The following is a 72,089-nucleotide window of genomic DNA, read 5'->3' on the forward strand; positions in this document are numbered from 1 at the left end:
TAGACACAAATTAAATCAAAGAATTCTAAAATTAATGGGCCAGAGGTAATTACCGAGACGCTCGGTCGACTCGCCTCCAGCCGAAGGAATTCGATCTACGATCCGAACACATCATCAGACTCACAACGACGCGCTGATGACGATCTCTTCTTTCGATTTTTCGATCCGACACCCGATCATCAAGAGAGATTTTCGGACGATCACGGCAGTCGATTCGCAAATGAAGCCCGATCGCCACGAAACTTGTGCCATTTCGAAGCTTGAGCTGAGGACAGTCGGGATACGTCCTCCGATCGTCCATCCTCCGCCAGAGCTCGCCGGAAATGCCGAAAAATGTGGCTGCCTCCACTTCGCCGGAACTCTCTCCTCTGGCCATCAAAACCGACGCCGCCACCCCCAAAATGAAGCTCTCTTCGAGGGGATCCGATTGCCACCGAGATCGGCCGAACCCGCCACACTGCACGATTCCGCCGCCGCTGACATCGGCTGGTGCTGCCGCTGCCGCTGCCAACCATTCAAAGACCTCGTCCAAGGCCACCCAAAGACTCTCTCTCTCTCTCTTCCTCTCTTCTTCCCCGATTTTCTTTCCTTTCAATATCGACACTAAGCCCCCAAACGTTTCCTTATTACAATTTAGTCCCTCCACTTTCTTAATTACTTATAATCTCATCCTGCAGAATTTCAATGTAACCCCTAAACTTTCCTTTATCCTTTCGATTTAGCCCCTAACTATTCAATTTGGGCCAAATTAAAATTATTGAAAATACACAATTACATAAATACCCCTGACTGATATATTTATTTACAATAATACCAAACTCACAAATTTCCATTAGAACCCCCATAAAAATAAAATTATATTTTCAATCCTTATTCCATAATAAATTTCCAATTTAGTCCTAACACAAAAATTAATTTAAATAATAAATTTCTAACTTAAAATTTAATACCACTAATCAATTAAAATATCAATTTTTCCAAAGTTCTTTTATAAAAACATCTCTTACAATTTCTACCATAATTTTTCCAATATTCAATTTTATTTATACATATACATATACATTGGGAAAAAATTAGAATAACCAAAAATATATTCTACCCTTCAAATAATTTACTTAATTAATATCTTAAAATTTTAAACTAATTGAGTATAGAAAAATAACTCGTTCAGCTGACTAATATTAAAATTTTCATTAAATCATTTCAAATTAAACCAAATAAAAATGAAGCTAAAATTAACTTAAATAAAAACTCATTATTAAATATATAAAAATTTCGGGTATTATATAAATAATTTTTAAGGTCTAAGTAAAATTATACTGAGTAGAAATCTGAAATTCTATGCGTTTAGAAAATATTGGGATTCGAAAGCCGGTACTGCCAACAGTGTCGGATTTCGAATCCGGAAATGCCTACGGAAAGCTTGAGCTGCGGGGAGTTCAAAAATATAGATATGTTCACCTGAAACTCATCGGAAGCCACCAGATCGAGGCTGGAAAGTTTCGACTTCGGCGAGGTTTCGAGGAGTCAGAAAACAGCTGGTCAACGGCGAAGAGGGACTGACCTTGGGTTATCTATGATGGGGAGCACGATTCTGCTACCGGATTAGTGAGGAGAGGGTGGCAGGTGGCTAATTCGGTATCTATAGCAAGGGAGGAAGCTTTCTCCTTGCAAATAGCTCTTCCTTGACAACTAGAGGCAGCATGGACGGTGGCGACAGACTGGTGACATAGAGGAAAGCTCATGGCAGGCGAGGAACAGAACGGCTACAAAAGGAGCAACCAGAAATGGAAGTTATAGGGGCAGAGAGAGGTGGCATCGAGGAGAGAGAAAGGAGAAGAGGGATAGGGGGTTTTTGTAAATTCTTTTTGTGAAAAGATGAAAGAAATGCACATAAGTCATACTAAATTAGCTACAGTAACACCCCTACTAAAGAAATTAAACACATATCTATATATATTTATACACATAAGGTTATATTAATAATTCAACCTTAGCTAAAGCCTAATAAAATTATAAATGCCATTAGTAACAAGGTTTATGTCACGACCCCACCCGTGGGCCCGTGACCGGCACTAGGGAATGGGTAGGCTTAAGGCCACCGAAACCCGTAGTAAGCCTGACACTCACTGATTTAAACAAATCTCAACTCAAATTTATATTATTAAAACCATAAATTATCTTAATAGTTACACTTTACAAAATTACTTCACCGGAAAATACTAGGCGAGACCAAGCTCGGAAAATTTACAACCGATACATATACTAATTACTACTCATGGAGAATCTAAGATTTACCATTTTACATACCAAATCAAATACTTCACCCGATGATGAAGGAGTTTAAGTTATCTTGAATAAGAGTCGCGAGAGAACTAACAATACGAATCAAAATAATAAATGGAGACCGGTCTAGAGTGAGTTAAAATCATATATCTAAAACAGTTTCAAATATCTCAATGTCACATTCATTTAATTTTAAAATAATTAATAAATCACGCGAACCATACGTGTCATGTTAAAACATATGTGTCATGCCATGCTTAAACAAAATTTATTCCACATACAACGGGATGTGAGTACTTCAGAGAACTCTAATCCCAACTCTAAAATCTCGATTATTTCAACACTTATGTCTCAACTAACCTCAACTCTATCATCTCAAACCTCTCATTCCAACAGGACTGGCGCCTAGAGAGCAAAGCTCGACTAGGGACCTTACCTCCAGTCCGGTCACTTAACTCTCAGCCTTAGCCTTTTGGCTCTCTTATCCAATAAGACTGGCGCCCCGAGAGCAAAGCTCGACTAGGGACCTTACCTCCAGTCTGGTCACTTAAATATCCAAATAAGAAATCTAGTAGCCATTCGGCTCTCTTAATCCAATAAGACTGGCGCCCCGAGAGCAATGCTCGACCAGGGACCTTACCTCTAGTCTGGTCACTTAAATTTCCAAATAAGCCGGCGCCCCGAGAGCAATGCTCGACCAGGGACCTTTACTCCGGCAACCACACTCTACTAAGCCCAGAGAGCGATGCTCACCGTATGCAGTCCTAATCTTTCTTTCTTAAAATTTTTACCTCTTTACCCTTTTCCTATCTCTCTCATATTATATTGGACACTCATCCAACTCCTATGTTCTACTGCCGTCCCATCCTGAGTCATCATGCAATATTAAAATTGGTAATAAAGGAAAAACATATTTAAATAGTAATTAAAAGCATCATGCAAATGATAATAATAATAATTGAATGAAAAATTGAAATTGCAAATAAATATTCACACTAGCAAATCAAATTTTATGCATGACACGTGCGTAAACGATATATGACTTTAACTCACAGGTTTGGCGACCTCCTAGCTCAGCTTAGGTGCCTCGGTAGGAGCGAGCCGAACAGACAGATCATCTAATCACGGAAAACAATTTATCAAAACGATGAAACAATTACAATAGACCCTAGGTCTAGACTCCTAGAACTGACTGTCTAAGAATCTCGACTCGGGAGAATTCTACCGAAAATCTAGCAGAACCTCCCCTACAACACGAACATTACCCCCCGTAAAAACGGGTCCAGGACCTGCCAGAAAAACACTCCAAATACTTACAATTAAAACAACGGGAGTCGGGTCCCCAAACTTCACTATTTCCCGACTCCGCCACACAGCACAAAACACAAGGCAGGCAACTGACAGACAATTATTTATGACTCACAAAATCATCAAATACTCAATATAACCCAATAGACACAATTAAACCAAGAATTTCTAAAATAACGGGCCAAAGAAAATTACCAAGACGCTCGGTCGCTCGGTCGACTCGCCTCCAGCCGCCGGAGTCCGATCGACGATCCGAACACACCATCGCACTCACAACGACGCGCTGATGACGATCCCCGCTTCCGATTTTCCGATCTGACACCCGATCATCCGGAGAGATTTACGGACGATCTCGACCGTCGATTCACAAACGAAGCCCGATCGCCACGAAATCAGTGCCATCGCGAAGCTTGAGCTGAGGAGAGTCGGGATATGTCCTCCAATCATCCCTCCTCCGCCGGATCTCACCGGAAAAGCCAAAAATGCCGACTGCCACCATTTTCTCTCTCCACCGTGAATCTCGATTCCGGCCACCATCACGACACTGGCCGCCGCCAAAACAAAGCCGAGGGCCGAGAGGAGTCGATCGGCACCAAAATCAGCCGACCACCGACGCCGGAACGCCGACGGCCAAGAAAGAAGCTTCAGCCATCTTCCTCCTCATGCGAGAGCCGCCGCTTCACTGGTGCTGGCCGACGCCTGCAGCCACGGCCAAATTTCGGACAGACGGCAGCCTCCTCCTTCTTCTTCGGCTCTCTCTCCCCCGACATCTCTCTTCCTCTTCCCCGACTTCTTTCCTTTCAATATCGACATTAGGCCCCCGAACTTTTCCTTATTACAATTTGGTCCCTCAACTTTCTTAATTACTTACAATTCCATCCTGCAGAATTCCAATTTAACCCCCAAACTTCTTTTTAGCCTTTCAATTAAGCCCTTAACTATTTAATTTGGGCCAAAACTGAATTATTGAAAATACACAATTACAAAAATACCCCTGACCGACATATTTATTTACGAAAATACCAAACTCACAAATTTCCATTATAACCCCATAAAAATAAAATTATACTTTCAATCCTTATTCCAAAATAAATTTCCAATTAAATCCTATACACAATTAAATTAAATAATCAATTTTTCCAAAATTCTTTTATAAACACATCCTTTACAATTCTACCATAATTTTCCAATATATAATTTTACTTATATAAATATGGAAAAATTTGAATAACCAAAATATAATCATTTTAAATTAAACCCAATAATAATGAGGCTAAAATTAACTTAAATAAAAACTCATTATTAAATATATAAAAATTCCGGGTGTTACAGTTTAAGTCAACTTAAAATAAAATAAAATTAAAATAATAAAAGTAAAAATATAATAAATAAATAAAATAAATATTTGTATTAAAGCCGAATAAAATAAAATAAAATTTGTCTTGCTAAATATTACAAAATAATATTCAAATTCACAAAAATTTCAATATACTATAATATTGAATAATATAATGAAATGATACTCAATTCACCTCAAGATTTTAATTTACTAAAATGCCCCCAAAAATAACGAAATTATAATTTTGAAATTCTTGGGTATTACAAAAGGATTCTGGATTTCGAGAGAGTCTTTGTTTTTTATTTTATTTTTATATCTTTCTATTTAATTACAATAATCTTTGAATTAAATATGTCATGCTAGTTCTCTTAAGTATTTAGTTTAGCCTCTTTGTTTATGTATGACTTGTTATCTTTTTATTTAATCAGTGATTTCTTTACCTTCCTGTCTTTATTAATTTCAGGTACTATATTGGTTGACCATCATTTCATTTTAATAATAGTAGTTGTTATGAAAATCTTTAGATTGAATGTATTAAAAACATCACATTTACTTTAATATATGTTGGTAAAAGAAACTTTAGTTGCATTATTAGCTAGTAATTAAAGGAAAAAGAATATCACCATCTCATTCATTAGATCTAGGTTTTAAGCTAAAACAAGAGGATTACTAAGTAATTGGCTAAACTAAATACTATTTTTTATCATATAGTTTTCATAAACTATATCATTGCATTACTTTATAGTTTATTTTATTTCTTTGATAAATATCATACTTTTTCAAATTATTGATTTAGAGTGTGTATATTTATTTTTACTATTTTTTATATAATTATTAATCTATATAATTATAGTTATACAATTCCTTAAGAGATCGACATTGAGATAAATTTATCCTTATTATAAGAAGGGTTTATGCAACATCATCTTTAAGTATAAAGACGACTCCACCTCAGGATTGGGGACTATCAATAGTTCTTGCTTTGGACAAATAAAAATTATAACCAACTTTTGTATTTTACAATTTTTTAAATATGACTTTAATATCAAAAAAGTTTCACCATACAATTTTCATATTAAAAATTAGTAAATCAATTTATTATGTATTTGTTATTAACTAATTATAAATTTAAGTAATATAAATTTATTAAACATAAAAAATATTAATTATATTATTACTTTTCATGCAAAGTGCGGGCATTAAAAATAGTTTCATACTAAACTTAGATATTTAGCCTAATTATTGATCATGTGAGCCTAACTCTCCATTTCGCTCTTTACAAGTTTGACAAAGATTTCATAAATATAATACCTTATAAAAACTCTTTTTTTTTATTGGGAATGTGCGACAATTATTTTTTGAAATACTTAAATTCTATATTGATAGGTTTATATTATGTATATATTTTTATAGTATTTTAGTGATTTATTATATACATAATATGTGAAAATGTATGTTTATTATCTCACTTTAACTTTATTATCTAATTTTAGGTGTTAATAGCAAAAAAATAGAGAATATGAGCAAATATTCATAATTGGGCTTAAATAGAATTGTTGCTACTAAGATCCAGAATTAAAGATGCATGACTATTAATCTCACAAGCATTACCAAATATATCAAAGCCCAAGGAGGAATTAATTAATTTTTTTTATGTAATTATGGATAATTATTAGTTAATTATTTTAGTTAGAATAGTTAATAGTTGTAAGAGATAACTCTTAGGAAGACTCCGCGAAAGGAAATTCTACAAGTAGTGGAGATTCCTTGTACAATAAGGGAGATACAATTCAATCTGCATCTGTCCATTATTTCTCTTTCTCCAACTCTCTACAGTTTATCTTCCACAAACACCTTTACTTTACTATTTCATTATTCTTTTAAGATCTAAGGAGCTTTTCAAGAAATGTAGAGTGAGGATCAATCATCTTCCTATGAAGGATTCTTGATTTTAAGGGAGCTTTCACTTTTTGTTTAGTTTTTAATGTCTTTCTATTTAATTACAATGACTATTGGATTAAATATATTAAGCTAGTTTCACAAGTTATTAGTTTAGTCTTTTTACTAGGTCTGAACCTTCTTATTAATTTATTTAATAAATTATTTCCTTACCTTCATATCTTTATTAATTTCATTTATTATTATGGTTGACCATCATATCAAATTAATAATAATATTTGTTATAAAAAATTTTAGGTTGAATGTGTTAGAGATACTATTTTTACTGCAATCTATGTAGGTATAATAGCTTTTTATTGCGTCATTAGTTTGAGTGGCTAAAAAGAAAATGCACATCACTATCTTATTCATTAAATCTAGACTTAAAGTAAATAAGGGAATTACTAATTAAATGGTTAAGCTAAATAATAGTTTCATTATATAGTTTTTATACATCATAATCATTGCATATTTATTTAATAGTTTATTATATTTTTTTTATATTTTATTTTTCTAAAAATTAAATTTGAGTGTTTAGATTTATTTTCAGTATTTTTTATGTAATAATTAGTCTTTATAATACTTGCTCTACAATTCCTTGTCAGATTGACCTCATAGTGAACTTATCTTACTATAATTCGGTTCATATACTTGCGAATATTAAGTTTAAGATATTATATATATATATAAATACAACAATATTACTCAATAGATATCGGTTACAGTCGAAATTATTCTTCCTCTGCTGCTGTAAAATTGAAGATTTTTTTAATAAATATTATCACAAATTATTATTAATCAAAAGATTAAAAGCAAATGATATAGAGATAGGAAATGTCACGACCCCATCTGTGGGCCCGTGACCTGTACTAGGGAATGGGTAGGCGTAAGACCACCGAATCCTGTAGTAAGCCTGATACTCACTGACTTAAACAAATCTCATCTCAATTAATACTATTGATTCCACAATTTCGTAACCATTAAATTTACAATTAATTCTGTCTGCTAGAAAAATTAGGCGAGACCCGAAACTCATAAAATTTACAACTGATACATCTACTATTACTACTGCGGAGAATCTAAGATTTTACATATTAACGTACCGAATCAAATACACCACCCGATGATGAAGGAGTCGGGTTACTAGATAAGAGTCGCGGGAAGATTAACAGTCATGAATCTGAAAAACAGTAAATGGAGATTGTCAGTCTCGATAGTGAGTTAAAATCAAATAATCTAGAGACTATTGCAGTCTTCACATAAAATATTAGTTATTCGAATCAATATATCAAACCCTGAACATAAACACAAATCAAAATATCAACATACCATAATAGAAAAATAAATAAATAAATAAATAAAATATATTTTTACTTTTACGGGATGAGTGGCTCAGCAGAACCCTAACCCCAAATTCTAGTAGCCTTTCAGCTCTCTTAATCCAACAGGTCTGGCGCTCAGAGAGCAAGCTCGATCAAGGTCCTTACCTCCAGCCTGAACACTTGAATTCCAAATAAGCCGGCGCCCAGAGAGCGTTGCTCGATCAGGGACCTTAACTCCGGTAATCAACTGAACTCAGCCCAGAGAGCAATGCTCAATGAGGGCAAACAAATCCATAATAATCTTATGTCCATGATCATTACCGGCATGTTCTATGAAAGCCACATTTCCCAAAACGCAATCATCACATTTAATAAATATCATTGTCTAATGAAAGCATTCAACACATATCGAAATAAAGATTAAAAATTTAGGGTAAGGCAATGTGCAATTCGTGTTGAAAAATAATAATATATGTATTATTATAACGTTACTAATAATAATATTTATATTATTTTCAATAATTAATAATTAAGTAAAATTATTTATATTGTGATACTAATAATCATATTAAGCATAAATTTCTAAAATAGCATATTAAATTCAGACTTAGCAATAGTGCAACGATTAAGTGACTTTAACTCACAAATTTGGCGACCTCCTAGCTCTGCTCCGGTTATCCAGATTTGGAGCTGTTCATCCAATTCGAGAGAAAAGGGTGTACATGTTTTATTTTCATTATTCTTTCATTGTAATTGATTTCCTAGATTGTTTTAAACATGAACATGTTTAGCTAGACTGATTTAATCCATTGAGATTTCTTTACTATGTTGGCTTGATATTATATTGTTGGATTGTTTGAGTTGGTTTTGTATTCTTCTTATTTTCAGTATTAATAAGATTATGTATTATTCATGAGACGTTGTGAATTGTGATGTTTAGATTGCTTTATGAGATTGAGAAATCCGTTTGGCAATTGGAATTTTGAATAACGAGAACTGGTTAATAATCGCTTAGAGATAAGGATAATTAACTAGCCGGATTAAGAATTAACAAAGCTTAATAGAGGCGGATTAAAGCTTAATGCTAATTTAAGAATCAATCGTTAGGAAGAGATTCCAACTTTAGGTTATTAGGTTTAGGAATTCGGTTATCTCGAGAGAGAAACCGAATTCGGTTAAAAATTCGTCCACGGGTAGCATAATTAGACTCACCGATCCTTTATCTTTTGTTCGGTTGCCAACTAGTTTAGATTCCCTTTGGGTTTGTCTTCTTGTCTTGATTATTTCATTTATCAATTACTCCTGCATCTCCCTTGGAACTTAGCTTGTAGTTAGTTTAGAAATTATTCATTATCCATTTTAGGTTAATATAACAAAGAACAAAGGAGTAACTCTGGGCTTTCACTTTCCCGAGGAATACGACCTTGATACTCGCCATTAGTGCTAGACTGTATCGATAGGTACACTACCTTAGATTGTAGCTAACACAATTAGCAGCCATCAAGTTTTTGGCGCCGTTGCCGAGGAATGTTTGAAAACTAGAGTGAAATTTGCTATTTGTTAATTTAGCCTTTTTTTTTTCTTTCTTATTATTTTATGATTTTTATTTTTATTTATTTAAATTATTTTATTTTATTTGTACATATTTATTTAGTTTAAGTTTATGATTCAGATAGTGAATGATAAGGAGGTTCAATGCTAAATTCAAACTCTTTGTATGACACATTGGAAAACAGGATCAGGAACCAAGAGAGTGTTAAAAATTGGGATGCCCGAGCATCTTTAGATGCTCGAGTGGAATTGTTTTGCAGGGCTACCGATCAACTCTCTTCTCCTATCCTTTCATCTCAAGTCTTTTGTGAATTTTGTTGTGGTTTACATGTGTGTAATGATTGTCCATTGTATAGTGATGTTGCTCATTGTTCTTATAACTGTGAACAGGTGAATTATACGGGAAGTTGGCCAAATGACTCGTATGGAAGCACCTACAATCAAGAGCGGAGCACTCATTCACCCTTTGGATGGAGCTTAGATGGCCAAGAACCACTAGGAATTCAGCAACTACAACAGCAGCCTAATCTTGCACCTTCAACTCAAGATGAAGAGTTAGTGTCAGAGGAGCTGATGATGAGGTTCATAACAAGTATTGAGGAAAGATTACAACAAACATAGAGGGTACTTAAAGGTCAACAAGCCTCAATTAAGAACATAGAGCATCAAGTAGGCTTGATCTTTCAGTTACTAGCGGCAGAACAATGGGGAACTCCATCAAACGCTACTGAATCCGAGGAGCATTTGAGTGCCATCACTTTGCGTTCAGGTGAGAATTTTTCTGGTTTATCTACTATGTTTGACTATAATGCTTCTGTGCAGGACGATTTCTTGAACATGGAGATGGAACCAGAAAAGGAAGAGGCAAACATAATCCCTCTGAAAGACTACCAACTGGAATGTACAGTTGATGATGCTGAGTTGCAGTTAGAGGAATTGTTGGTAGATTTTCCATAAGTCCCTTCGATGATGGAAGATGAGCACGAGTTATCCAATGAAGAAGTCTTGGAGGAGCTCGAGTTTCTTCTAGCAAGTGAACCAAGCTAGGGACTGAAGAAAACCATCGACACTCCTGAAAAGATTGCCCAACCATCGATCCTTCCAATTGTTGAAACTCCAGCTTTCAAATTGGAAGAGCCCCTAGAGCATCATAACTACGTTCAATTATACGAGGAGCGAGTCTTGCCCATCATATTGGCAGCTTGCTTGATAGTCGGGAAGAGGAAATTGACGATTATCCCTCTAAGCGGATACTTTAAGACATTTGCTTGGAAGAAGGATGGATGGTCTTCGATCACGCCCATTTGCCTTTCACCATGAGTCCAGCTAAGAAGACTCATCACATAAAAAAGAAGCGCTTTTGGGAGGCACCCCAAACTTTATCTTTAATCTTTAATATTTTAACCTTTTGTTTTGAAACATTTATTAGTTTTAGTTTTCATATTTTCAGTTTTGATTTTATTTCTTTATTTTATTATTTTCAGATTCTACCGAGGAGGCACTGAATTTCCACAACATCAGCCTCGATGGATGATCAGGGCAGTCCCCTAGATCTTTTTATTTTTCTGTATTTATTTACTTTATTTTTCATACATGTCATGCACTTGGATTGTATTGCCTTTGTTCTCTTAGTTGAGCATTCCATTCGGGGTATCCATAACATTTTACACTGAGGACTGTGTGTTCTTCAAGTGTGGGGTGCTTATGAGTAAACCTTAATCTCTCATATGGATTTTTAATATATCTAAAATTGCTATGGCTAGGTGTTGTGTATTTTTAGGGGATGTTAGGACACTATGTTTTTATGCACTTGAGTATGCTATTTTTGAGCTGATTGATGACTTGATTTTTAGAATTGTAGTTACTTTTCTTTGCTGTTCATTGTCCTTAAAAAACAATTTATGGTGTTTTACACATCAACCCTACCGGGTTAAACCGGTGTTATTTAATTATTTTTTTGAATTGTCGAATTTTAACTTAGAACGTTGATAATATCATATGCATGTGTTTCTTAAGTAATGATTCAATTAATGATGTTGCGAACCAACTGCACCTAATACCACACCTGAAAGTGAGATTTTGAGCCAGTTGAGCATTCATTATACTTATGCTCTTTATATTTCTTGTTTGAGTGTGCATTGTACTTAACTTTGCTTTTAGAACTTGCTTTGTAATGCATGTTGAAGTTACATGAATATTGTGAATACCATGAGATGATTTGGGCGATTTAGGATTCACCACATTTGACCAAAAGCCTATCACCTTATGTTTCCATTAGTTAGCCAGTTTTTGAGCCTTAACCTTTTCTTCATAATCTACACCTATACACTTCAATAATACCATTCTTTACATTTATCTTTCCTTTACCCTTATGCTGGAATTTCTTTCTGTGATTTATTCAACTTTATGTGGGATTAAAATACTAGTTGCTATGTTGGTAAATTCACTAAATCTTTTTGATATTTTAGATGCTCCCTTTGATCCAATTTGTATTTGTTATTCTTTATGTTTATTCGAGTTGTATGCAGCGGTCGCTAATAAGCTGCTAGTTCATTATTATAAACAAAAAAAACAAAAACAAACAAAAAAACAAAAAAAAAAGAGAAAAAAAAAAGAAGAAGAAGAAAAAAAAAGAATATATAATAAACAAATCTCTTTAATTATTTATCTTTTTATTGGATTTAGAGCATTTGCGAGCGTTATTCTATGAAGTAGGGATTTTAGTGAATGATTCTTTTTGTGATCTTAGGCATTTAATCCTTTGAGCATATACTATTGTTTATCGCACGAATTCCAGCACTTTCACACTTCTATCCAAATCTTCGTACCTTTACCTTAGCCCCATTTCAACCTTGGTAAAGAACCTTTGATTTTGGTATTTACTTATTCACAGTAGCGAAGATATGATTTATGAGCAAGCTTATGGTGAGCGGGTCTTGTGCATTTGCTTTGAGGGATTTGTTATTCACCTAATATACACTTTGAGCGACTTGAGTGATCCCTGTGAGGCATTGGTTCATGATGTTTGTGTTGAGTTGTCATTTAAGTTACTCATGCATTAATATTATTTCCATTCTTTGTTAATGATTTGTAATTTGATTTATGATTGAGTATCCTTTGAGATGTGTTGAATACTCTCTGTTGTGGACTAGGGGCATAAACTGAAAGGAATTGCTAACTGTAGTTTTATAGGGTGAGTTGTTAATTGCTTGAGGACAAGCAATAGCTTAAGTGTGGGGTAATTTGATAAGCATCATAATACAAATGTTTTCATGCCCGATTGTTTACATTTTTTATGCATGATTATCCCATTTTATGCTAGAATCACCTGTCTTTTGTTTCCTTTCTCATTTCAGGTCAATTTCGAAGGACATCATCAGTAATCGAGGGACATACGTGTGATTACGGACCAAAATCCATCAGATTGGGCGAGGAGTAGCACCTAGAGGGTTGAGCACGGCCTGGACTCCAGCCGTGCTGAATTACCAAGAGGCTATCCCTAATTGTGCCATTTCAAGACGGTTTAGAGCCACCAGCCTTCAAGACGCCTGGTGGCCAACACGGGGAGAAACACGGCCGTGGTGAAACCCTACTTGGTGAGATCCACAGTTTCAGCACGGCCTAGACTTCGGCCGTGCTGAGTTAAATATAGAAGAAAAATGAATTTTTCTTAGAGAAAAAAAAGAGAAGGGGGAAGAAGTGACATAGAGCCCTGGCGGCTGGTTCGGTTTCTGCACAGTATTGAGTGCGAGATAGAGTTGCGGGGAGTAAGAATCCTGGAATCACAAGGTTCCGAGTGCAAAACCATAGTGGAAGCAATTCAAGAGGCAGTTTGGGAGATTAATCAAAGTGTAGATCCAGATTTGGAGCTGTTCATCCAATTCGAGAGAAAAGGGTGTACATGTTTTATTTTCATTATTCTTTCATTGTAATTGATTTCCTAGATTGTTTTAAACATGAACATGTTTAGCTAGACTGATTTAATCCATTGAGATTTCTTTACTATGTTGGCTTGATATTATATTGTTGGATTGTTTGAGTTGGTTTTGTATTCTTCTTGTTTTCAGTATTAATAAGATTATGTATTATTCATGAGACGTTGTGAATTGTGATGTTTAGATTGCTTTATGAGATTGAGAAATCCGTTTGGCAATTGGAATTTTGAATAACGAGAACTGGTTAATAATCGCTTAGAGATAAGGATAATTAACTAGCCGGATTAAGAATTAACAAAGCTTAATAGAGGCGGATTAAAGCTTAATGCTAATTTAAGAATCAATCGTTAGGAAGAGATTCCAACTTTAGGTTATTAGGTTTAGGAATTCGGTTATCTCGAGAGAGAAACCGAATTCGGTTAAAAATTCGTCCACGGGTAGCATAATTAGACTCACCGATCCTTTATCTTTTGTTCGGTTGCTAACTAGTTTAGATTCCCTTTGGGTTTGTCTTCTTGTCTTGATTATTTCATTTATCAATTACTCATGCATCTCCCTTGGAACTTAGCTTGTAGTTAGTTTAGAAATTATTCATTATCCATTTTAGGTTAATAAAACAAAGAACAAAGGAGTAACTCTAGGCTTTCACTTTCCCGAGGAATACGACCTTGATACTCGCCATTAGTGCTAGACTGCATCGATAGGTACACTACCTTAGATTGTAGCTAACACGATTAGCAGCCACCACTAAACAATTGACAATTAACCCTAGGTCTAGATTCCTAGGACTGACTGTCTAATAATCTCGACTCGGGAGAATTCTACCGAAAATTCGACAACAGAGGATGTTTACCCCTCGTAAAACGGGTCCAGGACCTGCCAGAAAAACACTTCAAATATCCAACGATTCAAACAACGGGAGTCGGGTCCCCAGACTTCACTATTTTCCTGACTCCGCCACACAGCATAAAACACGAAGTAGACAAACCGATAGATAATTATTTTTTATTCACAAATATCAAATACTCAACACAAAATAATAAGCACGAATTAAATCAATGAATTTCCAAAAATTAACGGGCCAGAGAAAATTACCGAAACGCTTGATCACTTGGTCGACTCGCCTCCAGCCGTCGGAGTCCGATCAACGATTCGAACATATCATCGGACTCGAAACGACGCGCTGATGATGATACCTGCTTCCGATTTCCCGATCTAACCCCCGATCATCCCGAGAGAATTGCAGACAATCTCGGCCGTCGATTTGCAAACAGAGTCTGATCGCCACGAAACCAATGCCATTGCGAAGCTTGAGCTGAGGAGAGTCGGGATACGTCCTTCGATCGTCCATCCTCCGCCAGAGCTCGCCAGAAAAAGTCAGAAAATGCGGCTGCCACCACTTCGCCGGAACTCTCTCCTCCGGCCACCAAAACCAACGCCGCTGCTGCCAAAAGGAAGCTCTCTTTGAGGGGAGCCGATCGCCACCGAGATCGGCGGAAAGGCCTCGAAGCGGCCAGCGGCCTCCGGCCCTTGCGCGCTTCCGCCTTGCTTCGCCTCTGTCGCGCCTCCGCCATCGCCATCGGCCGCCCGCCTCCTTCTTCTTCTTCACGCGTTCTCTCTCCCCAATCTCCTTTCTTTTCTTTCTTCTCCATATCAACAATAGGCCCCTAAACTTTTCCTTATTACAATTTGGTTCCTGAACTTTCTTAATTACTTACAATTTCATCCTGCAGAATTTTCAAATAACCCCTAAACTTCTTTTTAGCCTTTCAATTAAGCCCTTAACTAATTAATTTGGGCCAAATTAGAATTATTAAAAATATATAATTACATCTATACCCCTGACCGACATATTTATTTACAAAAATACCAAACTTACAAATTTCTATTAAGACCCCATAATAATAAAATTATACTTTTAATCCTTATTTCAAAATAAATTTCCAATTTATTCCTAACACACAATTAAATTAAATAGCCAATTTGCTAAATATTTTCCAACTTAAAATTAAATACCACTAGCTAATTAAAATACCAATTTTCCTAAATTTTTTTTATAAAAACACCCTTTACAAATTCTTTCATATATCCAATATATATATATATATACATTTGGAAAAAATTTGAATAACTAAAAATATAATTTATTCCTCAAATAATTTACTTAGTTAATTTCTTAAATATCCAACTAATTGGGTATAGAAAAATAACTCATTTAATAGTCTAATATTAAAATTTTCATTAAATCATTTCAAATTAAACCAAATAAAAATAAAATAAAACTAATTTAAATAAAAACTTATTTATTAATTATTATTAATATAATTATTATTAAGGGAAAAATTCCGGGTATTACAGGAAACAACTTGTTTAATAATAGCACTCATGAGATCTTCTTTGATTCTTTGGTTGAACTGATGAGAAATGAGATTTACTTAACCGTTTGCATCAATTATAAGGGTTGAGATGCTGTTACTTTGTGCATTCACATAATCAGTTGCATCCCAAAGGAAAATATGTGTTTCCCAAATGTTCTTGTTAGATCCAGTCTCTTGATTAGAAGAATAGTTATGATATGTTAATTTAGTGATGCTTGATATCGAGGAACTGTGCTAATTTTGGAGAGAATTGTTTTGCTAAGAGGCATAGAAGCTCATGTCTATATTTTTTAATTCCCAATCATAGGAATTTTGCTAATTTAACCAACTAAAAATATCATAACTTGCTAAGACTTTACGCATTTTTATATTAATAAATTTATATTTTCTTGAAATGCGTCTTAGTTGCAAATTGACATTCCAAAATACTTTCAACTACCTAATAATTTTGTTTCAACTACCTAATAATTTTGTTTTGCTATTGTTATTGTTTTTGAAGTACAGAAAAAAAAAAGAAAAAGGCAAGAGAAAGAAAACATCCCTCAATTGTTATACTAAGCCATGCGTAATGCATTATGTATTTAAACCGAAAATTAAATTAATTAAATCTAATTATATTTTAAAAAAAATCAAAATTGAAATAAATGAACTAAAAACTAAAAATTCATTTATTAAATAAACTTTTTTTTTTCTTTTTTTGTTTCATAATTGAATCCCCAGTACACCACCAATACATTTCTGCCAATTTAGGGATCTCCAAATCAGTTTAAGTAAACAACTCTTCATTAGTAGCAAATAGGTAATTATTACATGCAAAGAAACATAATGTAAAAAGATCGATATATTCTAAAAATGGCTAAGAGATCGCCATAATCAAGTAAAGACATGGTCCAACCCACGACTTCCGAAAAGAATTGGAGAATATACTCTACACCGCTTTGATAGGAGGCCACTCTCCATAATTGGCTTTCCCCTCAAGTTAATGCTTATAAATACTTAAACAAGTCTCATTAGTCAGGTAATGTGATTTTAACCCTTTATACACTTTATTCAATATTTACTCAAAATACTAATTTAAACATCAGAGTGATTTTTCAGGTACCACACCTGGGTATACTTATTTTTTTGCAAATATTTAGAAAATCTCCAAATCAGTTCTACAGTTGTCGATCTATTTATGACTGTATCAATAACCATTTATCATATCAATTTATAATCTTTAATTAAGTTTTTGATTAAATTAAAAGGAAATTATATGAATTACCATTTTTGTATTCCTTTTTTCTATTATACGGAAAACTTTTTAGCTGTTAGTTTTTTACCCTTTTATCTTCTTTCTCCTTTATTCTTTACTGTTTATTTTTTTCACTCTCTTTGTTTTCTTTTTCTTAAGTTTTTCAAAATTTAAATCTATTTCAATTGGTGACCACCTTATCAATTAGTTGCTCGATGATTTCAAACCAAATTGAGTTCTATAACAAAGGAAGATCCAGACACGTCCAAATCCAAAGCAGTAATAAGATCTACAAAAAGTAGATCTCTAGTTCTTTTGTTGCCTGAGGCTGCTAGAGATTCATTTTTTTGTTAGTTTGGTAATTGCGTTTTTTGGGATTTGAGATGTAGGAATTAGAGTGAGAACAAAAGTGAAGGAATAATTGATTGATGAGAATAAATAATAAAAATTATTATTTGAGAATTTGCAGTTGTCATCTGCATATAAATTTGGTGAGTCCTTCTATGCAAATAATTTCATTTGTTTATTTTAACTTTAAGCCATTTGTTCCTATTTTTGAATATTTCCTATTCAGTTTTCTCTACAAAATATTGTGACTAACACCATCAATATAGTTTAAAATTGTGATGTCTTGGGTCGGAAAGGATTTGATTTGAAGCTTATGAATTTAGATTATTGATGAATGTAATTCAATGTTTGATGAAATGTAAGCAATTGTGATCGAGAAGATAATTGACTGATACTTTGATGCATTTTGGTGAGTTAGCCACTGCTAGTACCCAAAGAAGCCATAGGCCGATTATTATCTATCAGCACCCATTTTTCAGATCTAGATATCGAGAAAAATGGAAAACCCTATAATAAAAGTACCTTCTCGAGTCTCGGGAGATGAGGGACAAGCGAATCTAAAGCCAAGGTTAAGGATAATCTAGCTGAAATTACCTTTTTAAAATCAATTTGGACTCAATTGTCAAGAAAAATAAAGTTTGAGAGTCAAATTGCAAAGTTTTAAACTTCCTCCACATAGAGCCAATCCGTTCTACATAGAGCCAATTGGATATTTGCAGTCCAACGTCGTTTTTCTCGATGATTTTACGTCTAGATAAAGATTCTAGAAGGTTTTCTTGATGATAATCATGATTTTTATTGATAATTATTTAAATTTTAAAAATAAAATTAGATATTTTTCAGACTATTTTTAAAATCTATCGTCTCCATTAGAGTTTCTCTTAAAACTCTACCTTTATAAATAGAAAGAAGTGATTAGGGTTAAAGGAGAATAATTAAGAACTAAGATTTGGCAACAAGTAATATCGATACTTGAAAAATACTGAGAGAGAAAATACAAAGAGAAAATTCAAAAAGAAAAAAAAAGATTGTCGTTCTTATTTGACAACAAAAGACTAAGTCACTAAATAAGAACGGTTTTTGGAAACAAATCATTGAAGAAAGAATCATTTTTTCCTATTTCTAGATTGATAGAAGATTTCTCTATACCAGATCCAGCACTGGATTCCTATCCGGCCTTTGACTCAACTGCATTCTCGTCATCTGAGACTTACAGATCTATCAACTATGATGACAACTCGAGGATTCCTTCAATCATACATCCATCATCATCCTATAAATTGGTTCTCTTATTTCTTTTTATTTTCCTTTTGTTATCTGTTTTTAGAAACATGATTAGGATTATGATTTGTGATCAGTATGATTAGATTAGGATTTTTGTGAATCTGCATGTTAATTGGATTTTGAATTTGACAGTAAGGATTATAAAGTTTTAAATCTAATATTTTTGCCAATTAGGATTTTGGATTTGATTAGAAACATAACATAAGATTAATGTTTAGATCTATGTTTCATTAAGATTAGGTAATTAGACATGTTTAATATGATTTCATGAATGGTTTGCCATCAGTTAGTTTACTATACTTAGGGCTTTATCAGTTTAGAATTTTAATCGTTCAATTAACCTCTAGTTGTTTTTATTTAATTTATTCATTCTATTTTATTTTACTCGAATTAATTTCTCTATCTGTGCATGTGAAATTCGGCTCTAGGGATGCAAAATACACTGAAGAATCGATGAAAGAGCAGCCTAGAACCTTAGAGCCAATTAGCTCAGTGCAGAGCCAATTGGCTCTACGTTGAGCATATCAGCTATGTGCCTAGAGCTGATCAGTTGTTAAAGACCAGCCTCCATTTTTTTGTTTTTTAGATGATTTTTAATGTATTTCGGCATTCTATATAGTTTTTAGGTTTTCTTTGCAATCGTAGTTGTAGGCGAGGTTATAATAATTAGGTTTACTTTCCGCTTTTATTTTATTTATTCTTGCTTATTGTATAGTTAATTAAATATGTATTATATGATTGATTAAATAAAATAGCCACATATATTTAAAGTTAAAATCGGATCCAACTTGAATATTGTAGTCCAATAGGTTAATCAGCATTAACTGGGCCTAAAACCCTAAAATCTAAATAGACTTGGCGGGTCTTGGCACGTTTTAGTTAAGACTTAGGCTTCATTAGAATAAGGATCACAATTAATGGACTTTCCCATAATAAGTGTCCATTAGGTCTAAAGGATAGAAATCAAAAGCATAATATGTAATTGGGCTAGACTAGGTGGGCTACATACATAATTAACTAATAAATTAGGCTAACAACTCTAACATGAGCAAGGCTTGAATAGAATAGGCTAGACTTAGGTGAATTCTGTGTGATATTTGGTATGCATGTGTATAAATTGCTTGTATTTATAGGGAATAATTTGTTAAACAATAAAATTAAATAATAATATACACAAATAGGGAAGTTGGCTTCCAAATCCATCTCTAAATTTTATGGCATACGCTTTCTTATGGAATCTGAGAAACGCCATTTATTAGTAAAAGTGTCTTAGTGATTACTCAGGTGGCGACTCCCATTTCTGCGCTAGTCTTAGTGACTAGTTAGTGTGTTCCCGATTAGGTTAAAAAGTCTTCCAGTGCCGTACTCGCTAAAGACACTTGAGCGCGCTGTCACAGCCCACCTCACATTGGGCAAGGCAAGGCTGTCCATGGGCAGAAATCTGCCCAACATATGCCCAGCCCAAAAACTGCAGCCTAGTCCAAGTTGGCTGCCAAGGAAACCAAGGGAAGGATCTAGAGATTGCTGGAAGATGCAAGGCTTTGTGCAGGCTAAGGAGCTGCCTAGAAGCTTCCCTTGTTTGTACATAGAGTAGCTTCCAAAGGAAGCCTTGTATATATGTAACTTGTAGAGAATTATAGAATGATGAATTCTAGCCACAAGTTGAGGAGGTGGGAAGCCTATAAATACCCCCTCCATCCATCCTTTGTAACACACAAAAGGAAGGTTGGAAACTTAATAAAGCTCTCCATATTTTCAAAGCTCAAATGCTCTCAACTCTCTACCCTACCCAAGTCCGAAACCCTGCTGCCTACTTTGCTCATCTACAATCTCTCCCAATTCTCATCTAGGCTTGCTTAGTTCGACTTCGTCAAGTAAGTTAACTAAGTGTCGCGCGACTTGGCTAACCTCTAAGCCCAAGTTTCGTGACAGGTGGTATCAGAGCAATGGTTTGAATCCTAGGTACCGCTGGTGGAAGTGATTCGAGCGATGGCAAGCGAGGAAGGAATTGTGGCTGCTGCGATGGAAGAGCAACACACTGAGCAGACCCGTGGGCGTGAGGAACAACGATCACAGCCTAGACGGGGCAAATCCAAGGCTCCAGCACGCGAGCCTGTCGAGTATCGAGTTGCTAGCCTTGAGAAAGATTTGGCTAGCGTGACTTTGACTATTGGCGAGCTTAGTGATCAGGTTGACGACCTCATCCACGAAAACATGGAGATCACAAGGGTTGCCAAGGCCATAATCGAAGATCTTGGCAGAGTCTTTTGGGGAGAACTACGCTCCCTTAGGGAGGAGTTCGCCGACCAACAAAAGACCTTACGAGATGAGCTGAAAGAGCTTCGTAAGGAGATGGACGCTCTTCGTCGAGGTAGTCCACCCTCGACAAGCACAGCTGCCACTGCTAGTTTCGCTGCCCCGTACGGATTGAAGGTCCCTAAGCCTGCCATGTTCAATGGCACGCGCAACGTCACTATGGTGGAAAACTTCTTATTCGGGCTTGATCAATACTACGAGGCGATGAACGTCACGGATGACTTCTCAAAGATTAGCAATGCTGCCATCTTCTTAAGAGATTCCGCCCAACTCTGGTGGAGAAGGAAACATTCCGATAGGGAGAAGGGGCTTTGCATAATCAACACATGGGAATAGTTCAAGTCCGAGCTCCGCAAGCAATTTGTGCCTCACAACGCCAATGATGAGGTACGAAGCAAGCTGCGAAGGCTAAGGCAAACCGAAAGCATTGCCGAATATGTCAAGGAGTTCACGACTCTCATGCTAGAGATTCCAGATCTAACTGACGATCAGCTCCTCTTTGATTTCAAGGATGGGTTGAAAGATTGGGTGAAAATAGAGCTCGAGCGACGCGGAGTGCAGACCCTTGATGAAGCAATCATCGCAGTGGAGAACCTCAAGGACTACTCTACTCAAGATAAGGGCAATAAGTCTAGCTCTTCCAATAGTGGGGGAGGCCAAAAGAGGGACTTTGACAAAGGCAAGGAGAGTAGCTACCAGAAATCTTCTAGCGGCAACTCGAAGCACGGCAAAGGCTTGACGCACAAGGAGAAACCTGCTGCCTCTAAGCCACCCAAGTCCTGCTTCATTTGTGATGGACCACACTGGGTGAGGGACTGCCCAAATCGAAAGGCGATGAATGCCATCGTGGCGGAATTCAACAAAGATAACTGCCAAGGAGAACCCCAAGCTAGCATAGGTTCCCTACAGTACTTAGGTGCGCTGTCAAAGCTCCTTTCTCGCTCCGTCTCCAAGAAGAGAGGCCTGCTTTACGTTGACGCTTTCATTGAGGGCAAAGCTGCCTGCTCCATGCTTGATACGAGTGCTACGCATAACTTTATAGACGTGCACGAGGCAAAGCGCCTAGGCTTAAAGCTGTCCAAAGGAGTCGGCATAATTAAAGTTGTCAATTCGGAGGCAAAGCCTGTGCATGGCATTGCGAAAAATGTGAAGGTGCAAGTCGGCGATTGGCAAGGTATGCTAGACTTTACTGTTGTGCCTATGGATGATTTTAAAACTATCTTTGGTCTAACATTCTTCTACAAAGCCTATGCCATTCTGGTCCCTTCCATGAGCTCCTTAGTGATCTTCGATGCTTCCAAGCTTCGAGTGATCCTCTTGAAGAGCATGGCGAGATCCAAACCTGCTGTGATTTCTGCCTTGCAATTCAAGCGGGGTCTCAAAAACGGGGAATGTTATGACTATGAGGGAGCTCAACGATGAGGATGATGTTGAGCAATATGCCCCGCAATTGCCATAATCTATCAAAGCAGTCCTTGACGAATACAAGGACGTGATGCCGCTAAAGTTGCCGCCAAAGCGAGATGTGGATCACCACATCGAGCTCGAGCCTGGTGCGAAACCTCCTGCCATGGCACCCTACCGCATGGCACCTCCGGAGCTGGCTGAGTTGAGGAAGCAGCTCCAAGACCTTCTTGACTCAGGTTATATCCAGCCATCGAAGGCCCCATATGGTGTGTCAGTCCTCTTTCAAAAGAAGAAAGACGGTTCGCTACGGATGTGCATTTACTATCGGGCTTTAAACAAGATCACCATCATGAATAAGTATCCAATCCCTTTGATTGCCGACTTGTTCGATCAATTGGGGAAGGCTCGATATTTCTCAAAGCTGGACTTGCGATCTGGTTACTACCAAGTCCGCATTGCACCTGGTGAAGTGCCGAAGATAGTATGCGTGACACGATATGGAGCTTTTGAGTTCTTGGTCATGCCTTTCGACCTCACTAATGCCCCTGCCACTTTCTGCACACTCATGAACAAGGTACTCCATCCCTTTCTTGATAAGTTCGTGGTTGTTTATTTGGATGACATTGTTGTATACAGCAACAGTCTTGAGGATCGTGTGCAACACCTCAAGCAAGTCTTCCAAGTGCTCCACGAACACGAGCTGTATGTGAAGCGCGAGAAATGCTCATTCGCAAGAGAAGAAATGGAGTTCCTTGGCCATTGAATCAAGGATGGCAGGTTAGTGATGGATCCAGCAAAAGTTAAAACCATCTAAGAATGGCAACCTCCTTCCAAGGTGCCCGAGTTGCGATCTTTTCTTGGGCTGGTGAACTATTATCGGCGGTTCATCAAAGGCTATTCGGCTATCGCTGCCCCATTGACGGAACTACTCAAGAAGAATAAGGCATGGAATTGGGGTGAGGAATGCCAAGCTACATTCGAAGCCTTGAAAGATGCCGTGTCAATGGAGCCAGTCATGATGCTGCCTGACTATGAAAAACCATTTGAGGTGCACACGGATGCCTCGGACTATGCCATTGGAGGCGTCCTCATGCAAGATAGGCACCCTATCTCCTATGAAAGCCGCAAGCTCAATGAAACAAAAAGGCGGTATACTGTCCAAGAGAAGGAAATGACCGTCGTCGTCCACTGCTTGGGCACATGGAGACGCTACTTGCTCGGCAGCAAGTTCACTATTTTGACGGACAATGTAACTACAAGCAACTTCCAAACTCAAAAGAAGCTGAGTCCCAAACAAGCACGCTGCCAAGGTTTCTTGGCCGAATTCGACTACAAGCTTGAATATAAGCCGAGCATAGCCAATGTTGTCGTTGATGTGTTGAGTAGAAAGGCGGAGTTGGCTTCCATTGCTGCTAGCACGCCGCAGAGCAACTTCTTTAGCCGCATCAAGGAAGGAATGCAGCAAGACACTTTGGCCAAAAGCATCATCAAGCTGGCGATCGAGGGAAAAACTCGATGATTTTGGGAGAAAATGGCCTTCTTCTCACTGTTGGCAATCGAGTCTATGTGCCGATGTGGAGAAACCTACGGAGAGAAATCTTGAAGGAGTGCCACGACTCCTTCTGGACTGGACATCCCGGAATGACTCGCACACTTGCGCTAGTCCAGCAAAACTACTAATGGCCGCAATTTAAGGACGATGTGGAAGCCTATGTTTGGACCTGCCTTATATGCCAACAAGATAAGGTGGAACAACAACAGCCTGCCGGCCTACTTGAACCTCTTCCCGTCGCTAAAAGACCATGGGAGAGTGTCTCGATGGACTTCATTGTGACCCTACCGAAATCCGAAGGGTTCGAAAGTATCATGGTTGTCATGAATAGATTTAGCAAGTATGCTACTTTTATCCCTACCCCAATAGACTGCAAGGTAGACGAGGAAGCTCGCCTCTTATTCAAGAATGTTGTGAAGCTATGGGGCTTACTGAAGAGTATAATCAACGATAGAGACCCTCGGTTTACTGGCAAGTTCTGGCGAGAGTTGTTCAAGTTGCTGGACACAGACCTCAACTTCTCCACAAGCTTTCATCCGCAAAGCGACTGCCAAATGGAAAGGACTAATGCTTTGTTGGAACTCTACCTAAGGCACTATGTTAGTGCTCATCAGCGAGATTGGGAAAAAATGCTTGACGTAGCCCAATTCTCGTACAACCTCCAAAGGAGCGAGTCCACGGGTAAGAGTCCCTTCAAAGTCATTATGGGACAGCAGTCATTGACGCTAAATGCCATTGCTGCTGGCTATGGAGGAGCCAACCCTTCCGCCTATAAGTTTGCAAGGGAATGGCACGAAGAGGCAGACATAACAAGGGCATGCCTCGACAAAGCAGCGAAGCACATGAAGAAGTGGGCTGACGTGAAGAGACGCCCCAAGGAATACAGCGCTGGTGCCTTGGTGATGGTGAAGCTGCTGCCTAATCAGTTCAAGTCCCTCCGCAAAGTACACAAAGGCTTGATAAGGCGATATAAAGGCTCGTTCCCAGTTGTAAAACGCGTTGGTGCTGCTGCCTACCAGCTCCAACTGCCCTCGAGACTAAAAATTCATAAAGCCTTCCATGTGAGTATGCTCAAGCCATACCACAAAGACAAAGAAGACCCTAGCCGTGGCGAATCTAGAAGAGCTCCAACAGCTGTTGTCACCGAGTTCGACAAGGAGATTGAATGCATCCTTGCGGACAAAGTGATAAGAAGAAGAGGAGTTCCCAACTACACCGAATACTTGGTGAAGTGGAAAAATTTGCCCGACACCGAGGTTACGTGGGAACGTAAAGATTTGCTATGGAAATTCCCCGAGCATATCCAAAATTACAAAGCTTAAGGCGCGACGAGGATGTCGCGAGATTGAGTGGGGGAGGGTGTCACAGCCCGCCTCACATTGGGCAAGGCAAGGCTGTCCATGGGCAGAAATCTGCCTTACATATGCCCAGCCCGAAAACTGCAGCCTAGCCCAAGTTGGCTGCCAAGGAGACCAAGGGAAGGATTTAGAGATTGCTGGAAGATGCAAGGCTTTGTGCAGGCCAATGAGCTGCCTAAAAGCTTCCCTTGTTTGTACATAGAGTAGCTTCCAAATGAAGCCTTGTACATATGTAACTTGTAGAGAATTCTAAAAGGATGAATTCTAGCCACAAGTTGAGGAGGTGGAAAGCCTATAAATACCCCTTCCATCCATCATTTGTAACACACAAGAGGAAGGTTGGAAACTTAATAAAGCTCTCCATATTTTCAAAGCTCAAGTGCTCTCAACTCTCTACCCCACCCAAGTCCGAAACCCTGCTGCTTACTTTGCTCACCTACAATCTCTCCCAATTCTCATCTAGGCTTACTTAGTTCGACTTCGTCAAACAAGTTAACTAAGTGTCGCGCGACTTGGCTAACAGCGCACTTAAAACCGCCCCCCGCATTATCGAGTTAATACCGAGCATATATCAAACATATACCAAAACTCAATATTATATGTCTTCTTAGGATAAAGGGTCAAATCCCCCTTGGACTTGTAGCTCAAGGCCAAATAAGTCTAATTTCAACTATTTTAATAAATAGACCCATAATTTCTATTTAAACGCCAAATAAAATCAGATCTTAAAAAAAATTATTATATGTCTATTAATTTCTAAATTAAACAATTATTAGTTAAATAAAATAAAATTTAATTAAATATTAGTTTTTAATATTCAAAATAAAATTTAAATTTGATATATTAGATTTTATGTTTTATCTAAAAAATTAAAATTAAAAATTATTGCCTCTATTTTACTATCACCATCGACTTTGACGAACTATCATTAACATCGTTACTATCATTTTTATTAATTTTAGTGAAAATTTTGATCTATTTGGCCTTTAAATAGAAGTTATTACTCTATTTATTAAAATAGTTGAAATTAGACTTATTTGACCTTGAACTACAAGTTTGGGTTTTGATCCCTTGTCCATTTTTTTATGCAAAAAATAATAAAATAAAGCAAAAATGGAGAAGATAAAAGAAAATTGAAAATAAAAAATGGAATAAAAGTTAAGGTTTTATATTTATATAATGTGCAAGATTTATTATACTATAAAATAAAATAATGGATTAAAACTAATATTTTTGTTAAGAAAAAGTCGTTCAACAAGATATATGTCTAGCCAATTATAATTTGCCATGTTGACTGCTTCATAGTCTACCAAGTAATTTTTAGCAATTGTAAGGGAAAATTACTATTATTTTTATGAAATTGCCATAATTTACAAGTCCAATCATACATCTTCACAAGTGAATTAGTATACCTTGACATTTATTTTGTCAACTATTATCTCTTTTAGTCTATTTTCTTTTCTTCTGCTAGTCAATATATCAAAGGACTTAATTGATAAAAAAAATTAATTTGGTGCTTAAACTTATTAATCGTGTCAAACTCATCTAAAATTAATATTTTATCAAACTAAAGGCATATAATTTTTTAAAAGATTATAATTTTATACTAATTAATAGTTTGGCTAATAGTTTTCTTTATTTGTTAATAAAAATAATTAAAAATAAATGATTTTTAAGCATTTTCTTTTATAGTTTTTTGTTCAGAAAAATCTTACCCATTTAAGAATCCTACCTAAATAAATCAAATCGACCCAAACAAACTTTTATTTAAAATAATTAGACTTAAATTTAAGTGTCATTTACTTACTAATAGTTTTTAGACTAAAAAATTCCTCTTAAAATACCTAAATAATCATTTGGGTACGAAAAAAGTATTTTATTAGTATTGAAAAACAATTCTACAATGTGTAAAAATGTTATAAGTCCATTAACTCTCCCTCTCCTCATACTTGCACATTCTCCTTTCGTCTCACCAATGAAATTTCAGCCACCACTCAAACCATCATCGGTTATCAACAAAAGCATGAGTTATTGACATTTTGAATCTAGTAAACATGTTAGTGACTTGAGAGAGATGGTTACTTTTCTGCCTATGGCATCGAGATCAAAGAGAAGAAGGAGAATGCGTGGTTGTCATTCTCTCTCTGGCCAAAACATCAGCTAGACCACTATTGAAAGGAAGCTCAAACTACCATGAGCTCGTCTGTACCAAAAACAAGCGAACCGTTAACGTTGAGAACCGTTCATTTCCTATCATTATTCGCTTTATTTTATGCCATTGTTCGCCACTATTTATGGTTGTTGTCGCCTCCACTTACTTCACCAGCATCAACACTCCCCCAAACTCTATCGGCCATTAATGATAGTAGATAAAAGAGTGTTCTTTCTGTCTTGATAACCATCTTGCTCTTTTTTGCCCTTAATTACTATTTTCAAAATGACCTTAAAATTTATTTAATTAATTTCAAATGGTCCCTCATTAATTAGTATTTTTAAATTTTGGACGAGTTTGAAACCATTAATAAGTTCAAGGACCAAATTGAAATTTTTTATTAATTAGGTCCTTTGATTGTACTAACTAATAGAAAAATAGACAAAAGGGGGTAATAGTTAAAGGAAACAAATGTTAAGGGGATACTAATTTACTTTTAAAAATATATTATTGAACTTGTAAATTATTGAAATCCTCAAGGAGGTAATAGTAATTTTTCTAATTGTAATAATTATTACAAAAAAGAGATTTAAAGATAGACAAGGAAGAACTTGGCAAGTTAAAGAATGTAATATATAATATAATAGTATATATTAGATATGATTTGGGAGAGAAAAGAGGAGCATAAAAGGTGACTAAAAGGCAAAGGGTGGACTCTCCTACTCAAGAACAAGATAGAGGTTCTCAAGTGGTTAAGCAAAGGGCTCAAGAACATTCTCAAACTTCATATGAGGAAAGGATCCTCAAGAAAATGGAATCTCAAGAGAAAAAAGTTGCAAAGACTTATAGGTTGCTTCAACATCCCACTTTAATATTAGGGAAATGCAAAAGAAGCAAGGTATTTAACCTTGTCATCTTAGAGATTGGAGTCAAGTGGAAGCGAGGAAGAAGATGAAGACTAGATCTGTTAGTGCCAAATTCTTTTATGTTTTGCTTTCTCTTTATAATTTCATCTTTGGCACTTTATATTATGATCATATATGTTTATGTTCTCTCTTTGAGTTTTTCTTTGTTTAATAAATTTTTATCTTTCTTTTAAATCTTTCTCATTTGTTCTTGCTTTGTTTCTCACTTTTGTTTTTGCTGTATTTCTTTTTTTATCTTAATAAGGGGAAAAGATAAGCAAAAATGAGAGCAAAAAAAATAGTTCAAGTAATTATCTCATTAAGAAGGAGAATAATTAAAAATAGCTTAGAATCTTTCTGGCATCATCTTGCTCCTGGGTTAAGGAGGAGTATCTTGACTTTATTGTTTTCTATTTTATTTTTGTACAATTTTATTGTCAAAATCAAGGTGGAGATTGTTAGCCTACATTATTTCAGAAACTTAAGAACCCTTGATTTTGAATTTGATTTTGATAATCAAATTGAATAGTACTAATGATGTTTTTAAGTGTTTCTTTTGTGAAATTTTAAATTTTAATCAAAGTTAGCAAACTTAGAAAATCTTTTTTTGTCCTCTAAATTGCGATTGCTATATAAGAATTACAATTGCAAATCTTAAATATCTCATAGCCGTTGAAGTAAAGATAGAATAACGACTGCCACCAAGAGATCACGACTGTTATTAGCTTAAGGTTCATCACAAAGAGTTTCATGATCCTTATCACGAGCGCAACTTTAGAAGCAACACAAGCTCTTAAGAAAAAGGGGAAATCGTGATCGCAATGTAAAGTTCGCCACTACAACACTTATAACCTTTAGAAAGCCTCCAATAATTATATTTAAGAATACCAATGGAGGAGCATCAATTGAAAAAGATCCATTGTAACTTTAATAATCATGACTGCGACTCAGTAAGAGCGACTGTGAAAGCACAAACACAACCCTATTTCCTCATTACAACCACGACAGCTCTGACAGTGCATTTAATGCACTAGAGTTAGAAGAAAAGTAAAATGGTGAGATTTATGTAAGTAATGGTTCCTTAATAGTTTGAGGCTATAAAATTCCCCTTCCAAAGTCCATTTAATGTTTATGAATAACCTCAGATAAGCCAATTTATTGATCTTTTATTTCTTACCTCTTTGTAATCATTTTATACTTGTAAAAGGTTGTTGTTGGATTTGTATGTTAGCCTATAATACTTGGTTGCTCTTGTGAGGTTTGGTGCGAGCCTAAACACTAAGTTTAGGAGTAAGATTGAAAAAACTTCTTGTGTATAAGTTTGAGCGTGAGCTTGAAAACATTTGGGTTTATTCTTGCACCTATAAAAGGATCATTGTAAGTGAAATACCCTATTAGAGATTGGAGAGTGAATGTAGGGTTAGTTAATACCTAAACCACTATGAATTTTTGTGTTGATTTTCTTCCCTCTCTACCTTCTCTCATTTGATTAAATTCTTAAGTATTCATAATTTCTCTAAATACTAATTTAACCCCCTTTCTTAGTATATCAAGAGCCAACAGTGAGATATTCCTTGACTTTATATTTTTGGTTCAATATTAAGTATCAAAATACAATATCTAATGAACTTTTTGAATAATTTGAGAAAGATTAAAAAAATGTAAACAATTTATATATACTGCATATATGTTTAATAGACACTATTTCTTAGAATTATTTTTTAATTTTTCGAGAAAAAACTATTGATATGAATGCATTGCATATAGAAATAGTAATATATATCAATTATATATTAAATATATACAAATATATGTACGAAATAAATAAATAAAAATACGTGAAATGGGTGCCATTTCCTAGGACTATGCAAATGCATTAATATATATCATATTTTGATGAACATATACATTTGCAGTTACTTTTATCTTTTTTAAAAAATAATCGAAATATTTTAAATATATATATGTGTGTGCGCGTGCACAATAAATACAAAAAACTAAGATATAATTTATGCCACTTTCTAAGAATTTATCTTTTTATTTTTCTAAATTTGCAATCTACATATATATTAAAATATTTGCTACATTTAAATGAATTCATGCTTCCATTCTATTTTTCATTTTATTGAATGAACACTAATATTGTATCTTTTGCTGCCAAAAAATATATATTTTAAAATTAGATTTTATTTTAAAATTAAAATTTTAATTAAAAATACTAAACGTATATTTTTTACTGCATATTTGCAAAAGAAAATATTTTATAACTTTTTCAAATTTTTCTAAAATATAAATGACATATATGTAACCTAAATTAAATTCTTAATAAATTCAACTTGATACAAATCCAATTTGTAATATAATATATATAATTTATAATTTTTTCAAGACATATATACTAATTCTTATTATAACATATACTATTTTCATATGAAGTATACTATCCCCTATGCTTTTGCAGAAAACATATGCCATTATTTAAGTTTCGTATTTCTTTTAAAGATATGATCTTCAAAAATCAACTAAAGCACCTGTTAAACTATTATAAAACATTCACATTGGTGTCAATTTATAGTGTTTGATACAAAATCAACCAAATCACACAAAAATCTAACAAGAGAAATAATTTAATAGTACATGATTAAAATTTATCCTCAACTAATTAAAGCAAACCTTATAACTTTATTTTTTTTCCATTTAGTAATCGATTTATTTTCAAAATCGTTTTCACACTAATAGAGAATTTATTGATTTCATATTTGTATATTTTGGAAGAAATTTGTTGAATAATTTTAAATAAATTTAAAATTTATATACACAAAGGGTATAAATCTAAAAGTGGGAGATTGAAAGATATTTTTATGAATTTTCTTAAAAAAAAGTATAAATCTAGAAATTTCCTATTTCTGGAGTAGAAGCTGTATAAATTTATCTTAAGTTGATTTTGAAAATATTTGGACATGACAAGTGGACTTGGTCAAAAGCCTATCACAAATCTTGTGACATCATTTTAGCAATTGTAATATTGTGGACCCAGATCTATTTAGCACAATGGACTTGAGACCAATAACACGTGCAGCCTGCTATTTAAAAAAAACACAGCTTCAACCATGATTTACTAAAGCTAAAAAATCGTTAGCTGAGCCAATGAATTTTTACTCCAACAAAACCTATTTAAAAAAGTACATTCACTACTACACTACTACCAAAATCAGTTTTCTTTCGTAATCTCTTGAACAACCAAAAGACTCTTCTTTTTCTTCCACATTGTCTAAATAAAAAATTTCAAAAATTTCATTTCTTTTCTCATCTTTATTCATCTCAAACCCATTAGACATTGTTGATCATCTTCTACTTGTTATAAGTAAAACTCTTCTTACACACTTTCTTCATTTTTGTTTTATATAAACTTTTGATTTGTTTTCTCATTGTTTTGCTTTCCATTTCAATGATTTTAGATTTAGAACTTCTGTAAACATCGTTATTTTGTAAAAGATAGTCATATTCATTTCAAATGACATTCAAATAAAACAACACAATTATACTACATGCATAAACAATGTTAAAAATATTAAACAACATACAATCTTAACAAAATAAATTTTATGACTAAAAAATAATATATTTTATAGATTTTGTTAATGATGAATATATTGCTTGTTTTATATAAAAATTATACTTTTATAAACATCTTATGCATGTTTATTTTTTATTTTTTATTTTATTTTTTATTCATTTATAGGCATAAATCTTTCTTATATATTTCATGAAATTCAATTCATACTTTGATAAACCTTTTGATTACAACATATGATTAATGAGTCTATCTAATATATTTGATGAACCTAAAGTGATACTTTGATGGATCTGCTGTTTGAAAATAATGAACTTGTTCACTATAACCTATGAACAATGAATCTGTTATTTCTATATGTATAAAACATTTGATGAACCTGTTGTTTGAAATTAATGAACATAAACAATGAATCTGTTGTTTCAACATATATAAAACATTTGATGAACCTCAAGTGATACTTTAATGAATCTGTTGTTTGAAGATAATGAATCTGTTTATTATAATCTACGAATAATGAATATGTTATTTCAACATGTATATAATATTTGATGAACCTTAAATGACAATTTGATAAATCTGTTGTTTGAAAATAATGAAAATATTTATTATAACTTATGAATAATGAATGTATTGTTCAATATATATAAAATATTTGATGAACCTGCATTATTATCATTGTCAACTATAAGAATAGAAAATACGATGAATACAATGATGAACATATAATACATAAAAAATGAATCTTAGTTTAATACATAATGAACCTATTTTATCTCAACAATGAAAATGTTATCATAATTATGAATATAATGTTGAACTTATACTGTAATCATAATGAAACTAAATTTTGAACATAATTAACCTATACTTTATATATAATAACCTTATAGTGCAAACATAATCAAATTCAATCATGTATATAATAAATTTGTTCTTTTTCGATAATGAAACTGAAATTATGAAAATTTTAAACCTGTAATTTCTAGACATAATCATATTCTTTTAACAACTTATGCCTATGTTTCTAATTTGAAAACAAATAACATATATATTATTACTAGCATTTGAAGTTGAATCTAGATTTATAATTGAACATTCAACTGCATAAATAATTTGTTGACTCAAATTTTCAGATTCTCATCAATTAACTCTTCTATCAATCAATTCCACCACAAACTAATGAATTTAAAAAGAAAATAAGTACAAAAAATTAAAGAATGAAGAATTTTAGCTCATAAAAATCTACAAATCTATGAATAAGAAGAAAAAAAGAAAGAACCACAACATTATGAAGCAGCAAACAAAAAAAGAAGAGAACAAAAAATAATAAAATTATGAACCAGAGAACAAAAGCCAAACAAAAGAATGAAGAACAAAATTGATTTGAAAGTTTCAACGGTCAAGAATAGAGAATGAAGAAGATAAAATAGAGCCAAACAATAAAAAAAAGCTTGTGATACTATTATAAATTGGCAAAAATAAGAGAGGGTGTTATTTTGGAAAAGAAACCCTTTCACACATACGATTTTAGTTCAGCCCTATCATTTAAATAAAATAAAAATATTTTGAATACTAGATACACAAGCATAGTGTATCCTGGTCCAGGATATAATATGCCATCATTTAGTGGCAAATAGGGCATGAAGTCTTGTTGGCTAAGCATATAAAAAGCCCTAAAGTCATGGCAGTATGGGTTGGCCGAGGCACACATGTTGAGATCAGACAAATGCAGAATAATATTTTACAACTCCACATAATTGATCCACACGATAATGCTAATATCAAGTATTTGGAGGATTAACCAAGAAAGGGATAAAAGAGAAGGAAAAAAATCTACTTCATTTATATTTTCTATTCTTTTTTTACCTTTTCATATTCCACGGATTATTAGATTTAGATTGTATTGATGGGCATTTCAAATTCTTAAAAGGTAATCGAGTAATTGGTGGAAATTCTTAAAATGTTATTAAAATTAAATAGCCTTAATTGCTAAATAATTCTTGTATCTTACTATATATATATATATATGAGTAATTTTAAAGAAATTTAACGATATACTTTAACATTAATTTCAATTTTAGCCTCTATTGGAATTATCAACTAAAATTTACTGGTATGACTATAATTTTGAAAATAAAAGAAGAGTTTAGTCAATATTATAGTTGATAGCTCATTCCTAAACACTTCAGAGAAATTTCTCTTGCTATTTGTGTTTGAAATTTTAAAAAGCTAAAACTTGAAATGCTTTGTATTTCAACAAACTATGAAGGAGAAGAATACAAATTAGAAATGGATAAGAGATTATTAGATTATTGTGTTTGAAATCTTAAAATGCTTTGTGTTTCAAAAACTATGAAGGAGAAGAATATTGGTTAAATGGATAAGAGATTATTAAATTGTTAAGTCTTTTTTAAACTCTAATAAGATAAAAAGAGGTTAAAAGAAGAAGATCTATTGTTAAATCGTTTGTTTATTTACTTAAACATTGTCCTTTTCTGTTCTGGGATGACTCAACAACTGCAGTGCTGACTTTACACTTTTTTGTTATTATTAAGATCTTATAGCCATATTATTAAATATTAAATGATAAATTCGCCTAAGATTAAAATTAAAATTAATGGCAAAATACTATGTTAAAATTAAAAAATTAAAAAAAATAGTACTAAATTTGAAATCAAGTATAAAATATAAAATCTATTGAATAACTAAGCCAAGTTAATATGATAATCTAAACTAATTAAATAAAGCAGGTCAATCCACTATTGACACATCACATGGCAATCTGGCCATATTTTAACTGTTTTATATGAATATATTATATTTTGAATATTTTATTTGACTATGTTATCATTCCAATTAAATGCTTATATGTTTTGCTTCAAATTTGAGTTAAGAGTTATACTACGTTTATGTACTAAAAGTTTATTATGTAAATTCAAATATCACGTTATTTATGGGTAAAAATAACAATGGGTAAGTATCCATATATTTAAGGATATTCAATTTCGAACTCGATTAAAATATATATATTCAAATACATCCTAAATTTATTTTAAAATATTAAATTTATTATCCGAATTTATCTTAAATCCAAATAGAAGTACCCGTATATTACTCGAATTCCATAAAAACTCTTAATATATATAGTTATTAAATAAACTTTATAGATATTTAAATGAATAGCGGATACTCTATCCATTAAATACCAATTTATAAAAATATTTGGGTAATAAAACGAGCATCTGTTTACAAACCCGTTTATAATAATTAAATTCTAAAATATATTGATAAAAATAAAGAATTATAAAATCTAAACCATGTAGTTCTAAATAAAATTTTATAATTTCAATGTTTCTTTTTGTTTTATTTCATACACATAATGTATATGTATCTCATTTAAATGGGTATCAGATACTGAGTTCAAGTATCTTATACCATATCCATTTAAATAATCGGGTTTGGATAATGGATATCCAAAAGTTTAAATCTGAATTGACCCAAACCCGACAGTTTTCTTAGTAACTAGAGGTAAAAATATTAATTTAATTAATTTTAGTTAAGAACTAAGATGAAATTATTCTAAAATTAAGTTTATTTTTATTCGAATTTGATAAAAAATTTATTTTTAAATGAACTTAATACTTAAGAATAAGTTTAAGGACTAAATTAAGTCCTTTGACCGAATTAACTAACAAACAAAGGGAGGTAATAGTTGACAGAAGTAAATGTTAAGGAGTTATTGATTTATTTTTGAAGAAGCAGGATTGGAATTGTAAATTATGACAATCCTCAAGGGTAATAGTAATTTTCTCCATAGTCAATTATGAAATAGCATGTATTAATTTTTGTAGAGTGGCGCGTTTACATTGGTTGATTTTTAATAATATATGGTTAATAGCAGTTACCCACACAATCAGCAATCCATGGAAATGCTACTTATATAACTATGTGTTTATTAAGCCTTAAAGTTTTTCTTTTTATCAACTTGATTACTATTTTACATGTTCAATTTGGTTTTTCATGAAAAAGTTGCTATAGAGTAAAAGGAAATATTTATATGGCTTAATACATGTATAGACACTTGTACTTATAAAAATTAGTTGGATAGCATCTTGTACTTTGAGTTTGACCTATTAGACACTTGAACTCGATAAATTTCTAATATATAAATACCTGACAGATTTTAAGATAAGAATTGATATGTACGCGCGCTGAGTCATTTAATTAAATTGACACATAAGCTTAACTTAGTGACGTGGTGGATACCTCATGTCATGTGTAATCTTTTCTCCCAAATTGATCTGTCTCCTCCAACTAACCTCTCAAAATTTCTCCTAATTTTAAAATGAAAGTCCTAATAAACTTTGTCACCCTCCTTCAATTTTCATTATCTTAGTCTTCTTAATTGCTAACTCTTCTTGAGCATTATTTTTTTAACCATTACTTTTCATTCATTTCTTCGTTTTTCCCAAACCTATTTCTTTTTCTTCCTTTTCTTTCCTCTTCTATTTGCCAAATTCATCAACCATCAGCAATACCAACGTAAATGTGTGATCCGACATTGTTTTGGCCATGAAATCAACAAGAAAAATGGCAGCAACTCTCTTGTAAAGCGGTGCTGGTTGTCATAGTTATTGTGTCATCATCGAATAGCAATGATGATGATGTACTTGAAAATTGAAAATTGAAAATATCTTCCAAGGATAGGTCTTCCTTTATCTATGGCAAAGTGATATTTGCATCTAGATTCATATTTAGAAGTCAAGGTCAAAATATCACTGGATTCATACTGAGAAGTCAAAGTGACATTTGCATCTGCCTTTTCTTGTTCTTGTTATTGTTCTTCTTCTTGTTACCTAATTTTTTTTCTAAATTTCTTTTAAATTATACAATTTATTTTTCTCTAATTTTAATTTTTTATATTGGATTTTTATTTTTTATGAAAAATAAACAGACAAAAAATAAATGCAAAATATAAAAAGTCTTTTGAGAAAAAAATAAAAGAAAGAAAGATACCAATAGAGTTAATAAAAGAGGACCTCACTCATGCTTACAAGTTTGTTATAATGTTTCTTGCCCAATCAGCTATCAAGTGTTTATGTGATAGAAATTCATCGCGTTTAATTATTTAATAGGTCAAATTCAATTTATAGGGTGTTATCTGACTAATTCTTACAAATACAAGTGTCTATGTCAGTATTAAGACTATTTATATAATATGTACAAGTTAAATGACTAACTTCAACAACTTCCTTTTATAAAAAATATCACAGATAGTATTCTAAAGCCCATACAATAAAATTGCTTAAATTAACTTATAAAATCATATTTTAAATAGAATTTTCGATGTCTTAATTTTTTTTGGCTCAGTTCATTTTATATTGGAAGAAACTAACATATCCAATTACAAATGGGATGGATTTTTCTAATTATAGAAGTGATAGAAGACTTGCTAAGGACATATAGCATAGCGAAAACAATCAAGTATTTTCGATTTATGACTCTCAGGACATGCAGGCATGACCCTCACAGCTACAATGCTTCTCAAAGTTGCTATGCCTCTCAGGAAATCAAGTTGCTTTCTCAGCTATATCTAATTCTCAGTTTTGAACTTCTGCAGATTTAAAATTAGAAATATCATAACATCACAAGAAGCATATTGATTGTGTGCATGCTTCTCAGCTATATCAAATCAAGTTGCTTCTTTAAGAGGCATGGGAGGTATATGTGACTTATTATTTTAGCTTATAAACTTTGAATTAGTTTGATTTAATTATTGTAATTTGATTAATTCGATCTTGAAAATTGTAGAACCCATAAATTAAAAACAAGCCTTAGTCAGAAGCCTAGAACCAACCATGTTGCACAAAATCCTATTCGGCTAAGAATATGAAGCCCCAAAAGTCATGGCAGTATGGGTTGGTTTAGGCACACTAAGTTCCCACATCCCTTTGGCATATGCTGAGACCTGGATTTTGGAAATTTATGCAAATGCTTTCCCAATTAGAATCATCTTTCCCGAACTACATGCAAATAAAAGACATTATAATGCTCTATCAAGTACTTGGATGGGATCATAACTCCATACAAGAAAAAAAGAAAAAAAGGAACAAGAGTCCTTTATCTTTTCATATTCCGTATTCAGAGTTAAACAAATTTGAATTTGGTATTAATATGTTCAGATAAAATCTAATTATGTCGATAACATGCTAAAAAAACTAAATCTAAATGAATTCAACCGCTCAATTATTTTAGAACATAAAAAATATATATTTTATTTTTCAGATAAATGTATTAGAATATATACATGATACAAAATAGATCTAAATAGTTTATATTATAGTTAGAAAATATATATTTTTATATATCGTGTTGTATAACTTGCTTAATAAATATTTGCACATTTGAGTTTGAAGTTATGACACAATTAATTAAAATTAACATATTCAAGTTAGTCATTTTTGTGATTTGTATGTGTCTGAACACAGCAGAATTAGATACAATTAGACATGAATTACCAACCTTACATGGATCTGTCACTGCTCTTAAGCTTCAACTTCATATAAGTTAGCACTAATTTAGGGGTGATCCTAAGTCTATTCTTAACAGTACTGGTCTTGGATAAAAGGGAAATCAGAACATAAATTCACCTATTTAGAGGTTCTAGTCTTGTGTTAGTTCCAATTTCATAATCTAGTTTATCAGTCCAAATTATATATAAATATTTAAGAGTATTTTAAAGTTTTAATGATATATTTCTATATATAAAATGGTAAAAATATGTGTTTTTATCTCACTTAAGCTTAATTATATATTTTCAGAAATATTAGCAAAAAGAGAAAAATATGGAGCTTAAAGAAGCTTAATGGGACATATTCGTGTCAATGCCCAAGATTAAAACGCATGGACCGCTAATTACAAGGCCCAAGGGATATTTTAGTCATTTTGTATAGTTAATAGGATTTATATACCATGATCATTAGGTTAAATATATTAGGCTAGTTTTCATAAGTATTTAGTTTAGTCTTTTTACTTTTATATGAACCTTGTTATTTATTTATTTAATGAATGATTTCTTTACCTTCATATCTTTATTAATTTTGGTTATTATTGTTAGTTAACCATCATATTAATTTAGCAATAGTAATTGTTATGAAAATCTTTAGGTTTAAAAGTATTAGAAACATCATCTTTACTTTAATCTATGTTGGTATAAGAAACCTAAGTTGCATCATTAGCTTGAGTGACTTAGGGGAAAAGGCACATCACCATCTCATTCATTAGATCTAGGCTTAACATTAAATAAGGAGATTACTAAGTAAATGGCTAGATTAGATACTATCTTTAGCATATAGTTTTAGATCATAAACATTTACATTTGCATTGCATATTTATTTATTAGTTACTTTACTTTATGAATATTACCCTCTTAAAATATTGATTTAGATTGTTTAGATTTACTTTTATTGTTTTGTGTTGATAATTAGTCTTTATAATAAGTGGCCTCATAGTTCCTTGAGAGATCAACCTCGTGGTGAACTTACCCTTACCATAGGAACGATTCGTGCACTTGCAAGTACTAAAAAAGACACATCAAGTTTTTGGCACCGTTGCCGGGGAACTGTGTCCAAATTTATTGTATTGATTAAAGATCAAAAGTGTCTTGTGTTTGTTAGTTTGTTTTGTATTTTGTGATTTATTTTGTTTATATATTTTTTTTATTTGCTTTATATTTTGTAATTTATTTTATTTGTGTCTTTCTTTTATTTTTAAATTTTATTTTTAAGTTTTTTTTTTAATCTAAAATTTTCTTTTGTTTTGTATACTTAGCAAGAAACAACTAGAAGAAGAATCAAAAGAAGAAGTTGATATCATGACAAACCCACCAAGAGAAATAGGGGTTGAAAGACGAATGACTATGAAAGATTATGTATGGCTTATAATTGGTAATACTACTTCATGCATAGTTCTAGGTGATGCATCTAGAAATTATGAACTTAAGAGCATTCATTTTAGTATGCTTCCTTCATTTTATGGTATGCCTAGTGAGGATGCACTAACATTCATTAGAGAATTTTTTTACTATAGTTCATACTTTCCCATTATCTGAATTAAATCATGATCAACTAAGAATGATGTGTTTCCCTTATTCATTGAAAGATAGAGCAAAGGCTTGGTTAATGACCTTGCCTCCTAATTCTTTAAAAAATTGGGATGAAGTTTATCAAAAGTTTATGAGTAGATTTTACTCACAGCAAAAGACCAAAGAATTAAGAGATGAAATTTCTAATTTTTATTAAAAGAATGCTGAATATTTTCATGAAGCATGGGATCGCTTCAAATCACTTTTATTGCAATGCCCACACAATGGATTTCCACTCCCTATAATCAACCAATTATTTTATGATGGGTTGACACGACAATATCAATGTATGGTTGATAATGCAGCTGGGGGTGCTATGTTAGAAAGGATAGCTGATGAGGTTTATGACATCTTTGAGATGTTAGGAGCTAATTCTCAACAAAAGAGTGTGAGGACAAAGAGAGTATAAGTAAATAAAGTAGTAGCTAGTAGTGAGATGGCCATGCAATTGGCTGAATTGACTAAGCAAGCTAAGATGCTTGCTTCAACAAAAAACTCACCAAATAATGAGGTATGTGGTATTTGTGGTATTTATGGTTATGGTGCTAATGCTTATTTATTTTTTGATAATTACAGAGGAAATATGTATGACCAAACAAATTTGATGGATTCTTACCAACCCATACATCCTATGAATGACCCTTATTCCAACATATATAATACAGGTTAGAGAAACTATCCAAATTTTTCTTAGAAATACAATGACCAAAACTCACCACAATTATTGAGAAATCGAAATCAATCTCATTACCAAGACCAATATTCTCAATTCCAAAGGGACTCTAATCCTTTCCTCCAAGATCAAGAATAAACTCTTCGATCTAATGAACAAAGGAAGCCAAGTTTGGAAGAAACACTTCAATCATATGGCTTCTCATGATAGGATGGAGAGGAATGAGAAAAAGACAGATTCCATTGAGGCTTCACTAAAATGTTTAGAAACTCAAATGGAACAAATTGTTGAAGAGCTCAATAAAGAGGAACTATACAATCAACCTGAATAAGTCAATTCCATTACTACTATTAGAAGAGGTGAGGTTGTCGATAATATTGTTGTAGAAACTGAAAGGAATTCTTCTTCTTATGCAGGTACACCTCAAAATGATGGATTAGTGCAAATCAATAAGGAGAGCATGCAAAAGGAAAAAAAAGTAGAGCCTAATTTTAGGCTTGAGAAGAAAGAAAAGGAAGAATTTTGTGGACTTGAATTTCATAAGGCAACTCAGCCTTGTAAACCCCCTATTCCTTTTCTAAACCAACCCAAAGAGAGCAAAAAGGATAAAAAAAAATTGAAAGTATTGAGATGCTCTCCAAAGTTAATACTAATTCACCTTTGTTGGATGTTATCAGGAATAAGCCAACTTATGTAAATAAAATTTAAAGAGTTGAACACCAACAAAAGGCGATATGCGAACAACGAAAAAATACAAGTAGCAAGTGTAATGCTTCAACATCAATTGCCCCTTAAGATGAAGGATCCTGGTAGCTTCACCATTGATATTACAATAGGTGACAAAAAGGATAGAAAAGTCATGTTAGATTTAGGAGAAAGCATCAACTTGATGCCGTATTCGATATATGAACGACTTAGCTTGGGAGACTTGAAGCCTACCACTATGTCTCTACAATTTGATGATAGATCGATAAAATATCCTAGAGGTATATGGAACACTTGCTAGTACAAGTAGGTAAGTTAATAATTCATGTTGATTTTGTAGTGCTTGACATGGAAAACACACCAGCAAGGGATAAAGAGCAAACCATACTCCTTAATAGACCTTTCATAGCAACTACTAGAACTGTGATTGATGTGCATGGTGGAAAACTTACCATGATAGTTTTAGGAGAAACTGTGGAATTTAAATTGTTTGATTCTCTAACTTTCTCTCTTAGATCTACTATCGATAAGTGTTCATATAATTATTTAGATTCTCTTGTATATGAACAATTATATGATGATATTTCATTCTTAATTGACAAGAGTTTTCATGGCACTGTAGATATTCGTATTAAAAGTATGAAGCCATACTTGAAAGGAATGGCTTATGACTAAGAGGTTGAGTGCGCGGATGAACGCCCACCATGAGCATAATCAGAAATGTCTAGCTATAGACAATAAACTTAGAAATTGTATTTTTATTTTTATGCATTTAAGTTATTTTTTTAATTTTTATTTTTTATTTTTTCTATTTTTTATTTATTTTATGTTTACCTTGTAGGCTTATGTTTGATCCCCAAAAGGTAATATGTCTCCATGAGAAGTAGTTAAAGCTCCAAAAATAATAATAATAATAATAATTTTGAGCGAGCCACGTTGCGGCAGCGAATTTTCACATGGGCTCGTAGCAAAGGCACGGCAGAGATGACACAGGCCCATAGCAGAGGCACGACAGGAACGATACGGGCCCGGGGCCGGCCCATGGTCGCGGGGCCTCCAAGGAAGCCAATGGCAGCCCCAAAGAGAAGGCCGGTAAGCGCAACCTCGCGGGGCACATGCCCACAGCAAAAACAGGCATCGGCAGACTGCCATGGCCCGCAACATAGGCACACAGCGCGCACTGGGGGGCCCGCAATGTAAGCAGATGCGGCAGCAGCTTAACGAAGTAGTCCGCAGGGCGGCTGCTAAAATAAATCTTTCTTTGAGCGAAAATGAAAATAATTAAATCTAAGAAATTGAAGATTGATTATAATAAAAAAATGATTGAGTTATTTTTAAGTTAAAATATCCTCTTTAGAAAATTAAATATATATCCATCTCTTCCACATAAATAGTCATATCATTGATTTAGGACTTTATTTTAAATTTTATTCTAGGATTTATATTTATTTATTAGGACCTAATTTTTAATTATCTTAGGATTTAATCTTTCTAGTATAGTTAGGATAGTTTATTATTTTTAATTCTTTATTTCTTTTTTTTTTATAATTATCAATGATGTGCATTCAATTATGCTTCTAAGGTTTGGATAGTGGAGATTGGAATTCAAGCTCATAGCTTACTATGCATTGTAAAATTTCAGGCGAGTATTCTATCTTTTTTTTCTCTTTTTGTTCGTTATTTTTATATATGCAATGACATTGGGGACAATGTCAAATTTAAGTGTAGGGGAGGGAAATAGAATATTTCTTTGATTAAACTCTATACATCATATGCCATGAGAATTAGCAATTTTGGTGAATTTTTGTAAAATTTTAAATTTTTCCACTCAGCTTTTTCTTATTATTCTATATAAGAGTCGATGAAAGAATGCTATTATGTTAAGATTCTTGAACTCTTAAGTTAGTCTTTAACATGTATAAATGTGAACTCATGAGTTATTCGTACTTAAATGATCAAGTGTTCATCTTTTGCAGATGGACATGATCAGTAGTTTAGCAACACTCGACATGGGTATGATTAGAAATGTATGATTTAGGTTATTATTTTCTTGTTATTAAATTAGCTTGCCTAAGGTTGTGAGATATGATATAGGCAAGTTTAAATCTCTAAGTAATATGTTCTACTCCGCTAATTTTAGTTGCTTAGTAATCGGGGATCTTCATAACCATTGTTGATTTTCGCATAAAAAGGCAATTAAGATTATGAGTATGCAAAGCATCTTGAAGTATGTTTTGTTGAGTAACCATGTGCATTCATTACCCATCTTTGTATTTGCGTAAAAAGGCATAACATCTCAAGAAAGAAAGAAATACCCCAAGTATCAAGTAAAAATTCAAGGGGTGTAAAGAAAAAAAAAAGTATAAGAGCTTCAAAAGCAAGTAATGAATGCCTATTGACCTCTTGTTTTTGAATTAAGGTTTTGCCTTTTTGAATAGGGTTATGATAATTTGGATTATGCATCATATTTATATCCTTTGAAGATAAGTTAGACTATTTGTTGTGAAACGAGTGTGAAGGATTGGATGCTTGAGTCTTTTGATTAACAATGATTGTGTTTGTAATTTTTTTTAAAGAAAATTATTATGATTCAAGTGTTCTTGGATTGACATGACCATTGCATTAGTGAGATTCTTTTGAATAATATCTTTAAGTTAAGTATGAATATTCTTCATGATTTTTGCAAAAGTTAATTCTCAGTTGCTATTTACTTGAGGACAAGTAAAGGTTTAAGTGTGGGGGTATTTAATCAGTCCAAATTATGTATAGATATTTAAGGGTATTTTAAAGCTTTAATGATATATTTCTATATATAAAATGGTGAAAATATGTGCTTTTACCTCACTTAAGCTTAATTGTCTATTTTCAGAAATATTAGCAAAAAGAGAAAAATATGGAGCTCAAAGAAGCTTAATGGGACATGTTCGTGTCAAGGCCCAAGATTAAGACGTACAGACTGCTAATTACAAGGTCTAAGGGATATTTTAATCATTTTGTATAATTATTAGGATTTATATTAAGAGTTATTTATGGGATAGTATTTGGTGGAGATTAAGATACTTAAAGTCTTATTTATTAGATAGACTTATATTAGTATACTTATCCCTATGGAGATTTATTTAGAGAAAGACTCTTCTCTATATAAATCTCTGAAAAACCTAATTCAAGAGGAAAAGGAGGGAAGTTTTCTCCTACCTGTTTTCTACACCTGCTGCCATTATTCTCTCCATAATTCTCTACAGTTTTCCATAAACATATATTTTTAGTTTTCATTACTCTTTTTAGGATCTAAGGAGCTTTTCAAGAAGTGGAGAGTGAGGACCAATCTTCTTCCTACTTGAAGAAATTCTTGATCTAAAGGGAGTTTTTACTTTTTTATATCTTTATATTTACTATGATCATTGGGTTAAATATGTTAAGCTAGTTTACATAAGTGTTTAGTTTAGTCTTTTTACTTTTATATGGACCTTGTTATTTATTTATTCAATGAATAATTTCTTTACCTTCATATCTTTATTAGTTTCGGTTATTCTTGTTAGTTAACCATCATATTAATTTAACAATAGTAATTGTTATGAGAATCTTTAGGTTTAAAAGTATTAGAAACATCATCTTTACTTTAATTTATGTTGGTATAAGAAACTTAAATTGCATCATTAGCTTGAGTAACTTAGGGAAAAAGGCACATCACTATCTCATTCATTAGATCTAGGCTTAACGTAAAATAAGGAGATTACTAAGTAAATGGCTAGATTAAATACTATTTTTAGCATATAGTTCTATATTATAAACATTTGCATTTGCATTACATATTTATTTATTAGTTACTTTACTTTATGAATAGTACCCTTTCAAAATACTGATTTAGAGTGTTTAGATTTACTTTTATTGTTTTGTGTTGATAATTAGTCTTTATAATAAGTGGCCTCATAGTTCCTTGAGAGATCGACCTCGTGATGAACTTACATTTACTATAGGAATGGTTCGTGCACTTGCGAGTACTAAAAAAGACACATCATGTATAAATGGATATGTCACTGCTCTTAAGTTTCAACTTCATATAAGTTAAGACTAATTTAGGGGTGATTCTAAGTCTATTCTTAACAGTACTGGTCTTGGATAAAAGGGAAATCGGAACATAAACTCACCTATTTAGAGGTTCTAGTCTTATGTTAGTTCCAATTTCATAATCTAGTGTTACACAGCATGTCATGAGAGACTACCACTAAATAAATGAAATTGAACTGTATCTGTAATTTTAATCTGACTCCAATTTAATAGAGAACCGGTTTGTGGGAAGACCTGTATTTTAAAAACCGAACTAATAGTCAAACTAATGAAGGGTTAGATTAGTGGTTCAACTAGTTAAACTAGCTAAGAACTTCTAAATTTTCTTTTAAATTCTTTAATACCTAAAAATTAAAAATCGTACTAACTAGTAAATCTATTCAAACCGATTATTTGATCGAAATTTTATTAATGGTTCCAATTTAACTAATTAAAACAATCAAGTATGTATGATATTAAAAAAAAAACTAACTAGGATTCATACATATGAAAATTTACGGATGAAAAAAATTGAGATGTTTTTGAAATATTATATAAGTAAAAATGAAAAAATAAACTACAGTAAAAATAATATTTTAAAAAAATACAGTATTTTATATAATTTTTTTTTAAATCCGTCAATATAAAACTACTTGTCTCTTCTTTTAGTCAAAATGCTAAAAAACCAGCAAATTGCAAAATGATAAAGTTCATAACCTCAATCGGTTCATTAAAATATATATATATATATATATATATATATAAGATTTACTATTGTTATCACTCTTCTCTCTTGTTTCTCTTTTCTTTTCCCTCAAACTCAAACGAAGAGGAATGGTGGACTTTTTAATAAATAACCACTTTTTCTTTTAATTTTTTATTTCCTTTTTCATAATCTTTTATAAATTTTTTTTACTAATAACTTTTTCCTCTACTTCCGTATAATACCAACTTTACTTACTTATTAATTAACTATTTTCTTCTTACTCATCTTAAATATTAAATTAACTTTGTTACTTATTTAATTTAATCATCTTGAATCATTAAAATTCTAAACTACTCTATTATTATTATTATTATTATTATTATTGCTCGTCATGCACGTTACATGTGCAAATTATTATCATAAAGTTATATAATATAAAATTATTTAATAAAATTAGTATATAATATAATATTAGATAGTAAATAATCCTACTAATGAAGTGTTATAATAGTAATGGACATATGAAAGTGTTATTCATTTTTTTCTATGATCTGTTTTCCATTCTTGCAAAAACTTATTTTGAATTATTTGAACTCGACCGTAGGTTTATATATAGTGTGATATATAGTAATTTATCAATTTTTTATAGGATGAGAAATGTATATGAAATTATTAGAGGATTAAGATTGAATTAAACTAATCATTAATTAATTCTATTAAAATTAGAAAATTAAATTAATTACATATAGAATTAGGATGAGATTAGTAATTATTCATTAATTCTAAGGTATTTTAGTCAATTCAATAACTTCCCCCTCCTTTGTGCTTTTAGGATTAGAAAAAGATTAATCACTAATTAATTCTATTAGAGTTAAGAAAATTAAATTAATTACATATAGAATTAATATAAAATTAGTAAGAGTAAGTTATTCAGTTCAAAAAAATTTCCCCTCCTTCCGTGCTTTTACATATATTATATATTATATATTATTATGCTCCTCCAAATAATTTTTATATTTGCTATTATTATTTTTTATAGAGGTATTACAGTTGAAAATTTTTGTACTATTTAATCATTCATTTTATTTATATTATTGTCATGTAACGCAAACTTGCATTTTGAGAATAGTCTACCACCTCCTTCCTTGTGTAATTTATCGACCGTAGATTTATATATAGTGTGATATATAGTAATTTATCAATTTTTTACGAGATGAGAAATGTATATGAAATTATTAGAGGATTAAGATTGAATTAGACTAATCATTAATTAATTCTATTAAAATTAGAAAATTAAATTAATTACATATAGAATTAGGATGAGATTAGTAATTATTCATTAATTTTAAGATATTTTAGTCAATTCAAAAACTTCCCCCTCCTTTGTGCTTTTAGGATTAGAAAAAGATTAATCACTAATTAATTCTATTAGAGTTAAAAAAATTAAATTAATTACATATAGAATTAATATAAAATTAGTAAGAGTATGTTATTCAGTTCAAAAAAATTTCCCCTCCTTCCGTGCTTTTACATATATTATATATTATATATTATTATGCTCCTCCAAATAATTTTTATTTTTACTATTATTATATTTGATAGAGGTATTACAATTGAAAAATTTCGTACTATTTAATCATTCATTTTATATTATTGTCATGTAATGCAAACTTGTATTTTGAGAAATAGTCTACCACCTCCTTCCTTGTGTAATTTATCGATCGTAGGTATATATATAGTGTAATATATAGTAATTTATTAATTTTTTACGAGATGAGAAATGTATATGAAATTATTAGAGGATTAAGATTGAATTAGACTAATCATTAATTAATTCTATTAAAATTAAAAAATTAAATTAATTACATATAGAATTAGGATGAGATTAGTAATTATTCATTAATTTTAAGATATTTTAGTCAATTCAAAAACTTCCCCCTCCTTTGTGCTTTTAGGATTAGAAAAAGATTAATCACTAATTAATTCTATTAGAGTTAAGAAAATTAAATTAATTACATATAGAATTAATATAAAATTAGTAAGAGTATGTTATTCAGTTCAAAAAAATTTCCCCTCCTTCCGAGCTTTTACATATATTATATATTTTATATTATTATGCTCCTCCAAATAATTTTTATATTTAGTACTATTATTTTTTATAGAGTATTACAGTTGAAAAATTTTGTACTATTTAATCATTCATTTTATATTATTGTCATGTAACGCAAACTTGCATTTTGAGAAATAGTCTACCACCTCCTTCCTTGTGTAATTTATCGATCGTAGGTATATATATAGTGTGATAAATAGTAAATTATCAACTTTTTATAAGATGAGAAATGTATATGAAATTATTAGAGGATTAAGACTGAATTAGACTAATCATTAATTAATTCTATTAAAATTAGAAAATTAAATTAATTACATATAGAATTAGGATGAGATTACTAATTATTCATTAATTCTAAGGTATTTTAGTCAATTCAAAAACTTCCCCCTCCTTTGTGCTTTTAGGATTAGAAAAAGATTAATCACTAATTAATTCTATTAGAGTTAAGAAAATTAAATTAATTACATATAGAATTAATATAAAATTAGTAAGAGTATGTTATTCAGTTCAAAAGAATTCCTTAAAAAAGAATTTAATACATAGCAATACTATAATTTTTATTTTTAAGAGTTTCTAACAAAAGATGTATAAACTACAATTGCATATTCAATTGTTTAGTAATTTCTAATTATAAAATTCTAAAAGAATTAAAGTTTTGATTATATCGGTTATTAAAAATATTAAAATTTACCTGTAATTTGTAGTCTAAAGATTATATAAAATATTTTTAATATTGGAATCTTTGACTTTAAATTAATATACTTTTACAATATTCGTGACTCTTGCTTTTTTGTAATAATATATTAAATTTATTTATTTATAGCTATAAATATAATCAGTATAAATTATATGAGGTATAAATAGACTAATTTCTAGATAAATTTACTATAATTTAAGGATTTTGTCATTATTTTAACACTGTAATTATTTATAATGATAAATTTAAAAATACATATAATATTTTATTTTTTAAATAATAACAAGTCAAATATTTAATATTCACATGCAATGCATATTAAAAGTTCACTTTATTCTTCACAAAAATATAATCCAATTTTAATTTAAACATGGATTAAATTTTCATTAGATTTATTAATAAAATCTTAAAACTAGAATATTAATTCTTTTTTAAAAAATAAAAATGAGAATGTTTACTTATTGAAAATGAAAAAACTTGTTATACTAAAAGAGATAATTGATGTTTCTAACTTTTAATAATTATAAGCCTCACATGGTAATAATAAATATGAGTGCTATTAATTAATCAATTATAATTTTATTTTTTAATCAATTACCTACTTTATTTTAAATATATTACTTCTTAATATACAAACAATTAATTTTATCTTTATGACCTCTCGAATAATTTAACTGTAGTAATCAAAATAATGATATTATAACTTAATTCAAAATAATAAAATTAATTTATTAAATAAATTATTATTTTAACTTATTAGTATATGTATAATAACGAGTCAAATTATTATAATTTACGTGCAACGTACATGAGGAAGAAAAAACTGATAAAATTAAATTTATAGATAAAATTTAATAGAATTTTTAATATTTTATATTTATTTATAATAGTTTAAAAATAACAACAAATTAAATATTTATAAGTGTCCTTAATTTCTTCATATTTTAAGATTTTATTAGTACGATAATATAAAAACTTTTGAAATATTTATTAATTGATTTTAGTATTATATAGATTATACTATAAATATAAGTGATACTACTACTTTTTAGGATTAGACATTATTATATAATTTAAAATATATTTTTTAAAATTAGAATCATTATCTAATTAAAAATTAATTTATCAATTAATGTGATATTAAAATATAATTTATATGATATTCCTTATGATAAAGTGAGAATCATAACTAATGTATTAGTTAATATAACATTAAAATGTAATTAATATATTATCTATTTGGATTAGAATCATTGTTTAATTAAGAATGGAAGTTATTAATTAATAAATTAATAAAAAATCATAAAATTACACATAAATTTGGATCACATGTGTCAAAAATAAGTACACACATCAAAATAAATATTCTATATATAAAATTATAAGCATACATATTAAAAAAAATTAAGTATCAGAAATTAATATATACACATAGATTTATTGAAGAAAATCATTTCATTCGCAAATAAATTTCCTATAGTTTATGTATTAAATAATTACTATAATCATCACTTCAAATGAAAATAAAATTGTGTGCAAAGATCAAAGACATGAGAGACGAATATATAAAAAAAATAATAGAATTAAAATAGATATTTTTTAATATTATAAAATTTATTAGCTTATATAAATGTGAAATTTATTTAGTAGAATTTAACTTAATTATAATAATTTCTATTGATTTAGTGATTCAAAATTCTAAATGAAATTCCATTTCGACCAATTGCGAGTTTGAAATTTACAATAAATTCTATAAAATTTAATAAAAATCACTTCAACAAAATACAATGAAAAAATGATATATATAAAATTTGACTTTTCTAAATATCTTTTTAGTAATTAATAATTATAAAAATATATTTTAAACATTATTAATTATTAAATAATAAAATTACTAACTATTCAATGAAAAATGAAGTTAATTTCTCGAAATTTCATTAATTAATTAAATTATTAAGTTAAATATAAGAAGATCTATAATATAAGTTTCTAAACTTGATAATTGGACCTTATATAAAGGATTACTAAGAAATTCTCCCTATAGATATTTACCTGAAATGAAATGTCAAAAATTAGCTATCCCTATTTTTTTCCCTCTAGCTTGGCAGCAAATTAGAACAAGATGCCAATGAAGTTGTCATTAAAAAACTCATGGTCAATATTATTGGCGGTAGCATTCCGACGGATATTTTCAAATACCTGACTTATCCGAACCTTAATAGGACGGATATGAATAGATATAACTGAATTTAACCGTATCAAATTCAAATCAGATTCAGATTTAAACTTTCAAATATTTACTATTCAAATCCAATTATTTAATCGGATATAAATAATATAAAATATCCTAATTCAATATTTAATATCTATTTAAATAATATAGATATATATATATTATGTGTAAAATAAAATAATAAAAAATTAAAATTATAAATTTTTATTTAAAACTATATAGTTTAAAATTTAAAATTTTTATTTTTATTTATTATTTCAAAAATTTAATTATTATAAATAGATCTATAATCAGATGCCTATTTAATTGCCCAAATATTTATATAAATAGATATTTAACGAATAGAATACTCACTTCCCATTTAATTATTTATAAAATTTATTTAATAATTATATATAATATTAAACAGATTTTTATCATATTCAAACAGTGCACGGATATTTCTATTTGAATTTAGAATGGAATTGGATAATAAAAATAACTTTTTAAATAGGTTTGGATATATATATAATCCCGTCAAAAGTAACCCTAAGTTCAACTGTCAAATGCCCAACTTAACACCATCTTAGAGCCTAGAGATAACAAGAGGAATATATGACATTGCCTGCTAAAAAGCTAAACCAAAATGTAAAATGAAGAGTGAGTAATAGAAGACTCAAATGAAGTTAGCACATTTAAATTGCATTTGCATGATTATTTGAATGTACATACTACACAATCGACTATCGAAAATGTCATCACCTACTCATTTGCAACTGCCTATTGCTAGGCAGTACCAGTTGAAACATCAAAACCAGGAGGGATAAATACAACATCATCCCATGTCGAAGTAGAACTCTCCTGCACAAGTTCCAATTTACACTTGCTTCAGTTTTACAAAATAAAATATGTGTATTACAGGCTTAGAATATGAAAGAAAAGAAATCATAAAAGAAATAAACAGAATTATAAACTTTCAACTCCAAAATGGTGCGACCCATAATCTATTTTCATGCCAACCATCGTCTAAGTAATCACCTATGGCATTTAAAAAGAAACATTTTGCCGAGAGCTCCTTACCTTCATAGACTTGATTATTTCTTCAAAAACAGCAACCTACAAGACGAAGGAAAGAATATCAGTAAAGAAGATAACGTTCATCAACAAATAGACATCAGTAGTTATACCTGAATATCCCCCTGCCTGAATGCAGGATTTAACTTTTTCTGCTGACGTGAAGCCCGCAAAAGAGATTTTTCTAGATCCTCCTGAACCAGTTAAAAAATTTAATGAGATATTATGATTGACTAGAATACTGCATATCAAGAAGGCCATTCTTCTCTACTAACCTTTCTAAAGAATACCGGACGATAACTCTTGTTTTCGCTTTTCAATACCAAACTTCTCGACTGAAATTCAAACATTTATAAGCAGTTATAACTTGAACTTGGAATGATCAAGAAACTTGAATCAATGAATATTGTCCACTGACCAGAGGAAATATCACAAGTGTCAATTCTCAACTGGAGCGACACTGATAAAATGCCAGCCCATAGGGCCTCCATGACTAGCCAAGTATTAGCCAGATAAATTAATCATTTAGTTGACCTCTAAAAATATTAATATTTTCGCCATAAATCACTAGTAATGATACGGCACAACTGTGCATGCATGTTATATAACACACAAAAATAGCATAGTAAGTTGAGATTTAAAGAAAGCAGAATGCCCCAAGTCTTAGGGCTGAAAGCCTGCTCAAGGCTGTCATAAATAGGTGTACAAGCTTCAACAGTGAAGAAAATTTGTTTCACACACAAGAAAAAGCAACATCAATATGTTAGGGAAAAATAAACAATGCTCAGATGCAGAATCCCGACATTAATGATGGCAAGTATAAGCACGTCTCAATCACAAAATGAAAACAATTGATCCTTCAAAGAATATTTCTGAAATTTAGTGAACAGAAAACATCAAGGCTTTCCACAGACCTTAAGGATTTATTTAGCATTTTTGTTGTAGCTGTTGTTGAGAAAATCATAGATATGTAAAATAAAATTGATTACAAACTGTTATGAGACCAACGGTCATTTTGGCCAACTTAGAATGCAACTTTTGGCAAAATTCCAAAATTTGACCCATGTCCGAAAGTCAAGTGTTTGGCCAACTCAAAATGCAACTTTTATTTTGAGATCAACTAAACCTAATATCTGAAAGGATTTTGACATATATTTCACATGTTTATTAAGGTGAGATGAATATTTCAACAATGGTCTAGAAAATCCTACACAGACAAATTACAAGGGAGAAGAACACAAAAAATGTTCAAGAGACCCATGATTTCAAGAGAAAAAAACAACAATTCTTCATTTTTCTGCAAGTCATGTAATCGCTTCTCTTTCCGTTCCCTTTCCTACTTTCTTTTAGTATATTTAATTGTTCTCCAATTCTCCTTGTTGTAAAAATGAAATATCTGAGATTCAAGCCAAAACCAAAGCACCCATCACCCCCGGAACCCGTAAGTCTAGGGGGCAAATTGACCATTTGACCACATCAATTATATACACTAAAGTTCAACATTTATATAATATTGCAGCCTTTTAAGGAACCCCAGTTTGGCGTATGCTAGTAACTATTTAAAGTAGAGGACATCTAAAACACAGCTAGAACATGTGATGGAAGTAACGGTATAAGTGCAGTAGATGCAAATGGTTTGGTCAATAAAAGAAGAAATGTGCTAGTGGATGCAAGGTAGAGGTGCAACTGTTGTTAAAAAGGATGCAAATAATTTATCAAGAGGCCTGATTTGCTGCTAGTCAATGAAAAGGTATAAATCTGAAAGCGATTTGCATGGTTGGTTTATGATGACCAACATGCTTGGTGACTACAATTGATACCTAAGTTAAAGTAGGTCTGTATATAATTACTATGAATCATAAAAATGACCGTATTTGAGAATTGGGTTAAGTCTTGGATTTATTTGATCACTAGCCCATTTCTTCTCCGACAGTGATTTGATTGATCCTCAAAATAGAAAACACAAGACACTGAAATTACTAGAAACCTCATCTAACATCAAGTATAATCAAAATGCTAATAAAAATGTAATTAAGACAGCCTAAACACATGGTAGATAATCTGTTGCTATCTTGCTTTCCGAGCCATTATTAATCAATATAATATTGATTTTTGTTCAATCACATGCATAATTCCCATAGTGTGATTCAACAATTATCCTGCTTCAAAAAGTAACAAAAAAGTATAACAGCTGTGACAAACTATATTATTGGTTCAGTAATTCTAAGATAAGAACCTGGAAAACTGGAACCCCAGGAAAGGCATCATCAGAAAACCCAGCCTTTTCTCTCTCCTAGTAAAAAGAAGAACGAAGACGTAAAAGAGGAATCAGATTTGGTATATGTATAACAGAATGAACAAACAAATCAGAAATCCGCTCATTGGTAAGCAAATTTAACAGAAAAAATGAATTTAAACAATATGAATTCTAAGAATAATTATGCAAATGATGTGAACATATCTTTGAAGTTGAATGATCTCCTCATTAACATTACAGACTATTAATTACTATCCTTTGGCATGCACTTAAAATCAGGTTCAGAGATATAAATAATCAAGATTTAGTCAAAAAGTAGATCAAATTGAACAAAATACTGGATTGTAAACTGGACCTGTTCTCTCCAAAACAAACTGTTAATTAATACTGTGAAGAGCAATAAACTGATTCAAAGGTATATGAATCCATCTTCATAAACGGGGCTGGATCCATCATTATTGCATACTTCTAGATTTTTAAAAATAACTGAAACAGTTAAAGATGATGATACAAAAAAAAAATACATTTTTAATATCAGGATTTGCCTACATGCCTTTTCACTTCAGTTGAAACACCTCAAGAAGTGCAGTTAAGTACAAATCTAACTGCAACTCTTTAGGTTACCCCCATTTGCTAGAAACTGCTTAGAGAATGAAGGCATGGCAAAGCTGATACACTTGGATATTAGATAGGAGCTCAAATAATCCTGGATGCCTTGACAGTATACTGATGATTTATTCCTTCTGATTCTTAGGGTTTTCTCCACAAGCACACCCAAAAAAGAGAAGCACCCTCATTGAATATGATATATAACAAAAATCACAAGAAACTCTTCACCTTTCCCCTTGCAATTCGGGTAACCATAGACTTGTATGCACAAACACAAAAATTCAGATCTGAAAACTCTATGCACCTGTCAACTCATATGCTAGATTAGAATAATAATCATCAAGACTAAAAATTATATGAAAAGACTTCTAAAATATCTAAATAGAAATTGTATACTTTGCAGATATTTGACTTGTAATCTATTTATCCTGTATGGTCGTCATCATTGGTGCTGGAGGCATATGAGTAGGAAAAGGTCCTTGAATCATAAAGATTGTACCCAATGCAATTGCTTCCAACGATTACCAGTTTCAATTTCTGTAGCCACTGCAGCTTGTTGCATTTTCTCATCTATAACAGATCCACCTTAGACATGATGGCCCCACATCCTCCAAGAACTTATATATTGTCAAAATTCTGAAATCTATAGCAATTTGCTTTACTTTACACACCACAACTTCCAACATCATAATTGGTTTCTCAAATGCGAAGGAGCTTAAACTTATCCACATGGAAGGATCTTGTCTTCAATCTCAAACTCTATATTTTTGGTAGTCTTACATCCCAAGGGAGGTTTGCTTCAGTTTCTTTAATTCTTCCATGAAATCTATAGTTTAAAGGTTGTTCGCACATCATCAATCAAGTCCTGTACCATCTATTTGTTACCAACATTCCCCAACTAGATCATTTTTCAGATAACCATCAATTTCCACATTATTAGCACCATCATTTTCTACTAGATAACCTTGCACTTCAAGGTGTTGATTTTAGTACGGGAGTCCTATAGTCACATCTTTGAGTCCAATATTGGTTCTTGCCTCAAGACTGGCTGTTCATGTTTCTGGTTAATTAATTAAAGCATCCCCAACAATGCTCCCAATATGCCTCTCTATTATAAGCATTTAATTCTATTTAACTTATTTTGAAATGCCTATGTATTCCCATAAAATTTCCTATTTCATTCTTTATTCAATTTTCATTAATAAAGAAAAAAGAGAGAATATGACGCCTAAAGGAAAAGGAGGACAAAAAAAAAGCGAGGGAAATAATAAAATATTCTTAAGAGCCATTTTTTTCCTCCTTACATATAAAGAGAGAGAATATGGCTCTTAAAAGGTTTTAGGGAAGGAAGATGAATTAGAAAGTCTGGAGTCTTAATTTTTTAGCATACTTCCTATAATAGAGAAGGAGCATGATTTGAGAGCTTGTTAAGGATTGCTCTTAGAACCTTTGTTCTTGTTCTGAATTTATTAGGACCTTGTATTATCAGTCAAGGGCATGTGAGAGTCTGCGTAGGGTTCTTTATTTTAATTTAGAACAAGATTTTTTAACTAAGGAGCTAGAAAAGTAACAATAGAAATCCATAGCCAAGGATCAGAAACCCAGGTGACAAAAATTGACACAAGAAAATAGAGTATTTACTAGAATTAGTGGTTAGAGAATGAAAGAAAAGAAAAGGAAATGGAATTAATTGGTTTTTCCCTGGTTATATTATAGCAGTCATTCTAACTTATACTTGACTTTGGCTTAATGAACTAAACTTCTCACGTGATTGAACTAATTACAATAATCGGCCTCCAAGCTACTAATAACTCAGATATTTGAAAGTTCCAATTTTTACTTCTTTTTTCATATAGAGCAAGCTAGACAAACTCCAAACTTCCGTAATACACAACAAATATAGAGCTAGAATTATCACATTGCTAAAAGAAGTACTCACCTTAAGTGCATTCTTGACCTGGGATGACTCTGGTATCAACCTAAATGCCACCCCTTGAACCTTTAGCTGAAAAACCTACAAAACCAAATAAATTAAAACAACAAAACCAATAACTAAATAACAAAAAGAAAAACATCACAAAAACCCCACCTTGTTTAAAGCAACAGGAACCACCTTAGACCCGCTTTTTCGCATACTAGGGTCCATACTCTTCATTTGCTCAAGAAGCACCTCTGCGTCTTCTTTCTTAAAACAAAGCAATCCAAGAGACTTCCCCGTGGAAGCTCCAGTAACCAACACAAATTCTTCATTTGGATTGCTTAACGCATACACAGGTACACCTGCTAATCTCTCTTCAATTGTTTCAGTAGGCAAAGCAGCAGCCCTGGATTGGCGAATAGGCTCCAATTGGGTAGCAATTCGAGCCCAAAATGGGTTTTTGGATAAAGAAAGAGGAGGTGGGTTTAAGTGAGAGATTGTGGTGTCGATTGCATGTTTTGTTTGGGCTTGGAGGTTTTGGAAGGAAGAAGGATTAAGATTGAAGAGAGTGAGTTGAGAGAGATTTTGGACCATGGTTGAGCAACAGTTTTGGAGAGTTGCGAAGGCTTGGTGAAGATTGATTTGCGTGAATTGTTTGGATGACGGGAAAGTTTTTTGCTTTGGCAATTCGGTGCTCATTTTCCCGGGAAGTTGGGGCTGTGGAGAGATGATTTCTGCAGGAAGATTAGGGTGCAGTGGGAGAAGGGAAAATGAAGAACTGAACAGAGGGAAGAGAGGGAAAAGCTGATCGTGGGGCGAGGGTTTTTGAGAGGTGAGAGGGGTTTGGTCTGTTTTAACTTTTAAGCCAAATTACTACAATACCCCCTGAAGTTTTCCAATATTTAAAAATTCAGCCTTACTTTAGTCAACCATTTTATTTAATAAAAAATTCAATTTAGTCCTCAAACTTACTATTTAGTATTAAACTAGTTCAAAAATATTTTCTTATCAAATTTGAACAAAAAAGATATTAGTTTTAGTATTTAATAAAATAACCAAATTAACATTTTATAACCCTGATTTTTTCGTACATACTATTTTTCATAAAAACTTAAAATCTAATAATATATCAAAGCTAAAACAAATCTAATACTATATTAAAGTTGAAACAAAGAGAAAGACTTATACATAACTTATCATATCTGACTATTAAAAAAATTATTTGTCACTTTTTATAAATATTAATTGATAAAAAGTAATTCTTTTCTTTTAACCTATAACTATAATAATAAAAAAAATTAAATTTTAATTTTTTATATAATGTTTTTGTTAGCTTATCACATATGACTATTAAAGAAAATATTTGTCAGTTTTTTCTAAATACTGATTGATAAAAAGTAATTCTTTTTTCTTTTAACTTATAATTATAATAATAACAACTTTTTAAATTTTAACTTTTTATGTATTTTTTTTATAATTTTAATTAATTTATTTTTTTTTATCATTTTCAAATGGTATTTATTGCAATATTACAAAATCTTGATTTAAATTTGATTATTTGCTATATTTCTTTTCTATTTTATTTTTATTTGTTAATTTAAATTTATTAATGAATTTTATGTGCTTTTTTTATTAATTAATAAAAAGTAATTTTTTTTCTCTTTTATTCTATAGTATTAATAAATTTTTAAATTTTAATTTTTGTATATACTTATTTTCTTATTATTTTAATTTACTAATTAATTTTATTTTTATTTTTACATGGCATTTTTTGATATATTATAAAATCTTGATTTAAACTTTATTATTTTTTTATTTTTATTTTTCTCTATGTACTAATTTGAATTTATTAATGAATTTTGTATATTAAAACTGATACAAAATGAGTTGACTTAACCACAGCTTACCACATAAGACTGCTAAGAAGAATCTTAATTAATAAAAAATAATTATTTTCTATTTTAATTTATAATTATAATAATAAAAAATTTAATTTTTAATTTTTATGTACTTATTTTGTTTTTATTTTATTTTATTCTCATATAGTATTTCTTACTATATTACAAAATCTTGATTTACATTTGATTATCTGTATGATATATATTCTTTAGTTTATTTTTTATTTACTAATTTAAATTTATTAATAAATTTTATATTCTCTGTAATACCTGAAATTTTCCTTTAATAATAATAATAATAATAATTAATAAATGAGCTTTTATTTAAATTAATTTTAACTTTATTTTTTTATTTGGTTTAATTGAAATGATTTAAATGAAATTTTAAATTTTAATGCTAGACAAATAAAGGAGCTGTTTTCTATATCCTATTATTTTGAATTTTTAAGAAATTAATTAAGTAAATTCTTTGAGAAATAAATTACATTTTTAGTTATTCAAAATTTTCCCCCAAATGAATATATTTAATTAAATTCTATATTTGAGAGTTATGAAAGAAATTGTAAAGGATATTTTATAAAAGAATTGTTGGGGAAAAGGGTATTTTAATTAGCTATTGGTATTAAATTTTAATTGGAAAATATTTAGCAAATTGATTAATTAAATTAATTGTGTGTTAGGACTAAATTGGAAATTTATTTTGGGATAAGGATTAAAAGTATAATTTTATTAATATGGGTTTTAATGCAAATTTGTATGTTTGATATTTTTATATTAAATATGTCGGCAAGAGCTTTTTGGTAATTTTACATTTGAAAGCAAGGGTATATATGTAATTGTATATTTTCAATAATACTAATTTGGCCCAAATTAAATAGTTAGGGACTTAATTGAAAAGCTAAAGAAAAGTTTAAGGGTTAATTGAAATTTCTGCTGGATGAAATTGTTAGTAATTAAAAAAGTTGAGGGACCTAATGGTAAGGAAGAAAAGTTTGGGGGCCAATTGTCGATATAGAAGAAAAGAATCGGGGAGAGAGAGAGAGGAAGCGGGGAAGAAGAAGAAGGAAGGCGCTACGGCCGACCGTCGAGGCGATGCTTGGCCGGCGTCGACGAAGAAGCTAGCGGGGAAGTAGAAGGAAAGTGGCGGCTTTTTTGGGCCTTGATGGTGGCGTTGCGTCGACTCCCACGGCCGAGCTTCCTTTTAGCGGCGAACCCGAATGGTGGTACGGAGATGGAAGTTCGCGGTGGAGACAGAAAGTGGGTGGCAGCTGCATTTTTCGGCTTTTCCGGTGAGTTCCGACAGGGGATGGATGATCGAAGGACATATCCGGACTCCCCTCAGCTCAAGCTTCACAATGGCACTGGTTTCGCGGCAATCGGACCTCGTTTACAAATCGACGGTCGAGATCGTCCGTAAATCTCTCTGGACGATCGGGGGTCAGATCGGAAGCGAGGATCATCATCAGCGCATCGTTTTGAGTCCGTTGGTGTGTTCAGATCGTCGATCGGACTCCGGCAGCTAAAGGCGAGTCGACCAAGCGATCAAGCGTCTCGGTAATTTTCTCTGGCCCGTTGATTTTAGAATTCTTTGATAAATTATATGTTTATTGATTTGTGTTGAATATTAGAAAATATTGTGAGTCAAAATAATTGTTTGTCGGACTGCCTGCCTTGGATCGTGTTTTGTGATGTTTGGCGGAGTCGGAAAAATAGTGAAGTCTTGGGGACTCGACTCCCGATAAAATAAATTATTGAATATTTGAAGTCTTTTCTGGCAGGTCCTGGACCCGTTTTACAGGAGGTAAATATCTGTATTGTAGGGGAGGTTCTGCCGAATTTTCGGTAGAATTTACCTGAGTCGAGATTCTTAGACAGTCAGTCCTAGGGATCTAGACCTAGGATTAATGGTCAACTGTTTTAGCATTATTGATAAATTATTTTTCATGATTAGATAAATCCGTCAGTTCGGCTCGCTCCACCAGAGGCATCGGAGCAGAGCTAGGAGGTCGTCAAAGCTGTGAGTTAAAGTCATATATCTGTTATGCACGTGTCATGTACAAATTTTAAATAGTTATTGTGATTAGTTGATTGTAAGTTTAAATTATTCATTTAATTATTATTCATATGTATCATGCTCTTTAATTATTATTTATATATATATCATGCTTTTTTATTACCATTCATATATATCATGTTTGTCATCACTGAATTTATCGATTTTGTGTTGACTCGAGACGGGACAGCAGTAGAACATAGTATTTTGATGAGTGCACCGGTATAAATCCATGAGTGATGGAAAAGGAGTAAAATTGTAAATTTAAAAAAGAAAGTTTAGGACTTGCCCTGGTCGAGCATCGCTCTCTAGGCGCCGGCTTATTTGGAAACCTAAGTGACCAGATTGGAGTTAAGGACCCTAGTCGAGCTTCGCTCTCTGGGCGCCAGTCTTATTGGAGTAAGAGAGCCGAAAGGCTAAGAGTATTAGTGATAATTAAGTGTCTGAGCTAGATTTAAGGACCTTGGTCGAGCCTCATTCTCTAGGCGCCAGTTCTGTTAGAATAAGAGAGAGTCGAGATGTTTAGTATTGAGATTAGGGTTGTGTTGAGGTACTCCGTTCCGTAGTATGTGAAAATTATTTTATTTAAGCATGGCATGACACGTTTACTTTTGCTTGACTTAGTATTTATTTCAAATTAAACAAATGTATTATTAAAGTGTTTTGTAACTGTTTCTTTGGATATATGATTTTAACTCACTCTCGAGACTGACAGTCTCAATTTTACTGTTTTCAGATCTGTGTTTGTTAGTCTTCACACGGCTCTTATCAAGCAACCCGACTCCTTCATCATCGGGTGACGTGTTTGATTCGGTATACTGACTTGTAAAAATTTAGATTCTCCGCAGTAGAAATAGTAGACTTATTAGTTGTAGTTTTATATAGTTTCGGGTCTCGTCTAATTCTTCTGGCAGACCGAATTAAATATGTAGAATTGAATGGTTAAGTTAGATTGTGAATTAGTGCCGTGGATTGTGCCATCAGTAGCATCATATGAGATTTGATTAAGTAAGAGCGTGTCAGGCTTACTACGGGATTCGGTGGCCTTACGCCTACCCATTTCCTAGTGCCGGTCATGGACCCACAGATTGGGTCGTGACATTCTCTTTTTATTAATTAATAAAAAATAATTATTTTTCCCTTTAATCTATAATAAAATAAAACTTTTTAGATTTTAATTTTAATATATATTTTAATTATTATTTAATTTATATATTTATTTTATTTTGCTCTCATATAGTATTTCTTGCTATATTATAAAATCTTGATTTAAACATGATTATTTATTTGATATACATTTTTTATTTTTATTTTTCTTTATTTACTACTTTAAGTTCATTAGTAGATTTTGTGTTCTTTTTTTATAGTTTAATTATTTTTTATTGCTTTTACTTATTTTAATCTAAAATATGCATTTATTTATACTTTTTATTTTTTATTTTTAGTGATTTATTTCTTTATTTATTAATTGTGAAAAATTATAAACATTATATAATTTTATAATAATTTATCTACAAATGGCCTTAAAGAGAAATTTTATATTTTAATAAAAGAATAATAAAGTCATTTAGTCTTTCTAAATCACATTAAATTTTTTCTTTTTTTCTCGATTATTCAATATTTCAATTCTATCTTTTTATTTTTATTTTATTTTATATTACTAATATTTTATTAATAATGAATAATCAATTGTATTTGTTATATAATTTTTTTATTTCTTTATATTTTATAGATTCTCGCATTATCTATATTAGTTTTCAATATTCAGATCGAAAATTTATAAGTTAGATAAATAGAACCGGACTCGTCAAGATATACTGAAACCGGCTTAGAATCAGAAGCCGGTCAAAATTGGTTTCCCATTAGCTAGAATCAGAACTATTGGTTCCAATTCATAAAAAAATATTTTAATTATTTTTTATTTTCTAAAAATTAGTTGGATCAAGCTCGAACCGGAGCAGCCAACTCCATTATCACAAAATCTACTTTCATATATGTTATGTGTTATAAAATAAAGAACAATACGAAAAGCAAAGAGAGAGTAGAAAAGACAATGAATTTGTGTATTTATATACTATCTATTGATTATAACACCTATTTATAAGCATAAAGAGTTATAAAGATAAAATTCTATTTACATAAGGAAATCTATCTCTAGATATAATGATAGACATCCAATATAACCCAAACTCTTTAATATTATTATAACACTATGATAGTTGTTATATTTATATTTGATATACAAATTAATACTAATAGAAAATATGTAACATATATGCTCTATTACTTGTTTAGTGTATATTAGAAATTATAATAATTTAGATGGAAATTAAGTAACATTATTATTATATAAGGTATAATGAATTTAGTCAAAAGATATGAATATAATATTAGTTCACAAATAAAGTTTATATAGTTTTTATTAAATTTCATGCAAAGTGCGGGTATTAAACTAGTTTGATTATGTATTTTAAACTGTTTATGATAAAAAAATCAATAAAGTTCGATCGAGGATATCTCAAATATTGTTTTAAAGTAGATTTGTACCCAACTACATAGATTAAAGAACAAGTGAAAAGTAATATGGATAATTTTTTTCAACCAAGAATGAATCTTGACTAATAGAAGAAATATCACAAAGATAGATTGCCAACCATTCTAGGAAAGAGAATCTACACTATAATCTTTAATTTCATAGAAAAATCTGTTGTGATCAATAAATTACCAAATCATAAGGATTAAATACTCGTAGTGAGTCAAAATTGAAATAAAAGATTTGCATTGATTTGTGTATGAATATATTAGTTTACAATGAGCTTTACATGGCTATTTATAGCATAAAAATTCTAATAGATAATTCTCTTAATTATCATAAATAAATAAGAGATATTATTTTAATTATCACTGATAAGATAAAGATAATATCTTAATTATTACTAAATAATTAGTGATTATCTTCTTAAATAAGAAGTACCTTATTCTATAATATATTATCTACTAACTAAAATATAAAAAAATACTCAAATATTATAAAAATCATAAAATATGCAATCTTATAAAAAATCAACAAGGACATGATTTTATAAAACCATATAATCGAACATGCCAAGTATTTAAATGGACATAATAGAGGTTTAATACATATACTAATTTTTAAATACATTGATACTCAAATTTAGTTATTTGGCACTTCCTTCCTCCTTAATAATGGTCATAACATAGACTTGAATCTTTTAGGCAAATAAGTAATATTAAAAAATTAAATGCATAATTAAGATAACTAGCAAAAATAACTTCAATAAGTTAATATGGTTCACCCTTTAATTTAAGTTACATTTATTGGGATATATTTTGAATAATATTTTTCCACTAATAAAACTAATGGGTACAAAAAAGTCTTCTCTAAATAATTTCTAAAGGCAATATAATAAAATGAGATAAATCCAAACTAGCAGCACTTAATATATTTTCTAAAAATTACTCAAAAATCATGTTCTCACTATTTTATCATTCATCTTTTTGGAAAAAAATTTAAAAACTTATATACTTCTAACTAAAAAATTTCTTTAGAAAACTTATTTTCTTTTAGCTTGGTGATTTTTTTTGCATGTTCTTGTCAATTTATAAGCATTAGCATGTATACTTTTTGCCTAACTTTTCTTGCATGATCATGCTTGTTTAGAGAAAAACTACTCTTATTTGCCCAAATAACTCATGTGGTCACTGAGAATTTCATGACCATCAAGTATATTTTTCTTTTACTTGTTAAGGGTAATGCCCTTACGTAGGAGACATATTACCAATAATCTTCCTCTTCCAACTTCATAAAGGGCTTTATCATTCCAACAAGTAATTGACAATACTCAAACTTCTTCTTTTATAGAATCTTTGTAATATATCTGATCCAGTTTTATCATTGTAGATCTTCTCAATTATAGTAATTTATTCTCCGGCATATTCCTGATCTAACGACATCTTGTGTTGATATGCTTAAACCATTCATGTAAATAGCATTCTGACTATCACAAAATAGTTGATATCATGTCCTATTAGAAAATAAGGACATTAAAAAACTTCTTCACAATAACTCTTTACATGCTTAAACTCTATTGTAGTAGTAGAAAGAGCAACACATTTATGTAACTTCAATTTTTATGACACAATTTCCCTTGCAAATGTAATTAGGTAACCTTAAGTAGACTTTGTTGAGTCCACATTGCCTATAAAGCTAAAATCATTGGACTAAGGACTCAAAAAATCCAAACATGTTTTGATAATTTTGTCTTATACTCTTAATTTTGGCAGCTATAGTTTTTACTAAATAAAAAATACACAAAAATATATTCACAAACTAAAAATTAACAGATTCACTTTAAATTATAAAAATTCATAAACTCAAGTTCAGTCAATACTTATTAATTTATTTTAAATCAGTCATAAGTAACATCATCATCACCAGTCCTTTTCAATTTCTTTTCATTATCCAAATAAATAAAAAACTAAGATAAAAGTAAAAAAAAAAGAACAACAATTAGATGTTGAATGATGATAAAAAAAAATTCCAGATTTTAGCCTAATATTTTAGCGTTTTATCATATTGGACCTTAATATCTTTTTTAGCCAAATATGACCATCTTATTAATAAGACATCATTTAAGCACTCTCTGTAACACTAGTATGATGGACGTTCATTTCAGTTAGATTCTTGATGGTATATCATAACATTAACTGACATATAATAACATGCACCTATATTCTAAATTAATCATTAATACTCTCTCTCTTTCTATCTTATACTTCTTTTTCTTCTTCGAATTTTTTACCCAATTTGAAACCCTAAATTATTTATCAATCTTCCTAAATCTAGAACAGAAGCGTTAAATCGAAAGTAATGGCAACATCCTCAAGTTCACCATCATTTCGAAGCAACAATATATAAAATAGGCTTGAATTTAAATATAAAGTACCAACCAAGTGTTGCTTATGTACATCAAAAGGCTAAAGGATTAAAGCACCAATAAAGTACTCATTGACAGACAGCAACTCAAGCAGGAGGTTCTTTCGTTATTGTTATTGTCAATCTAAGTAGATTTTATTTTCTTTCTCTTTTACTCTGTTTTTATTATTCATTCGGTTTATATTATTGCAATTCTAATAGTTTGCATGTTATATGGAAGGATCCAACAAAGAATAAAAATTGGTTTTCTGAGTGGTTTGATGAGCCTATGACTGATATCGCTAGGTTTTTGCTGAATTTGACAAAGGAAATATAATTTCATCTTCACAATGATTTGGGAAGAGATTACTTTGATATTAGATTTGTTGAGTTATGAGTTGCCTTAAGTGAATTAAAAAAAGTACAATTAAAGTAGAATGAAGAACTAAAAGATCAAGGAAGAAAATAAAAGTAGCAGTTTGGCTTGTTGCATTTCCTAGTTAATTCTATTATTAATGTAAAATAATTTATATAATAGGTGCTCTTGTGTAAAACCATTTTTTGGCTAATGTATTATGTGTAAAACTATTTTGCTGGCCATTTTGATATATAATATTAATTTGGCTTTTAATGGCAATGGGATGACTTTGATTTAGTAAATGGACAGTATTTGAGTAAAAAGCTAAATTGTATTAATGGATAAAAATAATTGAAACATAATTTTAACCTACAAATAATAGTGTATCTAATTAGCAAAAAAAGACCTATATTTGCTAAATATTTAAAAAATTCTTATGGAACTTGGACCAATTGAATTGATTTTTAGTTCTATTAGAACTTCAAAAAATTTAGTTACAAAATGAAGTCAGACACTTGAACATTGCAAAAGTAACATAGTACTTAACACAATCACATATCAAATGGTTGTTTTTCCTTTATCCTTTTGCTGGCCAATTTATTTATTTGATAATTGTTGTAGCTAGCTTGAAAAGTCATACATGACCTTCTTATCTACTATAAATTAAGTAGTTGAAATGACAATCAATTGCATGAGTAACATTACTTCATTATTTTTGAAGATGATTTTTCTCAAATTGTTACTATTAGATGTGCTTCCATCTTGTCACCTTCCTTTCATGATATTTCTTTTATTTAGAATTAGGAACTTTGTATTAACATCAGCTTTAGTAATAGTTTGAGAAACACCTTCACAAAACTCTCTCCTCTCTTATATTAAGCTGAAATTGATCACAACAGCGCAAACCACTCAAACACGAGGCATGAATGAAAAAAAAAGAACTTAAGCAATTAACACATTGAGTCTTAAAATATTACATTAATAGTTTTCCTTCCAGTAGTTTCATCCACATAGCATCTTATTCTATAAACTTTCTGTCTTGGACCTCTGTTATATCTTTCTTCTCAACTTTATATAAGGAATACGTGCAGTACAAAATTTATGATACATAATTTGTTTAGGTGTAACTGCATCTGGCTAAGTAGTAGTATTTGATCTTCTAGTTACATGTGCTACGTTGGTAGCTAAAATTGGAATTATTGTAAATGAACTTGGACTTATTGTTCTAGCTAATCTTAGAGTTGTTGTTCTAACTAAACTTAGAGTTGTAGTTGAATATGAGCTTGAAGGTGTTGTGTTGTGTTGTGTTGTTTGTAGTGGATTATGTTCCTTAAAGTAAGATATTAATAAGTTAATTGATATAAAAATATGATCTTACTTAATAACATAAAATACATAAACCTTATTTTACTTTTTATTAAACAGTTAACCTTGTTATGGCCTTTTCTGTTTTCAAAGGCCACAATTTTATTATTTTCTTTCTTGGATAGCCTTTCAACCCTAGAAGTGCTATTAGTCTCATTAACACCTTTTCGTCTATTTTTATGGGCTTAGTCATTTTGGGTATAAGAGACTTAACGAGCTCATACTTCTTACACCTCATGATCTTTTTCCAAGGACAAGCTACATTGGAGTTTTATGTCTTTTAAAAGCTAGATTTCTTTTGCCAATGGTTTATATATTGTATTGAATCCAACTTGAGATAGTATATTACACAAATTGAATAAGAACGTGGAATACATGTGAGAGCTTATTCTCTATAAGTGTACAACCTTCCATATATAAAAATTATATGCTTGTCTAATCCTTTACCCATTTTAAAGTCCATATCACCATTGAAAATCATAAAACATGTTGATGCAACTAGCTCTTTATTGTCTTAATAAAAGCGCATACAAGTTGGACGTTTTTCATTTCTTCATTTCTAAGTGGAATCCCTATTTTCTATAATTCTAAGGTTTGAATCCTAATATCCTCAAACATATACATGATAAGTTTGTATATTGCATATTTTATCCATGAGTTGAATGATTACGAAATATTGTTGTCTACAAAAACCTACTACTTTGCTGCTAAAATATGTTTACACTAGTTGTAACACCTGTACCTACGAAATAATAATAATAATAATAATAATAATAATAGTGAGTATTTGACTTAACACAATAGTATAAGCCTTTGATATTGTAAGATTGTCCATCCATGTTACTCCACTTGTGTATTATATAAATCCAAGAGTTTTTTATATGCTTTTTCGGCTTCTCTATTTATCCAGCCGCTATTCTTTTGATTCATCATATTCTTTTGAAAGTAGAACATTTTGCTACAAAAGGAAGAAATAATATTCACAACCAAATGGTAAAGAAATTTAAATACTTAAAGAATGATGTAATATAAAAAGATTACCGTTTCATGTGATTTTTTCTCAAATTATATCACCAATCTCAAAATCTTTTCATAAGAATTCTTTTCACAGCACGATCAATAAAAAGTCTCGTTTGGGAGCACATACATTCCCTTAATCAGAAATTAAAGTCTCATAAAAAATATGTTTCTTATCATGTATTTTCATAATGTCTATAAACTTTTGTTTAATATTTTCACTTATGCCAGTCCAATTTGCAACATTTAGGGAGCAATATTACTTGACAAAATAACTTGTTTCAGTAATAAATTATGCGTTTACTCCAACAACTTGCTTCAAACATGGAGGTATCTCAACCTGCAATTGTACTTTATTTGCATCCTTTTTTTTAATTTGCACCTTGGGTCTTTCCATGTGTAGCTTTCAATATTATAAAACAATCATATCATATTAAAATACATAAATATTAAATGATAACTAATTTTTACAATTAGGACTAATAAAAGATCACCCTAAAATAAACTTTAATTTTCCTCAGTTGATGAAGTGCAACCTACTGATTTGAAAGAATAACCATGGTTGCTATCTAATATGCATTTAATTAAATTCCAAAAGTTATAATATTTGATAATAATTAATATAGCCAAGATTTTGAATATTGCTTATTCATATGAAAGACATAAAATCATATACATTGTTTGTTTGATATACAAAAAATTATATAAATTAAAATAAATATGTGCAAATATATTCCCATTTGAAATTAATACCAATAAATGAATACACCAAAGCAAGCAATAGTGTTGCTGATAATAAAGTTATAAATAGTTCTTGTATTGCAACAGTTGACTAAGATAGCAGCTCCTACAGTGCAACAATCAACCAAGATAACAACTCCAGTAGGTATGGCAAAAAGAGAGATGATCAAGATAGTAATAAGCTCCAAATCAGTAGTAGCAATAACTCTCTATTAATAATAATATATAAAACATAAACAGAAACTAGAATTAAAACTCAAAAGTAAACAACAATTACCAAAATTATAAGGATAATAATATAAAATTATACGGATAGCAAAGTAATAAAATTGGACACTGATGTAAGAAAAATAGGATGCCAAGCTCAAACAAACCAAATACAAGGATAATTGATCTAGCATAATAAGATCAAGACACTAGTAAAAAGAAATTAGGAAATCAGAAATTCAAGGCTTGTGTATCATATAATCTTCCTAAAATAGATTTGCCCCTCACCTTTGGTGTTTAAGAATGATTGATATATATATTTCCTAGGATACAATGGATCAACACAGTTGATAAACACCACAAAAATTATACTAGCAAACTTGAAGTCTGTTTGAGCTTTATCACACTTGAAAGTAAAAAAAAAAAGAGAAAATAAGAGGATCTTTTTACACCTTGAATGAAAGAAATATGTATGATATATATAGGGAATGACTAATGTAGGGAAATAACCTTTGACATATCTTGAGACTTTTGATATATCATGATTAATTATAATTAATCCATGACCTTTGACATACTATGATTAATTCATCATTAATCCATGACCTTTGGCATATCATGATTAACTCATCATTAATCCATGACTTTTGGTATATCATATGAATTTTCCATGTCAACATCCAATAGGTATTAATTTATCATTCACTCATAATTCATTTTGAGTGGGCCCTCCTCACAATAAGTTATCATATGTCTCACACATATTCTCAATTTTTCAATAATCTCCAACATGAATGAAAATTGATAAAAGAAATAAACTTTTCTTTAAGACCATAAACCAGTAAATCTTGAGAGAAAGAAGAAGAAAAGAAAAAGAGAGCTAGTTTTAAGGACTTTCAAAAAGTGACTAACAAGATATGGAGAAAGAAGTTGAAAGAACCACTTTGAAGAAAAATAAAAAGAATATTGTCAAGCTAATGACTATAACCAAGCACTTCTTGGGAGGCAACCCAAGTTTAGAATATAAATTTAATTTTATTTGAATTAATTTTAAGTTTATTTTAATTATTGCAATATAATTTTTATTTCGCAAGAATTAAAATAGGAGATAAGAAAGACCATTTGAGCAAACAAATCACCATAATGTTCATGTTTATGGTAACATTATCAATAATTTTGAGACAATATGTGTCAAATAGATATTGATGCTATTACTCAGGTGTACAATAGTGGATTAGGAAACTTAGTGTTAATTTCTTTTACTTTGATAATTCTTGTGTGTTTTAAATTGTTATCTCAAGAAATTTGCAAGAAAAAGGGAGAAAGAAGCACGAAAAATGCAATATAGATAAGCCTGTCAGCTCCATTAGGTCATACAAGGTACCGCAGGGTTATACGAGATGCTCACCCAATAAGCTCTATCGTGCTCATATGGATCCTACAAGGTCATGAAAAGGAGACAAAACAAAGGAGCTGTCACAATCGTAGAACCTCCCAACGGGTCGCGGGGAGCAGAAATCCAAAGAAGTTTTCTTTTTATATTATTTTATTTGTCATTGAGGTCAATGACCAACTTAAGTGTGGGGGATGGAATTAAAGTTTTATTATGTTATTCTTAACATTTTATGTATTTTTAGTTTAATGTCTTTTACTCGGATTATTTTTTATTAAATTCCCTTGAAAATCTATAATGAAAATATTGTAACTGACTTTTTAGTTAAAGGAGTGGGAATAGTTTTTCCATCAATGTGTAACATTTAAGTTTTATAACTATTGCACATAAGGCCTTGGCATGTTTACCATGAATAGTTGAGGAGATTACAGTTTATCATTTTATTGATTGTTTTGAACAATTGATTCTTGTTGTTTGCTTATGTTTCTAATTGATCTATTGAATGAATGAGATTCTTGAGTGAAGTTTCTACTCCGCCAATATTTAGTCACTTAGTAACCGAGAGTCTTCATCACAAATGTTGATCTTTGCATCAAACAGTGATTTAGTATTACGAGTAATCAAAGCTTTCTTAGTATGTTATATGCTGAGTAATCGGGTGTTTCACTATAAATTTTATTATTCACGTCAAAAGGCTATGAATGACTAAAGAAAATGAAGTATACTCATTCAAGGTACAAGAAATAAATATTCAAAAGGATGAAAGAAAAAAAAAGAAAA

General features: G+C 31.1%; 1 protein-coding gene and 1 non-coding gene across 3 annotated transcripts; both read right to left on the bottom strand.

Moving 5' to 3' along the window:
* Positions 1-40,456: 40,456 nt before the first annotated feature.
* LOC112534776 lies at positions 40,457-40,564 on the bottom strand. The gene has a single exon (XR_003079029.1). It is a non-coding gene; the product is annotated as a small nucleolar RNA R71 (small nucleolar RNA).
* Positions 40,565-52,151: 11,587 nt separating this feature from the next.
* LOC8280969 (protein TIC 22-like, chloroplastic) lies at positions 52,152-58,189 on the bottom strand. Of its 2 annotated transcripts, none has more exons than XM_048377705.1 (7): positions 57,513-58,189; positions 57,363-57,428; positions 54,794-54,850; positions 52,833-52,892; positions 52,671-52,751; positions 52,564-52,599; positions 52,152-52,344 (listed from the first exon to the last, which is right to left on the bottom strand). In XM_048377705.1, the coding sequence occupies exons 1-7, from the start codon at positions 58,038-58,040 to the stop codon at positions 52,270-52,272; spliced, it is 903 nt and encodes a 300-aa protein (XP_048233662.1). In that variant the 5' UTR covers positions 58,041-58,189; the 3' UTR covers positions 52,152-52,269. The 2 variants fall into 2 exon arrangements, with proteins under 2 accessions (XP_048233662.1, XP_002518637.2); XM_002518591.4 differs by having other exon boundaries at positions 57,363-57,437; positions 57,513-58,187.
* Between the last annotated feature and the right edge of the window lie 13,900 nt (positions 58,190-72,089).

The sequence above is a fragment of the Ricinus communis genome, chromosome 1 (assembly GCF_019578655.1).
Source record: "Ricinus communis isolate WT05 ecotype wild-type chromosome 1, ASM1957865v1, whole genome shotgun sequence".
Taxonomy (NCBI): Eukaryota; Viridiplantae; Streptophyta; class Magnoliopsida; order Malpighiales; family Euphorbiaceae; genus Ricinus; species Ricinus communis.

What these genes read in the sequence shown, in the direction of transcription:
- LOC8280969 (XM_002518591.4), bottom strand. Translation starts at nt 58,040, where the DNA reads ATGAGCACCGAATTGCCAAAGCAAAAAACTTTCCCGTCATCCAAACAA. An exon ending in TCAGGCAGGGGGATATTCAG is followed by an intron (nt 52,600 to 52,670) that starts GTATAACTACTG and finishes TTCGTCTTGTAG; the next exon opens with GTTGCTGTTTTTGAAGAAAT. An exon ending in AAATAATCAAGTCTATGAAG is followed by an intron (nt 52,345 to 52,563) that starts GTAAGGAGCTCT and finishes GAACTTGTGCAG; the next exon opens with GAGAGTTCTACTTCGACATG.